This window comes from Procambarus clarkii, chromosome 67, assembly GCF_040958095.1.
Source record: "Procambarus clarkii isolate CNS0578487 chromosome 67, FALCON_Pclarkii_2.0, whole genome shotgun sequence".
Classification (NCBI taxonomy): domain Eukaryota; kingdom Metazoa; phylum Arthropoda; class Malacostraca; order Decapoda; family Cambaridae; genus Procambarus; species Procambarus clarkii.
This window is the reverse complement of record NC_091216.1, coordinates 22123450-22195538: the sequence shown is the minus strand read 5'-3', so window position 1 is coordinate 22195538 and position 72089 is coordinate 22123450. Positions and strand designations below refer to the sequence as shown.

The window sequence follows — 72089 nt, the reverse complement described above, 5'->3', positions numbered from 1 at the left end:
GTCACGCTAGGCTAGGTATAGGTCACGCTAGGCTAGGTATAGGTCACGCTAGGCTAGGTATAGGTCACGCTAGGCTAGGTATAGGTCACGCTAGGCTAGGTATAGGTCACGCTAGGCTAGGTATAGGTCACGCTAGGCTAGGTATAGGTCACGCTAGGCTAGGTATAGGTCACGCTAGGCTAGGTATAGGTCACGCTAGGCTAGGTATAGGTCACGCTAGGCTAGGTATAGGTCACGCTAGGCTAGGTATAGGTCACGCTAGGCTAGGTATAGGTCACGCTAGGCTAGGTTAAGCGAAGCTAAGTTACTTATTGTTACTGGACAACCAACTCGGTACTTCTCCTATAACAGTCATTTCCTACGTTCTATTAAACAAAATCTCACCAAATAAATAAAACTTTTAACTAATATATACTATTTCGCATCATCCTCTACTACCGTCCCCACACAAAAAGTTCTCTAAAGACATGAAACAAGACAATATATTAACTAGTGTGATGGCGATGGGCCATATATACATAACTAAGACAGTCTCGCCTTGCCTTGGACTACACATACCCCATCTAACCAGTCACTTTTTATTAACTCATACATATTCACCACTTCCTACATAAAAACTTTGCATGAATCTAGCAACGCCATTTCTTGTGGTATTATGAAGTAATTATCTAAAGAAGGTACCAAGCCAGGAAGGTTATGTAGCACGTGATGTATTATGAAGTAGGCTAGACCTCACACAGGACCTAGATTCACGAAGCTCCGTGTATTTTTTTCATAATACAGCTGCCCCCGAAAGGACGGGTTGGGTGTCGGAGAGCAGACGTGGGTTTGGGGACAACCCGACACCACCATCCCACCGGCCACTACGTACAAGGTTTTCAATGTATATTCTCATTATAGAAACAGTTGTACTAAAAAATATAATCTTACATTCCTGTACAGCCACTAGCACGCGTTGCATTTCGGGCAAGTCCTTAATCCTATGTTCCCCGGAATACGACTCCGCCAAATCGTTTAACATCCAGGTACCCATTTTACTGCTGGGTAAACAGAGGCTACAGTTAAGGATTGACGTCCAGTAAATCCTCCCCGGCCAGGATACGAACCCAAGACAAAGCGCTCGCGAAACGCCAGACAAGCGTTTGACTACTACACTACGGAAATATGTTTTTTAGGAAAGTCTAACTAGACTTTTAATAACTGTACCTTATGGATGGGTGTGTGCATAGTAGTGTTTGGGTGCAATCTGTCCACTTACAAAAAACGTCGCTTTCGCTCGTAGGCGTTACATAAGGCCAAAAATTGTCTTACTTGAAAATGGAAGCGGCTGGCGAAAGTGACGTACTGTCCTATTTTCTGTTTTGGGTCCTCTGGTAGTTTAGGAGAGGACACTAAGTTGACGTTTTCTTGACGTTGGTAAACCTTAGGAGGACGGGCTGATGGGTGATGATGCGAGGCAAGCGTGCAGTGTGGCGGTGACAATACGAGGACCTGCTTGATGGGAGGAACTGGCAAGACCAGTTAATAACAACAACAAGTGACTGGAAAGAGAAAGAAAGCGGAAGTATGAAGAAAGTAAGATGTGAAAATATTTGTTAAACAAAATAGGGAGTTATGAAGATATCTAAAATAAAAAAAAGATCTGAAAACTGAAAAAAAATCTAAGAGAAGGATGTTAAACAGAAAAAGTGAATGTTAAAGATAAACATGGGGGGGGGGATCTTAAAAATAAGTATCGCGGGGATATTAACTGATGAAAAGAAATATGAAGTTGAAGATACAGCTGGAGAGTTTGATGGATGGAAATAATTATTTGGGTAATTTCGAATGTGAATACGATTGTGTTTGCTGGTATTAGAACATTTTTATGACGGAAGACCACAAGGTGTGCCCATCAAACACACAGGTGTGCTTGGTGTACTGCACTAGGGTAATCGTAGACTATATATACGAAACAGACTGAAGGCACATATGAAACCGATGAAAGATATGGAGACCTTGAGAGTAACGAGCGGGTATGGAGTTAGGCGGAAATAAGGCTATCAGCTCCAGGGCTCTTTAGTTCCTACACCACTGGTTACGTCACTCCTACGGACTCAAGACACCGTCTGACGTCACTGGTACACAGACCAGTCACACGTCTAACGTCACTGGTACACAGACCAGTCACACGTCTGACGTCACTGGTACACAGACCAGTCACACGTCTGACGTCACTGGTACACACATCAGTCACACGTCTGACGTCACTGGTACACAGACCAGTCACACGTCTGACGTCACTGGTCAACTGACTCAAGAATTGTGGTGGGACGTCACTTCCAGTAACAGTAAATTAGTTGTGACGTCACTGTCGTCATCGGAGTTGTGACGTCACTGTCGACCACCGGAGTTGTCTATGTCGACCAAGTGCACGACAGCTGAATTTTTTGCTACACTAAAACGTAATACAGCTTTCAGTTGTGTACCCTGCTTCTTGATGTATATACACCGAGAGCTTACTTTAGCCCTAGACAATGTTCAAGGCTACATGCTGATCGGCCAGTCAGCTGTGTTGGTGGCCTTGATAATCCTCCAAAGGTTGATTCCCTGGAAACACAAACCGAAACTGTCTCTATTTTCCGCTTGTTACAACTTGTAATAAAGTTGTTACATCTTGGCTTAACGTGTTCATGACGTATTAGAACGTTGTTACAACTTGCTATATTGGTTGTTATAACTGGTTAGGTGGTGTTAAAACTTGCTCGAACGTTGTACCAACGTCATAGTTTCGGTGTGTGTTTGGCGGGTTGGCCGTAAGCACAACACCAAATCACACTCTTAGGACAACCCAAACCTAACTTGGCTTATTCAATCAACAGCATTTCTGAGAAGGCAGAATTAACACATCAAAATAATTTCTTATAAATCCGCATATCTTATTAAAAACATAAAAAAGGGAATTCCAATTGCATCATGACAATTCTCGATCCTAGGCTATGGAACACATTTGAACATTGCCACTAGGCTATGGAACACATGTGAACATTGCCACAAGGCTATGGAACACACGTGAACATTGACACTAGGCTATGGAACACATATGAACATTGACACAAGGCTATGGAACACAAGTGGCTATTGACACTAGGCTATGGAACACACGTGAACATTGACACAAGGCTATGGAACACACGTGAACATTGACACAAGGCTATGGAACACAAGTGGCTATTGACACTAGGTTATGGAACACACGTGAACATTGACACAAGGCTATGGAACACACGTAAACATTGCCACTAGGCTATGGAACACAAGTGGCTATTGACACTAAGCTATGGAACACACGTAGTTATTGCAAGTAGGTTGAGTGAGATGGCAGGTACCTGGAAATATGCGCCAGGAGTGCTCCAGGAAATCCTTGACTATAGAGTAGAGTGACAGGAATATCAAGTAACTGGTCGACGCGTGCGCATGCCGTCATCAGTTTATAAGCGTCCAGAGCAAACCCAAATACTATACCTGGAATCTACTACAAACGACCACACTTAAAACTATCATGATAATATTTATAACACATAATTACTTTCACCTTTGTAATTTATTATAACTAATCTTATGCTATGTCGCTGTACCCGCTGGCAGAGCCGCCCGACAGTTAGAAAAATGTTTTAACGGCTTATGATATTTGATATAAATTGTTTACGACCCGGATCAAATTTGTATATTTCTATAATAAAGCTTCTACGGCAGCTTATGATTACGTCAAGGTATACGAAACCTGCTGTTCCGAAGGATATAGAGACCTTGGGGTTGGGTTGAGGACCAAGGTACAGTTATGACCTTCACCCAAGTCGCTTTCTGATGCTGTGGTTGTGACCCCAGGCAGCTGTGGTTGTGACCCCAGGCAGCTGTGGTTGTCCTACAGCAGCTGGGACCCCAGGCAGCTGAGGTTGTCCTACAGCAGGTGGGACCCCAGGCAGCTGTGGTTGTCCTACAGCAGGTGGGACCCCAGGCAGCTGTGGTTGTCCTACAGCAGGCTGGGACCCCAGGCAGCTGTGGTTGTCCTACAGCAGGTGGGACCCCAGGCAGCTGTGGTTGTCCTACAGCAGCTGGGACCCCAGGCAGCTGTGGTTGTCCTACAGCAGCTGGGACCCCAGGCAGCTGTGGTTGTCCTGCAGCAGCTGCGACCCCAGGCAGCTGTGGTTGTCCTACAGCAGCTGGGACCCCAGGCAGCTGTGGTTGTCCTACAGGCAGCTGGGACCCCAGGCAGCTGTGGTTGTCTTACAGCAGCTGGGACCCCAGGCAGCTGTGGTTGTCCTTACAGCAGCTGGGACCCCAGGCAGCTGTGGTTGTCCTACAGCAGGTGGGACCCCAGGCAGCTGTGGTTGTCCTACAGCAGGTGGGACCCCAGGCAGCTGTGGTTGTCTTACAGCAGCTGGGACCCCAGGCAGCTGTGGTTGTCCTTCAGCAGCTGGGACCCCAGGCAGCTGTGGTTGTCCTTACAGCAGCTGGGACCCCAGGCAGCTGTGGTTGTCCTTCAGCAGCTGGGACCCCAGGCAGCTGTGGTTGTCCTACAGCAGGTGGGACCCCAGGCAGCTGTGGTTGTCCTACAGCAGGTGGGACCCCAGGCAGCTGTGGTTGTCCTACAGCAGGTGGGACCCCAGGCAGCTGTGGTTGTCCTACAGCAGGTGGGACCCCAGGCAGCTGTGGTTGTCCTACAGCAGCTGGGACCCCAGGCAGCTGTGGTTGTCCTACAGCAGCTGGGACCCCAGGCAGCTGTGGTTGTCCTACAGCAGCTGGGACCCCAGGCAGCTGTGGTTGTTCCTACAGCAGCTGGGACCCCAGGCAGCTGTGGTTGTCCTACAGCAGCTGGGACCCCAGGCAGCTGTGGTTGTCCTACAGCAGCTGGGACCCCAGGCAGCTGTGGTTGTCCTACGGCAGCTGGGACCCCAGGCAGCTGTGGTTGTCCTACGGCAGCTGGGACCCCAGGCAGCTGTGGTTGTCCTACGGCAGCTGGGACCCCAGGCAGCTGTGGTTGTCCTACGGCAGCTGGGACCCCAGGCAGCTGTGGTTGTCCTACGGCAGCTGGGACCCCAGGCAGCTGTAGTTGTCCTACGGCAGCTGCGGACCCCAGGCAGCTGTGGTTGTCCTACGGCAGCTGGGACCCCAGGCAGCTGTGGTTGTCCTACGGCAGCTGGGACCCCAGGCAGCTGTGGTTGTCCTACGGCAGCTGGGACCCCAGGCAGCTGTGGTTGTCCTACGGCAGCTGGGACCCCAGGCAGCTGTGGTTGTCCTACGGCAGCTGGGACCCCAGGCAGCTGTGGTTGTCCTACGGCAGCTGGGACCCCAGGCAGCTGTAGTTGTCCTACGGCAGCTGTGGTTGTCCTACAGAAGCTGGGACCCCAGGCAGCTGTAGTTGTCCTACAGCAGCTGCGACTCCAGGCAGCTGTGGTTGTCCTCCGGCAGCTGGGACCCCAGGCAGCTGTAGTTGTCCTACAGCAGCTGCGACTCCAGGCAGCTGTGGTTGTCCTACGGCAGCTGCGACCCCAGGCAGCTGTGGTTGTCCTACAGAAGCTGGGACCCCAGGCAGCTGTGGTTGTCCTACAGAAGCTGGGACCCCAGGCAGCTGCGACCCCAGGCAGCTGTGGGATATTCCATCTCGAAGTCACAGTCAACAGCCAGAGGCGTCAACGCTGGCGGCGGAAAACTTGTTATGTATCTTGTCAATAACGAACACAATGAAGAGTGAGGAAGCAGTTTAAACATTTCTCAATAGGTTCCTCTTCGTTTCTTTTTTAATCTACGTTTTTTCTTTGTGTGTGTATGATGTTATCTCTTCTTCGGGGACGTCTTGGCCATGTTGGGGTTTGCGCATGTTTGGAGTCCGGGTGCGAGGCGGGGAATGCGCCTACACAACCATGACGCTACACATTATACTTGTAAATAGCGAAATAATAAAAGAACGAGTCAGCAGATGTACCTTGGAGAAGGTCTTATCATAAACACCGATAACACATTACAATATTACATACGTTGATCACACAATGTAATCTTCTGATGAAGATTATAAAACATTACAGTTTTCCAATACGTGAAAATATTATTATAAAAATATATAGTTAAAATGTATATTGGATGAATATGAGGCAAAACTACAAAATATAATATTTACATCCACACTTTTGTTGAAATAAACATTCATCTGGGTTCTTGGAGATGCGAACTGTCCTTATTAAGGCTACTCAAGAGCTCGGTCGACAAGAGCTTCGGCCTCTCCCATGTGGGGTTCAGGGTTCGAGTCTCCTAGAGCCCAGGTGAATGGAATACAAAAAAATTAACTTTTCAAATAACATAAAGTTCTGGATTAATGGTGAATCTGCAAATGCAGTATAAATAGTTGTACATGGGATTAATTGACATTTATACAAAACGTTGAGAATTGAAGGTTGTGAGCAAGTAACGCATTCGTTGCCACGAGTTCAAGTAACGTTTATTGAGACAATAAAAATACATCTCAAATGGATAGAGTAGCCTAGGCTATTTTTATCCTCCCGTTGCCAGAGTGTGGAGGATCCAGCCACAATAATGGCAAGCACTGTACCGGAGGTACCGGAGGTGCAGCTGCCCCTGGGACCAGGAGGGAGGTGCAGTTCTCGCTGGGTTTTCCCTCTATCTGGACGTCTTCCAGCCGGTCTAAACTGACAATAGTCGCCATCTTGCGCGTGACGTCATAGGTCTGCGTAATGCTGATGGCGGGAAAAATGATGCAGGATTCTTGAAGTATATGTGTGTAAGTAATTATCAAAAGAAGGCGCCAAGCCTGGAAGACTATTTAGCACTGTTTTTGTCGCGGGATATGCCAAAAAGTTATAAATATAACTCAGAATGCCGGTATTGATTTGATTTTGTTCATTTATTGTTGCCCCTCATATCGTGTGTGGGGGTAGTGAACCCCATACCCATCCTGTGGGTGGTAGTGAACCCCATACCCATCCTGTGGGTGGTAGTGGACCCCATACCCATCCTGTGGGTGGTAGTGACTCCTCATACCCATCCTGTGGGTGGTAGTGAACCCCATACCCATCCTGTGGGTGGTTGTGACTCCTCATACCCATCCTGTGGGTGGTAGTGAACCCCATACCCATCCTGTGGGTGGTAGTGACTCCTCATACCCATCCTGTGGGTGGTAGTGACTCATACCCATCCTGTGGGTGGTAGTGACTCATACCCATCCTGTGGGTGGTAGTAACTCCTCATACCCATCCTGTGGGTGGTAGTGACTCCTCATACCCATCCTGTGGGTGGTAGTGACTCCTCATACCCATCCTGTGGGTGGTAGTGACTCCTCATACCCATCCTGTGGGTGGTAGTGACTCCTCATACCCATCATGTGGGTGGTAGTGACTCCTCATACCCATCATGTGGGTGGTAGTGACTCCTCATACCCATCCTGTGGGTGGTAGTGACTCCTCATACCCATCCTGTGGGTGGCAGTGACTCCTCATACCCATCCTGTGGGTGGTAGTGACTCCTCATACCCATCCTGTGGGTGGTAGTGACTCCTCATACCCATCCTGTGGGTGGTAGTGACTCCTCATACCCATCCTGTGGGTGGTAGTGACTCCTCATACCCATCCTGTGGGTGGTAGTGACTCCTCATACCCATCCTGTGGGTGGTAGTGACTCCTCATACCCATCCTGTGGGTGGTAGTGACTCCTCATACCCATCCTGTGGGTGGTAGTGACTCCTCATACCCATCCTGTGGGTGGTAGTGACTCCTCATACCCATCCTGTGGGTGGTAGTGACTCCTCATACCCATCCTGTGGGTGGTAGTGACTCCTCATACCCATCCTGTGGGTGGTAGTGACTCCTCATACCCATCCTGTGGGTGGTAGTGACTCCTCATACCCATCCTGTGGGTGGTAGTGACTCCTCATACCCATCCTGTGGGTGGTAGTGACTCCTCATACCCATCCTGTGGGTGGTAGTGACTCCTCATACCCATCCTGTGGGTGGTAGTGACTCCTCATACCCATCCTGTGGGTGGTAGTGACTCCTCATACCCATCCTGTGGGTGGTAGTGACTCCTCATACCCATCCTGTGGGTGGTAGTGACTCCTCATACCCATCCTGTGGGTGGTAGTGACTCATACCCATCCTGTGGGTGGTAGTGACTCATACCCATCCTGTGGGTGGTAGTGACTCATACCCATCCTGTGGGTGGTAGTGACTCCTCATACCCATCCTGTGGGTGGTAGTGACTCCTCATACCCATCCTGTGGGTGGTAGTGACTCCTCATACCCATCCTGTGGGTGGTAGTGACTCATACCCATCCTGTGGGTGGTAGCAGGTCCGTACCCAATCTGCATACATTGAGCTACGAGAGGGAGACTTGTAGATGAGTGGCGCTGCCCAATAAACTCGCCCTTCGGGGCAAAATTTAAAAAAACCTGTTATCCTGCATACACTGAGAGCAATGTCGCTCTCAGTGTATGTAGGATAAGGAACCATATATCAGGAACTGGACAAGTCCTAGTACTGATCCTGTGGGACTCCGCTGGTGGTATCTCGCCACTTACTGTGGCTCCTTCTTTCTGTTGCTTATGTACTGGACCACATTTCCTCTCACTCCATGCTGAACTCTGTAAATATTATCTGAATATTTGAACACTTTAGGAAATACTGACGTGTATCCAAGAGTGACTGTGTGCATCAGTTGTCATACATATAATGTTCAATAAGTCGCCGAACTATACGTGTAACAGATTTCTAATTCTGTCCATGGAGGATAGAAGAAAATGTATATATATATATACATTTTGGTGATTTGTATGGAGTCCATGTGCCTTTTTTCACCAACTTCGAGGTCAACCCCGGAACACACAGTTCCTGCGACGGCGCTGGAACCAATTGTATTGGCGTTTGCCTTTCCATTGGAGACTTTTGGCACCGTGGAGAGGGGGGACCTGCTTCCTGGGTAACAGCTTCTCCTCCGTACCATCGTACCCTGGCTATGCGCCCTGGAGAGGCCGCTCCAGACCAGCAACCAGGGCGCAACACCATAGTCTCCCGAGACTGATGGATGCCTACTGTAATGAAAAATGTGACAGTGTCAGACCACGAAGGAAGAATTGAAGCACGAATTTCCTTAAGTACTTTCGTATTTAATAATACATCTTCAGAAGGGTCAACCTTTCAGAAAATGTATTATTAAATACGAAAGTACTTAAGGAAATTCCTGTTTCAATATTTATACACACATACATATTATATATATATATATATATATATATATATATATATATATATATATATATATATATATATATATATATATATATATATATATATGTGTGTGTGTGTGTGTGTGTGTGTGTGTGATCTGGCTTCAATGATTCCATGCTGGTGCCGAGAGACTAAGCAATATTCTTGTGTGTTCCTGGGTTACAGGGACCCGCCTGGGTTACAGGAACCCGCCTGGGTTACAGGAACCCACCTGGGTTACAGGGACCCGCCTGGGTTACAGGGACCCGCCTGGGTTACAGGGACCCGCCTGGGTTACAGGAACCCACCTGGGTTACAGGAACCCGCCTGGGTTACAGGAACCCACCTGGGTTACAGGAACCCACCTGGGTTACAGGAACCCACCTGGGTTACAGGAACCCACCTGGGTTACAGGAACCCACCTGGGTTACAGGAACCCACCTGGGTTACAGGAACCCACCTGGGTTACAGGAACCCGCCTGGGTTACAGGAACCCACCTGGGTTACAGGAACCCACCTGGGTTACAGGAACCCACCTGGGTTACAGGAACCCACCTGGGTTACAGGAACCCACCTGGGTTACAGGAACCCACCTGGGTTACAGGAACCCACCTGGGTTACAGGAAACCCACCTGGGTTACAGGAACCCACCTGGGTTACAGGAACCCACCTGGGTTACAGGAACCCAGCCTGGGTTACAGGAACCCGCCTGGGTTACAGGAACCCACCTGGGTTACAGGAACCCACCTGGGTTACAGGAACCCACCTGGGTTACAGGAACCCGCCTGGGTTACAGGAACCCGCCTGGGTTACAGGAACCCGCCTGGGTTACAGGAACCCGCCTGGGTTACAGGAACCCGCCTGGGTTACAGGAACCCGCCTGGGTTACAGGAACCCGCCTGGGTTACAGGGAACCCGCCTGGGTTACAGGGACCCGCCCTGGGTTACAGGGACCCACCTGGGTTACAGGAACCCACCTGGGTTACAGGAACCCACCTGGGTTACAGGGACCCGCCTGGGTTACAGGGACCCGCCTGGGTTTACAGGGACCCGCCTGGGTTACAGGAACCCACCTGGGTTACAGGAACCCACCTGGGTTACAGGACCCGCCTGGGTTACAGGGACCCGCCTGGGTTACAGGAAACCACCTGGGTTACAGGGACCCACCTGGGTTACAGGGACCCGCCTGGGTTACAGGAACCCACCTGGGTTACAGGGACCCACCTGGGTTACAGGGACCCACCTGGGTTACAGGGACCCGCCTGGGTTACAGGAACCCGCCTGGTTACAGGAACCCGCCTGGGTTACAGGAACCCGCCTGGGTTACAGGGACCCACCTGGGTTACAGGGAACCCGCCTGGGTTACAGGAACCCGCCTGGGTTACAGGAACCCACCTGGGTTACAGGAACCCGCCTGGGTTACAGGAACCCACCTGGGTTACAGGAACCCACCTGGGTTACAGGAACCCACCTGGGTTACAGGAACCCGCCTGGGTTACAGGAACCCACCTGGGTTACAGGAACCCGCCTGGGTTACAGGAACCCGCCTGGGTTACAGGAACCCACCTGGGTTACAGGGAACCCACCTGGGTTACAGGGAACCCAGCCTGGGTTACAGGAACCCACCTGGGTTACAGGAACCCGCCTGGGTTACAGGAACCCGCCTGGGTTACAGGAACCCACCTGGGTTACAGGAACCCACCTGGGTTACAGGAACCCACCTGGGTTACAGGAACCCACCTGGGTTACAGGAACCCACCTGGGTTACAGGAACCCACCTGGGTTACAGGAACCCACCTGGGTTACAGGAACCCACCTGGGTTACAGGAACCCACCTGGGTTACAGAAACCCACCTGGGTTACAGGAACCCACCTGGGTTACAGGAACCCACCTGGGTTACAGGAACCAACCTGGGTTACAGGAACCCACCTGGGTTACAGGAACCAACCTGGGTTACAGGAACCCACCTGGGTTACAGGAACCAACCTGGGTTACAGGAACCCACCTGGGTTACAGGAACCCGCCTGGGTTACAGGAACCAACCTGGGTTACAGGAACCCACCTGGGTTACAGGAACCCACCTGGGTTACAGGAACCCGCCTGGGTTACAGGAACCCACCTGGGTTACAGGAACCCGCCTGGGTTACAGGAACCAACCTGGGTTACAGGAACCCACCTGGGTTACAGGAACCCGCCTGGGTTACAGGAACCAACCTGGGTTACAGGAACCCACCTGGGTTACAGGAACCCACCTGGGTTACAGGAACCCGCCTGGGTTACAGGAACCCACCTGGGTTACAGGAACCCGCCTGGGTTACAGGAACCCACCTGGGTTACAGGAACCCGCCTGGGTTACAGGAACCCACCTGGGTTACAGGAACCCGCCTGGGTTACAGGAACCCACCTGGGTTACAGGAACCCACCTGGGTTACAGGAACCCGCCTGGGTTATAGGAACCCACCTGGGTTACAGGAACCCGCCTGGGTTACAGGAACCCACCTGGGTTACAGGAACCCGCCTGGGTTACAGGAACCCACCTGGGTTACAGGAACCCACCTGGGTTACAGGAACCCGCCTGGGTTACAGGAACCCACCTGGGTTACAGGAACCCACCTGGGTTACAGGAACCCGCCTGGGTTACAGGAACCCACCTGGGTTACAGGAACCCACCTGGGTTACAGGAACCCGCCTGGGTTACAGGAACCCGCCTGGGTTACAGGAACCCACATGGGTTACATCACAAGACGGTAGAACATAACGCAGGCCCTTGTCACCGACACTTGCCTGTGGCCTCCACCCCGTCAAGGACCGGATGTACAACCGCTTCAAGGCTTTTGTTTCCTGCAGCGTTATGTTTAGCGAACTACGAAGGCTTTAACTAAGCTATAGTGATGCAGCAATGGTGAGCGACCGGACCTTCACCACCCTTAACCAGGTCTTGTCATGTTGTAATTAAATAATTTGTAGAGCATCACCAGGGGAAGTTATATCAAACTGATAGACATAAAGGAACACGGAATATACAAGTCTTCAGGCCCGCCAGACACCAGGAGGGTCTCCAGGCCCGCCAGACACCAGGAGGGTCTCCAGGCCCGCCAGACACCAGGAGGGTCTCCAGGCTCGCCAGACACCAGGAGGGTCTCCAGGCTCGCCAGACACGAGGAGGGTCTCCAGGCCCGCCAGACACCAGGAGGGTCTCCAGGCCCACCAGACACCAGGAGGGTCTCCAGGCCCGCCAGACACCAGGAGGGTCTCCAGGCCCGCCAGACACCAGGAGGGTCTCCAGGCCCGCCCGCCAAACACTTGACCACAAAGGCCAGAAACTCACACTTCACTCATTTGTATTCTTGTTCATGTTACTTATCCTTCCCCCCCCCCCCTCCCACCACCAGGCACAACATGGTACCGGCTAGGAAGGGCTTTCCCTACATTACCATACCTCCCTGAGATTTAACAAGACTCTAAGAGCCAAAATATTATTTATCTACAATTGAGAGGCACATTCAAAATGTAACTAAAAAAGTTTCTAAAACTGTTAGCACTCTTTCCAAGATCAGATATTATGTACCTCGCCCGGCCTGCCCTGGTGACGCTCTATTACTCTCTCATCTATCCTTATCTCAACTATGGTATCTGTGCTTGGGGTTCTACTACACAAAATCATCTACGTCCTCTAATTACTCAACACAAGTCAATTATTAGAACAATAACAAACAGTAGCGCCCAGACAGCACTCGGCCTCCTTATTTAAATCTTTTTAATATGTTAGATATTAAGTCACTGCACATCCTCTTAAGTGTACTGTATATATATATTTAAAACCCTGAACTGTAATGTTAATCCTGACCTTAAACGCTTCCTAGAAGTTTCTAACAGAACCCATGGGCACCACACCAGAAACATCTAGTTTGATAGTCCAAGAGTGCGACTTAACCAAACTAGAAATGCTCTACAAATCAAGGGACCCAAAATGTAGAATAACCTTCCCAGTCAAGTCAAAGACTGTACCTCTCTCAACCAGTTTAAGAGGAACCTAAGTACTACCTAATAAACTCCATGTAACCTACCTTACCCCTAAATGTCAACCCATATCTTGCTATTTTCAAACAATATTGATTATTGACCAACTTGTATAACTGCTGATATCCGCCATGTATCAACTTGAAGAAAATTGTAGACTTCTGATTATTTAGTTAAAACTACTTCTGCTGTTATGTTGCAATGTCTGCTGTTCCATCCATCATGTAAATACTGTCATTATTTTTCCTCCGTTTCAGTTTAAATCATGCATTTGATCTTAGTTTTAAGTCTCAGTTTTTACGATTTTCCCCACATCTTGCCAGAGACGCTGAGCGTATTAGTGGCTTTAGGCATTATATGTACCAGCTCTATCTAGACATCCAACATTATGTTTGTAACTCCTTATGTATCTAAGTACGTTTACTTGAATAAACATAATAATAATAAAAATTATTATTATTACAAAGTCTTAGTCACTCTTTTGCCGGCGTCAGTACAATCTTTTACACCTTGACCATTATAGCACAGTTGGCTTCGTTCTCGACTCGTTATCAGGTATCTCGAGCAGACGAGGAGTCACAATAACGTGGTTGAAATATGTTGAACATACCACACACTAGAAAGTGAAGGGACGACGACGTTTCGGTCCGTCCTGGACCATTCTCAAGTCGATTGTGTGATCGACTTGAGACACACAATCGACTTGAGAATGATCCAGGACGGACCGAAACGTCGTCGTCCCTTCACTTTCTAGTGTGTGGTTTGTTCATCAGGTGTCTCGAGTTGTATTCCAGGGTGGGACAGAAATGGGTGGGCACGTTTACTTTATCCCAATGCCTCTGTTCACCCAGTACTCACCCAGTACTCACACAATACTCACACAATACTCACACAATACTCACACAATATTCTCGTAAAATGAGAGCTTTAATTCCCTTGATATTTCTTCGTAGCTTAACCCTCTCAGCTCTGACATCAGGGGTCTTGTTGCAAATCTTTTAACCTTTTGCTTTTAGCTTTACAAGGTGCGAATTCGAGCTGTTATCTTCTACTAGTACCGGCCGCAGGACGGGTATGGGGCGCATGATCAAGGCACTAAGCTGCTCTAGCGTACACTCTCTACATTGGCCTGAAAAATGTCCTTATTTAGAGTATTTACATATAGTTATAATGGTTGCCAGCTTACCTTATATAACATGCTGGTGGTGGTGCCAGGTTTGTGGGCGCTCTGGTGTCTATTGGAATTATATCCACTCCCTATATTTTGTGTATCTTTTTTCAGAGTCCTGTAGTTGCCTTCCCCTTATAGTGTAGATATCTTATGTCTCCTTTCTCCCTTTTTCCATCTTCATTACATTTGTTGAGATTCAATTCTAACAACCATTTCTTTACTCACTTCTGAAGCTAATGTCTTCTTGTAATCGTCCTGTGTCTAAACTCCTTACTGACTGGTCATCGTCAGCGAGCACGGACATACAAGAGTATATACTCTTGTATAGACTCTATATATGCAAGAGTATATACGGCCTCCCTGGTCTGGGTCATTCACATAACATAGCAAGAGTAGTGGTCCTGGGACCGAGGCTCGGGAGACCCAACATGGCACATCCCTCGTCATCACCTCACCTTATTTCCTTCAGGAGGAACTGTATCGCATTCTCTTTGAAAATCTAGGAAAATGCAGTCTACCCTCGAGAGGGTTTTTATTATTATTTTCTACCACAGACGTGGCCACACATTAACAATGCTAACCAGCATATATACATTGTCTTGTGTGTGAGAGGTGTAAGGGCGGAGGCGGGTAAGGCGAGGGACAAGAGGAAAAGATGGAATATTGCTGGACATGGGGGAGACGGGGCCGGTAGTGATGGGGGGCCGGGATACACCTGACATGTTGCAATATGCAACTGACGAGTTGCTACACAGTGAGTGACATAACCTGTGCAGTAATATTAACCCTGGAGACGGTGCAGGTGGCACACTGTTGCATCACCCACACCACTGGCCGCCACAACACACACACACACAATACCGTTTACAAACGATGGATATTTTCATTATTAGAAAGATATAATAATAGTATTGAGTGGGTGGGAGAGCGTTGGGTGAAGGCTGGCAACTGCGCCAGTGTGTGTGAAGGTCAGCGGGTATATAAGCGCGTCCACCGCTGGCTGGGAGTCACTCCACCTCCTTCACTCCCAACAGCAAAATGTGAGTAATCTTCTCCCTCAAGTTCTCCCGCACACCCTTACATGTCTCCAGGTTTTGGTCAACAGTCCACCGGTAACTCTGGCGACCTAAGGGAATAATACTCGCTACGAAATACACTTTTACATTTAATCTGGGCATGTGCTTGGTGCATTACTGCAGCAGCTGCGTGTGGGGTACTTACTTAGTCAAGTCACTCTTGCCTGTTGAGGTCATCGCCCCAGAGCTGGAGCACGAGACTCAATTATGCACCACACTCGGGAAGGGTTTAATTCATTGTTATGCCTCCCCCCCCCCTTCCCCATACCCATGGTGTTTACAATGTCCCCATACAGGGTAAAGCACAATGTTACGGCCCCCTAGCCATAAGCCCCATACGCATAAGGTTTTAAACTCATGGAACAACCTACGCGCCGAAGCCAAAAATGTCAAGACATTAGTGCAGTTCAAAATCCAGTTGGAAAAATTTATCAGAAAAATATGGTAGGAGGGGCGAGGAAGAATGACAAACCGCCGGAGTCCTGTCCCCGTCGTGGCCGCTAGATATAGTGGCCCTTGGGTAAATACTGCAAAGTACAATATTACGGCCTTACTTATACCATACCATACAAGTAAATACCATACTTATGGTATTTACAATATTATGCCCCCCCCCCATACCCATACCCATAGTGTAAATCCAGTATCATGCCCCCCATTCTCGCAGTGTCCACTTGGGGGTGGACGGTAAAGCAACGGTCTCCCTTCCTGCAGGTCGGCGTTCAATTCCCGACCCCTCAAAGTGGTTGGGCACCATTCCTTCCCCTCGTTCCATCCCATATACTTACCCTGACCCCTTACAAGTGCTATACAGTCGTGATGGTTTAACGGTTGCCCTTGACAGTTCCCTTCCCGCAGTGTCCACCACTAACCATTATTGTACCACACTTGTTATTGTGTTCTTATTTAATATATAAGTGTAAGTTTGCTGACTAATGTGTTGTGTTGTTCAGGAACAGTGTGGTGCGCGTGTCGGTGTTGATGGTGGTGGTGGTGGCGGCCGCCGTGGTGGCCCAGGGCCCCAGAGGCTCCTTCCTAGCCACACTCAACAGCCAGCAGATCGCCTACTTGTCCTCCGCCGCTGGTCTTGATGCCATCTCCCTCTGCTACCAGCAGAGGAACAACCCCCAGTGCAATGACCTTGTCTTGAGGACAGTGGGTAAGTCATTGTTGTTTATGTCTTCAAGTCTTCCAGCTCCCCTGTGCTTCAAACAGTTGCTAGTGATGTGATCAGTCCAGGATAAAGTCGGCACCTGGTTCAGTCGTTACCAGCCGGGGTCTGGCACACATGCCAGCGTAAACCCTCAGTTTACAATCTAGTAATTATGTCTAGAAAAAATTTTCAGATTTTTAATGTCTTGGTATATCCCTAGTATATGACAACTGTCGCTATACTCGTGGTCTTCCTTGATCTTATGAGGTAACGCTCTTCCCTCTTGGACACTGCTACTGGCGGTTCCTAAGAATCATTTCAGACCTGATGACATGCTCAAATTGGTACTAAGATACCGTACTTAGGCCTAAAATAAGCTAGGATGAAATCAAACATTTTTGGGGAGGATAGCATTTTTGCCCGTTCGACCAATAGTTGATGTACGCTCTATATTTTTTTAGAGGGTGGGTTGTGTTTCCCCCTCAATCCTGTCGGAGTTGGTATACTACACATTTGTAATGTGGTGGGCAGTTTGTAGTGGTGGTGGTCCAGACCTGTCCTGCCACACTACCTGGAACTTAGCCGCCTCTTCTCTCCGCGCCCTCCAAGGCCTCTCCGCGGCAGATTTGATTTCGTTATCAATTCCAGCTTAGGCTTTATGTTCGGTGTACTGGAGGCCTTTTACGATGTATGATGTGTATTTTCGCCATTTACAATTTGTACACTTATGGTATTCTTTAATTTTTAAGCACTTCATAACGAGCATAAAGCTAAGTTTGTGTTTCTCCCCTACAGCCGAGCTGCCAGAACTGGTGAGGAGTAACTGCAAAATCTGCAACAGTCCGCAGCGCCAGACCTACCAGAGCATCATCTCTGAGGTCAACGCCAACCATCCAGCCAAGTTCGATGCTCTGAGGAAGCTCTTCATTGGCTAGTTTGACAGCCATCACTAGCTGGCCAGGGGTGCCAGCACCCCCAGCCAGGGGTGCCAGCACCCCCGGCCAGGGGTGTCAACACCCCCGGCCCGTGCAGACCAACAACCTCACCAACTGCTTCAACTCCCAAGATTTTCCCCTTCATCTCCAATTGATCAATCACTACTTTTTCATCTAATTATTAATTGGTCATAATTTCGTGTTAGATAATCCTGTAAGCAGCACTACAACCTCCTCGTTCGTCGTCTACCACAACACTTAGAAATATATAGTGACATTCTACCCCTCTACCTTTAATTTATCAACCTAATTTTGTCCAGATCAATCTTTTGAAGTGAATCTATCTTTAAGAAATCATTATTTGAAATGTTAATTGCCAAACACTTTAGACCAACGTAAGTCTGGTGTAGTGAGAGAGCGCCAAGGTGGTAACACACAGCGCTGCCGACCACAGGAAGACGTGTGCCGTCACAGGACTGTCACCCAGGATGTCACGGACACAACTCTACACAAGATCGATTGATGAAAACTAAACCGTCCAAAAGGTGGCACGGGCATGAATAGCCCGTAAGTGGTGGCCCTTTTGAGCCATTACCAGTATTAATAGATACTAGAGATCTGTGGAGGTGCGACTGCACCCTGCGTGACGGGAGATGTCTCCCGTGCTCTTCACAAGGTTTTTATTTCAGTTTATTTACTACGGACCCCATAACCCATCCCGTGGGCAAGGATGGGTTACAGAGGCACGCGGAGGGCGGCTCAGGACCTGTGCCTCAAAATTCATTTAGGCAAGAAAATTAATCTTGATAATTTAGTTACAATTTAGTGATTATATCAACAATGGGTTAGAAAACTACCAGAAGTACAGTTTATAAGCCAAGTGGGGTTATAAATGTGGGGAGGTGTGGCACCACACGCTCTCTCACCGCCCTTATCCAGTACGCGACGGTGGCGAGGTTACAGTCGCCCGCATTCACTATACTTACTAAACTGGAATATTTGGCCAAAATTTCTGGTAGATCATTTTAAATGAAATATTTACTTCTGTTAGTTTGTAACTTGCTTAGCTAAATGAACTGTGGAGTTCAGTCCCTGAGCCCATTATGTGCCTCTAACCCTTTCCACTACCGCCCACAAGATGGGGTGCATAATAAATGAACTAAACTAACTGTTAAGAGAGCTGTCGTACCGTAAATTCATGTAACGCACTTCTCCAGTGACGGTGACGTGAGGGGGGGGGAGGGGGGTTAATGATAATCAAGCCTAGTCTCCGAAACTTTACAGGATGATCTATAAGGTGTTCAACTTTATTATTACAAATTTATACCAAAGCATTATAAAAAAACAAGCAAATAGTGGGCAGCCTTCTCGGCACACTGACCTTTACTGACCGAGAGCCACTTTTGGGAAACTTGATCCGAGGAAATAAGTGTGCTTGCTCTAAGTACGGCTTTCTGACTTTAAACAATATGAAGGCGTTTCCCCAAGGAAGGTTTTCATCATGTGTGTGCGTGCCGTATAGGCAAGGCCAGACAACACCCACGAGTTGAATAGTATGAGCAGCGTGATGGAATCCCTAGATTTGAAGGTTCTCAAATGTTATTTTTCTGGCAAACTTTTTATTTGCTTTGTTATGCTCATTAAACTTGAAGTAGTCTAACATTATCTCCAGAAACTTTACATGTTGCTTTCCTAATATTAAAATTTGAATTTTGTACCCTGTATGTGATATAAGGTCTGTCGTCGTTTAAGATTCGGTACTTTGAACAAAAAGTTCCAAGTAGCACGGGCTATGGTGAGCCCGTAGGACTTTTAAAGTCTTCATTTTTACCATACCCAAGTACTTTGAACTCGTCACTTAAACGTCATGTTATTTTATGCTGCCCAGTCTAAAACTAATAGCAGCTTAAAGTTTGTCTTTAACAGAAGTAATATTCTTGGCAATTTTTGGTTCATTTGCCAAAGACAAAGCTGTGACTAATTTTTGTCTATATCCGGTAAAGGAAAGTCAGTGATGAAAGAACTGTGCCCCGAGGTAGAGCGCTCTTAACCGTTTTCACCATTTTATTTTGGTCGACTCATTCTTTGCGTTCTATTTATAACATTTAATATTCATCGTCCTACTTTACAAATCATTTCTACCGACCTCATTTTGTGGGCGATAACGCTATGGTCACATTTATCACCCATTCGACCTGTGAAGTATCTTAAGAGCCTGAAGTTAATGTCCATTGTTACTCTAGCTTCCCAGCCCCTGAGTCCAGGTACACTGAGCTACTGCTATTACATCTCCGTCCACGCCTCCGTCCACCCCCCTCCCCGTACACTACCTTCATGCACCAATAGTAGCCTCCCTCGGCTACTATTCCCTCCCCCCCCTCTAACTACAAAGGAGCGACAACCTCCATCGGCATAGTCCATCCATCCCTACCCCACTAGGATAGGTCGCTCTATTCGGTTCTGCATACACCCATTAACATGGAGGCCGGAACAAACAAGACATGCAACAAACTTTTATTTAAAATTCTTAAAATCAAGAAGGTAAGAGTGGTGGAGTTCGTGGCAAGGTCTGGAGGAGCGAGGTGGGGGTGGCAGGTGGACGAGGAAGGGCGCCGCCACCACTGTAACCGTCAACACCACCCAGCACAACACTCGCAGGTTACTTGGAGAAGTGACGCGCCACTGTCAGGTCAGAGCTCCTCGCCGCGGTCCCTGGTGATCGTCTCGTTGGTAGAGTCGTATCCGTTGGTGGTAGAAGAGCCTGGCTTTACAAGTGGAGGTGCAGGTACGAGATAAGAGGCCCAGTGAGTTCTTATCATGTTGGCGGCCTTCTCTGCCAAGGCTGTAACCGGGGCGTTGGTGTTGCCTGTAGGGATGGTCGGGAACACAGAGGCGTCCACCACCCGCAGCTTCGACACTCCGTACACCCTGCCAGTAACACCGTCACTATTACCGTCCCGCCACACGTGAAGGAGGGAGCATTACGTCATACCACCAGATAATGACTACAGCCACAGTCACTCCATATCCTAACGTGGCGTTTATGGGGTGGGAAGGGGGTTGTTTGAACACATCACGTCAACTTCTCCCCCCACTCAAGGTAAAAATTATTAGTCTACATGTTCTTTTCATTTCCGGATGTACTAAGTGCCATAGTTCACTTTCGTACATTAGTATTTGTTATTGTAGAGCCCCCAAGAAAAAAAGGCACCAACCTAACTTAAAGCCTAATATTAGGGACTACATTAGGGCCAAGATTAACAGTGTTCAGCGTAATGTAATACATGTGCAATACTAGGCTAAGGAGAGGTCAGGCTGTGGTGTTTTTACGTGCCCTTTAGAATGTTATTAGTACAACACACAAGTTTCACAATGAGGTGTACAACTTTCCCTGGAGGAAGGTTCAACAGATGGGCGAGGTGATCGTGGGGGGGCCCAAAGGGGAGAGAAGAACTTTCTTGTACATATAAGAGCTCTGCTTTGAGGCAAGGACTGGCTACAGGCTGGACTACTGACCTTAGCACAGGGCCGAGACTGACCTTGAAGACTGGTGCTCACCTGAGCTGGGGGTCGACGACAGCTGTGGGGTCCCAAACTGGTCCCATCTTGGCAGTGCCACAGTAGTGGTAGATGGTGTAGGTCAGATACTTCAAGTTGCAGTGCCAGTAGTCACTCCCCACCAGGCCCTCGCACCCTGGCACTGGGTGCGTGAACTGCTTCGCGCCGAACCTGTCAACATCAGCTATTCAGGAAGGAAGGTTTTTTGTTCCCATACAGTAAAACACCCACCCATAAATATTCTGTACAAGGTACATTATAAAAGATATACAGCACTGTCTAGGTGCCAGTGTGAGCCTGGGCCTTTGATCCTCCCCACCCGCCTGATCCCTATTCGGAATTACAATGTTAGTCACTAAGTCGACATATTCACAATAGCAAGTTTAACACTACCATAATACAGTTCCCTTAAAAAAAATACGGCGAGCTTTTGAAGAATTCTATACTACATTTGTTTTTTGTTTTTTTTGTTTTTTTTTTTTAACAATTTTCCACCTTTAAGATGCTGGTCTCAGGGGTCAAGCGGCACTAGTTTGAACGGGTAAAATGAAAACTGTAGCCAAGACTGTCAGCAGACTAATCTGAACAAAGCAATGGGGGCGAAGATAAAACTTTTATATAAAAGGCTTTTCAAAACAGTAAGGGGTATACCATGTGGGACAGTTTTTCAAAATTTCTCAAAAAAAAAAAAAAAAAAAAAAAAAGACAATCCGTGGAGGCAAGGCAAGAAGAACACGAAGGCAACATTACAAATGTCAACAGTCTTGCAAACGAACCACCCTTGCAAGAAAACGGAACTGGTCCTTACCGAGGGGCAGTGGACAAAGAACAGCACAAGTAGGAATGGAGATGTTCCAGACACCGCGCGAAGTAGCGAAGACAGTAACGATCACGACAAACTGCCAGGACCCAGGTTACAACATACAAGCTCTGGGTGGGAGGGACAAGAGAGGCACCAGAGCAGAAGCACGACCGAATATGGTGCAGAACAAGACTAGGGGTCGAGGGAGAGGAGTATGTGAGGGCAGCCATAAGAGTTCAGACATCACAAGAAAGCAGTACAGATAAAGGAAAGCGTGTATCAACTCCCCAGCAAGTGTGGGACAAGGCAAGGGACCCCAAAAGCATTCAATTCTGAAGAGAGCAACATGGGACGACTCGTGGTCATTGTTAAGCCCCCCCCCCCCCCAAAAAAAAAGGCATTATTCCCATGCAAAAAATTACCATAGGCGACGATTACCATCGCAACGGGGACGATGAAAGACGTACCTTCCAAGCGTCACAGCACAAGTCTTGGTCGTAGTGAACTTTTAGGCATGATTGGTGGTCCAGGACAAGTTATCAATCCCGAATTTGAGGGGTCGCAACAGATATATCGTCATCATAGGACCGAAAAAAAAATGGATATGGGGAAAGTCAGACCATTTAGAGCAATCAGGATTTAGAAAAAATTAGTGCTCTGAACACTATCTTTGGGGAATAGCGTTGAAAAAGAAAAAGTATATGCTGGTACAACTTCCTCTAACTGAACGACGAGAACGGAATCGTAAAAATTGGAAGATTAAAAGGGTACCATAAAAGCTTTACACGTTTAACGTCACAGATTCGCTGTATTAACACATCACTCTGGCCTCACCAGGCTACCAAGTCTGGCTACTTACTTTTTGAAAGCGGTAGAATTGCCAACCCGAATGGCAAAGTGAATTCCCTCCTCCAGGACCCGTACGTCATCTGCGTGCGTCAGGTAGTTCAACACTATCTGCCAACACAACCATCAACACAATGTCAAAGTCTTGTTGGAAGACAATCTGGTGCCATACCAATGATGGCATCCTTTCCTTAAAGGTCCCCCCCCCCCCCCAAGAATTATATTATTTTAACTTAAGAGTACGACGCGGGGGACCTAGAAAATTACTTTGTTAAGAACTAAGCACCTAAGATACAAGTTTGTGAAAACTTTTAATCTTGCAATTTCAGCTTAAAGGGTTTAGAGTACACAATATATCAAACAATAGCACCCGTTTTTAGTCTTTATGCAGGATTGTCACATTAAATAAAAGTTGTGTTACTGATTTGGGGGAGAAAAAAGAAAAGCCACAGTAAGGCTAGCACCAGCCCGGACACTTTGTGCTCTACCCATAAGAACAGGAAAACTGTAGAAAGTATATTTACGGATCCAAGACTTTAGTCGCCAAAACCAATTCAAATGCATGTGTAACCTACGCCTGAAACAATCCCGTCATTATTTTATCGGGTAATGTCTTATAAATCGGCAACAGTTTCCAAGCTTTCCAATCGGCAACAGTTTCCATGCCCGAAACGCTTTGCGTAATAGTGGCTTTAGGCATTGTATGTGCTAGCCCTAACTATAAATCCATCACTCTTTGTAAAATCTCTTGTATGTATGTACCTACCTAAATAAACATTTGATTTGAAGCTAGTATTTATCCAGGTATCAGAGTCTAAACTTGTCTAGTTAGTATCCACAATGTTATACACTTCAACATTTATTAATATACTATATCCATCCCGAACCGACTGCACCACTTCATCTAAACTAGGCCTAACATTGTAACTGGTCGTAGAGGCATACCTTTGGGTGGTCGTAAGCACTGGCGGAGTTGAGAAGGATGTGGCCTCTGCTCTTTGGTCTGGAGAGAAGTGCCATGACTGTGAAGTGGTCCGTGTTGCTGAGGTGCGAGAAGTAGTTGGTCCAGTACGTCTCCTGCAGACCCATGGCCACCCTCAGGTGCGCCCCTTCGTCAGAACCGTGAGAACCCGCCAGGAACTGCAGCTCTATGTCTGGCCAGTCTATCTTCGGGTCGCTGTACTTTGTGTTTATGAAGGCGATGCCCTCCACGCCCCCCAAGGTGGTCAGGGGCCCCGTGCCCGCCAGGCTGTACCTCAGCACCGCCGGAAAGTTCTGTAGGCGGTCAGACAGCAAGGACACCGCCTCCTCCACGCTGAAGATCACGCCGCCTGCGATGTGGTCCTGGGGAAGCCAGGTAGTCTGGGCTGTAATGTCTATACAATGGTAATATCACCTATCAATTACTACCTTAATTTAGTGTTGCATATTTACCAGTGCTTGTAATTAACCTCAACTTACACTGGAAACTGATGCTCAGGCCCGGTGGCCACCATATCTAAGAGTAACGTCAATGTAACGGCGAGTCAACGTTGAATTAACGTTAGTCTTTGATATTGTGCCAGTGGGGAGCCATTACCAGTGAAGTAAGTGATCCGTGTCTGACCTGGAGATTCTGACCGACGGGGAGGTCAGCGATGACGTGAATGCCGTGTCTGGCCAGGTGCTGGGCCGGACCAATGCCGGACAGCATCAGCAGCTGTGGCGTGTTGATCGCTCCGGCAGACACCACCACCTCGCGCCTCGCCCTCACCTCGACGCCTTTCTTCTCCTGCTGGTCCACTATCACGCCGGAAGTAGAGTTATCATCTCTACTTATCAACAGCTTTACGACCAAGCTGTTGAGAGCCACGTGAAGGTTGGGACGGCGCCGGGCTGGTCGCAGGAAGGCTTTTGCGTTGGAGCAGCGGGCGCCTCGCCTGATGAAGCCGTGCGGCGTCATGAAGCCGGTCTGACGGTCGGTGTTTATGTCGCGCACCTCGTACCCGAGCTCTGAACCCGCCTCCAGGAACGCCTGTGCCAGCGGCGTCGTCCAGGGGGCTTTACCTACCGTCTGGAAGCCTCCGGTATTGTGGAATTCTGACGAAAACAACAGTCGGTAACGCGAGTTTACACGTAACCTGTCGTGTCCTACACTAAAGGACGGTTGCATTGTTTTGGCATTTTGTTTACAAGAGAGACCTGGTATATACGATATGTCACAAGTAACCGCGAGCAACAAAAACAATATGGCAACAATCATTGAAAAATTTACCACTACCCAAAGATATTTATGTTACCAAATGTAAAATGAAAGCCACTCCATAGTATATACAAGTGTTCAGATATCACAATATTCAAGAATTTCCAAATACTTATGTTTTCCATATTAGACAAGTGTGGTTTTCAGACAAATTGTCAAAATTAATACAAACTTAAATATTTAGCTAGAACAGTGATGCAGTTGAACCTACCATGACCAGTGACTTCCCGTCCACAGTATTCGTACTGCCTTCACAACACAAACTATTCTTTGTTTATTCTACCGAGGAACCAACTAGTCAAGTCCTTATTTTGCTGGTAAAGTCTCAAACCGTATTAACCGTTTTACTAGTTGAACCCACTAGTGTTTAATTTTACTACTTATAATTTTAAAACATTATACCATAATATTTTTTAAAACCAGCTTTCAGCTATATACAACACTGATCGTGCCAATGACGTCATCAAGTTAAACAATGGCCTTGACGCTCCCGACAGGAAAAATCACTTTAATATTAATTTGTATATTAAACATTAGGTAAAGTAAACAATGCAGCTCCCCCCCCCCCAACTGCCATGACAGGAGAGCCAGCATCTCGCCGAGAACAGTAATGGCAGATAACTTTCAATATATTTTTTTATTAAACTCCCGCTATCGGTAAAGCCCCAAAGCTTTATAATTTTGAGTGTTAGCTTAGGCTAAAGAAGGCAAGAATCTTCTAAAGAATCTTCTTTAAAGATTAAAGAATTAATCTGTTTAAAATTGGCCAAAGATCTCCCCCCAATGTTTTAGCAAGTGGGAAAGTAGCACATTATTACCTGATGATCATAAAAAGGTACAATATGAAACTGCTTCAATATGCAATTTGAGGGAAATTAGGTACTCACTGGGATCAGCATAACTGTCAATGTTATCTTCAGAGAGTTTGAAGAACGGGAGGAGATCCTTGTAGCCCCAGCCAGTGTTGCCTTGTTGTTCCCAGTTGTCGTAGTCTCTCTTGTTGCCCCTGACGTAGAGCATGTAGTTGATGCTGCTACACCCGCCGATCACCCGACCCCGCGGCAAGTTACACCTGAACCACACAAGCTTTATCTCACTTCCAACACTTCCAAAATTCAACTTAAAAAAAAAATGAATTTTATTCAAAAGTGTACAAAGTACAAGAGTAACAAATGTGGAGGACAGGAATTACACAAACTAAAGCAAGATAAGACAATTTGTACATGAAACATTAAAGCAGAGAAAATTCCCCCCCCCCCCTTCACAAATATTTTCTCGAAATTTGGAACTTGCTTTCAGTAGTCTGGCCCATTCAGAGGGTGCATAGTTCAGCTACTGAACTATTGCCTGTTTCCGCATTGCCACTTTGAAAGATTTCTTGCTTCTAAGAATGTCGCGTTGCACCTCTTTAGTAGCTGGGTTTGCCATGTCTAAATGCTTAAACAGCATTGATTTTTGGGCATCGTTTGAGAGTACAGAGTGCCGAGATCTTCAACCCCTCTTGATAAGGCGGCAATTACGAGAACGCAGACATTACTGTTAGCAGGAACAGTGCTTGTCTCAATTCCAATGCAAGGGCAGCTTTGGAACAACCCCATTAAAGAACTAGCCAAGATCTTTTCCACCTTCGGAAAAAGGAAAGTGGGGGAGCCCTAACCCCCCCCCCCAATCTAGCTAGCTTGAAAACTATTCAAAAGGTCACCTGTACTGCATTTGTAAGTTGCAAGCCAGAAGATAATTACCCCATGTATACTAATCCTGCTATTCGCATCAAGACTTTCATACAGACAGTATTTATATACCTACCTGTGATCGTACATAGCCCAACAGGCTGTCTCTGATGGCGCTGCGCGGTACTGCCAGTCCATGTCTGATAGCTGAAGGTTAGCAGCCAGTCCAGGCACCTCTGAGAGCGGAGTCTCCTGACCCCCCGCCTCCACCACCAGGACAGTAACCTCCGGGTCCTCGCTCAGCCGGGCACCCATTACGCTCCCCGCAGTCCCGCCACCCACGACGATGAAGTCGTACTCCTGCAGGTCACGCGGGATGCCACCAAGTCAACCATTGAAAAAGAAGCCAAAAACCAAACTCCACGTCCATGGGTCCAGGTTAATGGAGACAAGTTTCTTCCATACAATCTAGAGTGCATCGTGCCAGTTTAGGTATAGCCGTATACAAATTTATGAAAAATCAGATTTTCGCGTAGGAAAAAAAATTAAGAGCTAATATTTCTTAAAAGGGGTTGCAGACAGGAACACAGGGCCGACCCCACCTGACCCAAGACGCTATCCCCTTAACGACGTCGCTGGTTACTAAGCCAGGTAGAGTATTGTCGTGCGATGTAGACGGCACCGTCACAGGCAACATCAGGGTAACTTGCCACATGCATAACATAACAGCTTTTTTCTCTACCTCCGAGAAAAATTGTTACCGCGACCACCAACCTAACTACTCTGCATCCTACGTTCACTCCTGGCTACTTCCTACCACATAAAACAAGTGACAAGGCTAGCTAATTTATTCAAATTAATATTTCAGAGACCCCCAGTGCGTGAGCTATGAGAAATTTTCTAAAAGTTCAGGGACGATTATAAATGTTTCCCCATACAGAACGCTAAAGAAAATGCAGGAAAATTTTTCTTAAGAAAATGTCTAAAACGAGGGATAACTACAGAATACTTAAGGTGCTACAGATAAAAAAATAAGTTATTACACAATTCTAACATTCTTTTACAAAGCTTTTATTTACCTTTAACGGTCTTTACAAATTTTAATATATAGAACCATTATACGAAGTTCATAATGTTCCAGAAAAAGCAGAAGCCTCCTCTTCAACGCGTGTTCAGTGGGCAAGCAGGGTTAAAAAACTAAACTACTCTAGTGAAGATGAAGTAAATAGAGCTAGAGGAAATCCGAATTTATACTCACGCTTAGGAGGTCTACCCTGTTTATGGGCGGCCCTTCGTCGTACGGGAGGTACGAGGGTAGCTTGTCCAGCACCCACGCCAACATCGGGATCATCCACATTATCCTGTTAGCTTTTGGACCCATCTTCTGGCGCTACTGCCTGTTCTTTATGGGGCTGTCTTTGACGTCCTTCAACGCCCTCGTCGCCTGGAACATTGCAACGTCAATTACAACTACACAGACATGATTGCACTAAGTACACGCGCACATCTATATGGTACGAGCACAAGGTGGCGATAATGAAGTAATGACTAGCTAGTAGACATGGACAGATGGACGCCAACATTTATCCCTTATTAGTGTTTTAATACTTATTTTATTTAAGGGGAGGGGGTCCCGGTAACAGTCTGGTTCGTTCTCTACTCACAATCTAGAATTTCCGGGTTCGAATCCCTGGCGGGGGACAAAAGGTTGGGTGCGTTCCCCATCATCTAATGCCCCCACCCCCCCTGTTCACCTTTAAGTAAATATGTATCCAGGAGTCTGCTTGTTGTGGGGCTGCATCCTGGAGGGTCAGAAATTAGATCCTTGAGGTAGACCTCTATACAAGCCTAACATGTGCCATAGGTATAAACTGGCTGCCTGTCCCCCAGACATCATCACTGGCGAGCTCTGCGACACGTTAGTGCTCAACAGTAATTAAACTAACATTATAACCTTAACATGAAAAGGTCTGGAAGACAAGTAGGTCTTTCCTTAAGGAAGAGTCCATGAACACAGTCCAAGTGTTAAGTTAAGGATCTTCCCAAGGAGGAAGACTAGTCTACCGTCAAGTAGAGAATAATGCCCCTGGGACTGCACAAATACCGACCACGATAGAGGATAGTGATCCAGACCACTACCAAATTTATGTACCTCAAGGGGGCAACAGTTTAATGCTCAACAAGGATCAATGTAGAACAGAAAACTGGAACTTTGTCACCCCACACTGCTATAAACCCGTGCAACCGCCTACCCACCGAAGCCGTAATCGCCAAGACAATACAGTATTCCAATTAAAACAATTTTGAAACAAAAATAATGGTTTTAAGGGGGGGGGAAAGAGTGGGGGAGGGAGGGGAACCTTTGACGAACCCGACGAGGCCACGAGAGGATTGGTAACGGGTAAATCCAGGTGTAGAAAACTACCAATAATTTGAAAAATGTTAAAGGGAAATAGACCACGGCGACTGCAACAGGGAAAAACAAAGAACAAGAGAGACCTTTGAGTAAACAATCCCACTAACACCAGAAGCTCACGTGAACACGATAACAGCGTATGGTAATTTCGCAGTCAGTCACTTAAGGATTTAAACAAGAAGGCTTTCAAGGCCATACATACCACATATGCGATACCATTCCTCGAATATGCAGCGTCAGCATAAAACCCACACCCCGTAAAGAATAAATAAAAACAGTGGTTAAGTTCAGAGGCTTGCACCTTTATTACAACCAGAATAGGCGCGTCTTAGCTACGAGGGAAGTTAAGACGAGACTTCCTCTCGTCCTTCGAGGAGAGAGGAAACTAAGGGGATATGATAAGTACATACAAGGTGCCGAGGGGTATTATTGAAGTGAACAAAAGAAGCCTATTTAAATTAAATTGGGCAATATAAGTAGACATCAGTGCGAGCTCAACCACTAAATATTCAAAGACGAAAGGTAGTATTAGTTGTCTTTATGAGTGGTAGACAAGTGGAATGAACCAAACGAATCGTTAAAGTTGTGGATGGAATTGGCTGCACGAAAAAGTGAGAAACGCGTTAATGTTGAAGTAGTTAGGCAAGTCGGGCAAAATCTGTTAGGAGGCAGGTCATAAAGAGCAAGATCTCACTTCTCCATTGTCACCGATAGTTAAGGACACATCCACTTACAGGACGACCGGAAGTGATGGCCATCTTGACCTACGGGTGACCTGCTACCAACTCACCTATACTACAGTACGGAGACGAGTCAAGTGTGTTTACAGTGCTACTGAGACGTGTGACGCCGCCGCCAGTATGAAGAGCACTGTGGTCCAGTCCGCACCTCACCCTCCCTCCTCGACCTCCTCCTCCTCAAGGCTTCGATCATCACACTTGTTTATATCTCCCATTTGTTCATTGCTGTTAGAGATATATTTTGTGTGTGTGGCTCAGGGAGTGACACTGAGGTTACGGGTATAATGTACCCAGGGCCCGGGGCTGAGGCACAAGACAGGTGCCAAGTGGTAATGAGAGATTCGCAGCAAGAAGCTCCTCACGAACCGTTTACGTTCCTTGTCTGCGAGCAACCCATCCTCAAGCATTGCTTCCTCATAAACAATGGTCAAAAGTAATTCCATGCACCCACTAAACCCCTCCTCTTTATGAATGAAAAACTGTTTACACACGACTCACAAGTGATGACGTTCGAACACGTCTCGAACGGTATTTCGCTGACGACATTTGTTCGAACCACAACGCTGTAAGTGCTTCACCCACGTACTCAGCCCGTCCTCCAAACAAAGATCCAAAAGTGATTCCATGCACCCGCCAAACCCCCTGTTTATGAATGAAAAACGATTTACACACGACTCACAACTCATTTCGTTCGAACACTTCCGGAACAAATGCTTCACTGACGAATTTTGTTCGAACCACAACGCTATAAATGCTTCACCCACGTACTACAAATACAAATAATCGCCAACAGAACCCAACCACCTAACCTAACCTAACCTATGCCTATATATGCACAATATGCTAATATATCATAATATTAATTTATATTTGAGAAAATTCCTGTTTTGAATGAACAGCATGTAAAAATTTATGAATGCGTCTGTGGGGTCGACCGCTGGTTGTAATGGACTTGAGTCGAGGACGGGTTGCACGTACTACAAATACCAACCCGTCCTTGACTCAAGTCTATTACATCCAGCAGCCCGTCCTCCAAACAAAGATCCAAAAGTGATTCCATCCACCCACCAAACCCCCTGTTTATGAATGAAAAGCGGTTTACACACGACTCACAACTGCTGATGTTCGAACATATCCGGAACAAGTGCTTCACTGACGAATTTTGTTCGAATCAACGCTATAAATGCTTCACCCACGTACTACAAATACAAATAATCGCCAACAGAACCTAAACACCTAACCTAACCTATGCCTATATATGCACAATATGCTAATATATTATAAAATTAATTTATACTTGAGAAAATTCCCGTTTTGAATGAACAGCATGTTAAAATATATGAATGCGTCTGTGGGGTTGACCGCTGAATGTAATGGACTTGAGTCGAGGACGGGTTGTTTCATTCATAAACAGCTGGGGGTTTGGCAGGTGGATGGAATCACTTTTGGGTCTTTGTTTGGAAGACGGGCTTGGGGCTGTGACACACGACTCAAAATAATGATGTCCGGACACTTCCGGAACAAGTGCTTCGCTGGCGACTTTTGTTCGAACCACAACGCTGTACACACCTAGCGTTGTGTAGTAGACACGCCCCCGTCGACGTGTATGTAGACGGAGGTACTTACCTAATTGTACTCACCTAGTTGGGCTTGCAGGGGTTGAGCTCTGGCTGCTTGGTCCCGCCTCTCAACCGTCAATCAACAGGTGTACAGATTCCTGAGCCTACTGGGCTCTATCATATCTGCACTCGAAACTGTGTATGGAGTCAGCCTCCACCACATCACTGTCTAATGCATTCCACCTGTTAACTACTCTGACACTGAATTTTTTTTCTAATGTCTCTGTGGCTCATTTGGGTACTCAGTCTCCACCTGTGTCCCCTTGTTCGCGTACCACCCGTGTTAAATAGTCCATCCTTGTCTGCCCTATTAATTCATCTGAGAATTTTGTATATGGTGATCATGTCTCCCCGAGCTCTTTTGTCTTCCAGCGACGTGAGGTGCAGTTTACGCGGCCTTTCCTCATAACTCATGCCTCTTAGTTCTGGGACTAGCCTAGTGGCATACCTCTGAACTTTTCCAGCTTCGTCTTGTGCTTGACAAGGTACGGGCTCCATGCTGGGGCCGCATACTCCAGGATTGGTCTTACATATAAGGTAAGCAAGGTTCTGAAGGCTTCCTTACACAGGTTTCTGAAAGCAGTTCTGATATTAGCCAGCCTCGCATACGCCGTTGATGTTATTCTTTTGATGTGGGCTTCAGGAGATAGGTTTGGTGTGATATTAACTCCTAGATCTTTCTCTCTCTCCGTTTCGTGAAGGACTTCATCTCCCATTCGGTATCCAGTGTCTGGCCTCCTATTTCCTCCGCCTAGTTTCTTTACCTTATATTTACTTGAGTTGATCTTTAGTAGCCATTTGTTGGACCATTCCTTCAGTTTGTCTAGGTCATCTTGTAGCCTCATACTATCTTCCTCTGTCTTGATCCTCCTCATAATTTATGTATCATCAGCAAACACTGAGAGGAACGAGTCAATTCCTTCTGGGAGATCATTTACGTATATCAGAAACAGTATAGGTCCAAGGACTGATCCCTGTGGTACTCCACTGGTGACGCCTCGCCACTCCGATACCTTACCCCTCACAGTGACTCGCTGTGTCCTGTTGGTTAGGTACTCCCTTATCCAGTGGAGTACCTTCCCTTTCACTCCTGCCTGCATCTCCAGCTTGTTCACTAGTCTCTTATGTGGTACTGTGTCAAAGGCTTTTTGGCAGTCCAGAAATATGCAGTGCCCAGCCTTCTCTCTTGCCTAATTTTGGTTGCCTGGTCATAGAATTCAATTAAACCTGTTAGACATGATTTGCCGTCTCTGAACCCATGCTGATGTTGTGTTACAAAGTTCTTTTGCTCCAGATGTTCCACTAGCTTTTTTCGCACAATCGTCTCCATCATCTTGCATGGAATGCAAGTTAGGGACACTGACCTGTAGTTCAGTGCCTCCTGTCTATCACCCTTCTTGTATATCGGAACTACATTAGCCGTCTTCCAAATTTTTGGCAGTTCACCTGATGCCAGTGATTTGTTGTACACCATGGAGAGTGGCAGGCACAGAGCTTCTGGTCCTTCCTTTAGAATCCATTGTAAGATTCCATTTGAGCCTATAGCCTTTGTGACATCCAAATCTAGCAGATGCTTCCTCACCTCCCCACTGGTAATCACAAACTCCTCCAGTGGTGTCTGGTTTGATATTACTTCCCTTATCTCTGGGACTTCTCTTTGCTCTGATGTGAAGACCTCCAGGAATTTCTTATCGAGTTCCTGGCACACTTCCTTGTCGTTTGTAGTGAATCTTTCTGCCCCTATCCTCAGTTTCATTACCTCTTCTTTCACTGTTGTTTTCCTCCTGATGTGGCTATGCAGCAGTTTGGGTTGAATCTTTGCCTTGTTCGCTATGTCATTTTCATATTGCCTCTCTACCTCTCTTCTCACCCTGACGTATTCATTCCTGACCCTCTGGTATCTTTATCTGCTCTCTAGTGTTCTGTTGTTTCTATAGTTTCTCCACGCCCGTTTACTTAGTTGCTTTGCTAGCTTATATCTCTCATTAAACCATGGGTTTCTCGTCTGCAATTCCTTTTTTCCTTTTGGACTGGGACGAAATTGTCTGCTGGGTAGACACAGGTGTGAGTAGACTTGGGGGGTGGGTGTTGACGGGGAAGTGTAGACGGGGGTGTGTAGACGGGGTGGGGGGTGTAGACGGGTGTGTGTGTAGACCGGGGGGGGGGGTATATGTGTAGATGGAGGTGTGTGTGTGTGTGTGTGTGTGTGTGTGTGTGTGTGTGTGTGTGTGTGTGTGTGTGTGTGTGTGTGTGTGTGTGTGTGTGTGTGTGTGTGTGTGCGTGCGTGCAGCAGTTGTCGTACAGGAGGAGGGAGGGGGCGCGGCCAGACTAGTGGAGCGGCTGCCACAGATAACACCACACCACCTCATCTCAACATGTCCGTCTACCACAAGCCCGACGCCACCAACCTGCAGGAGCTCCGGGACATCGCCAACAAGCTGCGTGTCCACTCCGTCAAGTGTACGGGAGCCAGCAACTCCGGGTAAGTCTTCACGAAACATTATTTTGAAGTTTGATCACGGTGACTGTTCGTACCGACGCTGCCGCCGGCCGGTTCTCCCGCACTGCTGCCACCTACGCCAATCTTAAACTTTTACTTTAAACACTTTATCTCAAGACTTATTGTAGTTACACTCCAAGTGTGTTACTTAGGGTAGTGGGAGTGTGGCATGTGTGTGTCAGGTGTGGGGTAGAGGGTTGTGGAGGAGTTCCCGGTACCAGCATGGTGGACGCGGCCGTCAAAGTGACCTTTTGCTCCTACACTTAATTAATGAGGTGAGGATGTCAGGTAAGGATGTCATCAGAGCCAGGACTGACGTGCTGACATCCGGCAAGTTTGACGGCCGCGCCTAGACTCCCGCTAACACATAAATGGTGACAAATAAACTAAAGAGTTGAGGCGACTAAGATGGCAATATTGATGAGATGAAGGAGGCCTCGCTATAGTGAATACAAGTCTCATTCAACCAAGACGGTTCCCAACGGATTCCAAAACCCAGCTCAACCCATAACTCGGTCTCTGCTTAACTCACCCTTAACCCGGTCTCTGTCTAACTCAACCCTTAACCCGGTCTCTGTCTAACGCAAGGACGGACAGTAATTGGAAACTGGAAACACAGACTTCAAAAACTGAGTCACAGGAGGAACTTGTTCAGTCTCACAGTTGTAAATGAGTGGAGCGGACCTGATGTTCAAGTTGTCGAAGCGAATTCGGTAGTAAATATGATAAGAAAAGCGAGGGAAATGAGTCACTACATTGAACTACTGATGGTCGAAAGGCGGGGCTTAAGAGCAGATGCTCGACCCTCCTAGCACAACTAGGTGAGCACATTCTCTTACAGATAGCGATAGTAATTTTGTAGGTGGGTGTAGGGGGAGTGTACTTACATATTTGTGCCTGCAGGATCGACCTTTAGCTCCTGGACCCCGCTTCTCCTACACCTTCGGTATGAGAGTATTTGATCACATATCTCATAGCCTATCCATGTCTGGCTTCCACCCATGCACTCTTGTCAATTCCATTTTTTGTTTTCATATCTCAGTCATGTTTTCTGTCTCTTTATTTTCAAACGTCGCTACGGTTCAATTGCTTCAGCCTTTCTTTGAAACCCCGTCTAACGTAGTTCTGGGACAAGCCTCGTTGCACACCTCTGCAACTTTTCCAGAATTCTGATGTGAATTTTTGAGGTGGAGATTTCTACGTTGGGGCTGAATATTATATAATTGGTCTCACGTAGGTGGTGTACTGTGTTTTGAAGGTCACCTTACTGAGGTGTCTGAAGTCTATTCAGTAAAAGTTAAGTATTTGTATGTGTCAGGTAAGACTTATTGATATATCTACTCTGTTTTTTTCTTGTTGTTTCAGCGAGGTTGTTCCCATGACAGTAGCAATACCACTTACAGCCACAGTGACTGCCCACTACTTCCCGGTGTAGTGGGGGGGGGGGGGTGTAGGTTCCATATCTACATATGTAGGTACCTACCTATATAGTGTATAGGTACTATATATGTAGGTACCATAGCCTCGTACCTCAGCCTAATATTTACGTTTTCCAAAGTCGATGCTTTTTCTTCCCCCACTTTCCCCACCCAACACGGGTCAGACACGCGCTGGCGGTAAGGCAAGTGCTTATTATTATTATTATTTTTTTTTGAGATATATACAAGAGTTGTTACATTCTTGTACAGATACTAGTACGCGTAGCGTTTCGGGCAGGTATAATATATACAGGCTTATATATAATATATATATATATATATAGTAATATATGTATAATAATATATAATATGACACAGTACAAACAATCAACATATTACGGGACATTCTGAGTGATAAATATATACATGCCTTCCTTTATACAACCTGATGAAGAGAGATGAGGGGTCACGATGCCGGGCGGCCCATACAACTCATTTTCCCCCGGAGTGTTACTTTATTGGGCAACGGCACTCACCCTGTGAGAGAACTCACCGCCATTGTAGCATGTACAACTACCAATAGGAACAAAACCCGCTGGGTTGTTCATCCTGTCACTTGTAGCCAGACACATCTAGGACTTATGGGTCTCAAGTGAATAGTCAAAACATTACATCTTATAACCCTCAAGTTTACGTTATTTTGCGGGTGTAAAGTGCTTAAAACGCTTAAAAACGCTTAAAATACAGTATTTATATTTGACAACAGAACTGTCCTAACTTAGTGTGGGGTTAATTATACTGCACATAGTTCTAATATCTCATTGATGGGCACAAATTAATTATACTGCACATAGTTCTAATATCTCATTGATGGGCACAATCTCTCGGGTAGTGGTCCAGGCTCTTGCCCTTCACTCTTGCTGCAAATTCTGCATCTTCGCTGATCATGGATACTTGTATCCAATTACAGTTTCCCTACTTCGGTCACCTTTTCGTCCATAATGATTGAAGTTGTCTGCTGCGACTGCATTGTTCCATTGTACAGATTCACTGACTTGCCCAGCTTCTATCCTCCTTTCCTCGGCTACCTTGTTGTGTGTGATGTTTGGTGGTGCTTCTGATTTGCAAAAGGGTCTTGGGAATGAAGTATTCAATCTGTTGACCAGACCACACACTAGAAAGTGAAGGGACGACGACGTTTCGGTCCGTCCTGGACCATTCTCAAGTCGATTGTGAGAATCGACTTGAGAATGCTCCAGGACGGACCGAAATGTCGTCGTCCCTTCACTTTCTAGTGTGTGGTCTGGTCAATATGTTTCAGCCACGTTATTATGACTCATCGTCTGCATGTATTTAATCTGGTCTCCTTCAGCACCTCAGCATCCAGCACATCTGCTCGTTTGTTTCCACATGAACGGAAATCCACAGGATCTTGACCTTCCTTCCCTGACACGAAAGCATTTTCACAGTTCTCATGATTTCAGCCACTAATCCCTATGTTTTCTGCCTTAGATTTTGCAGTGCCGCTCTTGAGTCGGTGCAGATCACTGCTTCCCTTGTGCTCCATTCTAGATATCTTAATGCCATAATGGCGCCTGACCTCTGGTTGCATTAAGGAGGCGTAGTTCTCAATCAGAGCTTTTCCCACTTGCAAGCTGATTTCCTGACATTTCACAGACCACTTAATCTTGATGCACAGTCCTCTGTTGTGTACACCTTAAACACCTTAACGGGTTAGTATTTCTATAGGTTAGCTATTTAAATTGTCAATACTTTCTATATTTATAATGGTTTCACGTGTTCACTTAATGTCGAACCTATGCACTTGTTTGTATTCCCAGGAAGTACTTCCTCTCAATACTATACTGTATTGTGGTCTTAAATTCTTTTCAAACAGTTTGAAGCATTCTCTCACACTTCCATTGAGTCAGCAACGTTTTGTACAACTTTTTTATTCAACCTGTAATAATTTGTTACGTTAGTGTTTCGGTCAGACCGCGTTTTCTATCATTGATTCAGTACATTATATACGTTTTCTGTCATTGTTCGTCAGTCTGTAGTGATGTTGACATAGGGGCGACGACGATGGTAGGATCGGATGCGCCCCGGCTACCCTTGATGAAATGTTCTCATTAGCTACATTTTCCCACTCTATCAGCACGGTGCTGTAACTCTCCCCTTATATATTATATATAACTTTCATTCAGTTTGTGTTTATCTGTAATTGATATACAAGTGTATTACTCATGGCTGTCACAGCATATTGAGGCGCTGATGGCGGTCTCTGAAGCCAGATACAGATATAATGAAATAATCAATGATGGAATTAGAGTCAGTCTCCTGTGGATTCCTTCCCATATTGGTCTCCGAATGCATGATAGAACTGATGAGTTGGCCAAGACTTTTGCTCGTAAAGAGGGAATTGATTACCATCTTGGACTGCCTTTGAGCAGTCTGAGGGCAGCAATATTCCGGGAACATCAACTAAATTTCGGAGACTTGAGGCAAAGAGAAATTCACACCAGTTGCTCCATCTATCATCATTCTATTATGCAGGAAGAACCGCACGTCTATGTGTCATCCAATAATGTTAGCAGACTTCTAGATGTTACCACATGCTAGGCTTAGGCTCGGCTACAAGTACCTCTGGGAATTTGTAACATCTGCTGATGTAGATTTGACTAAATGTAAACTCTGTCAGCAGAACTATTCGCATACTTTGCGTCATTATATAATGGAATGTGAAAAATCGCGGAATTTAGAGATAACACCATCAATAGTGTCCAAGAAATGTGTAAGTACTTCATTCATAATGATGTGCTGCCAGGAATCTTAGCGAAGTATCCAAAATGTGCTTACTGTAGGTAATGCATGCACATGACTGTAAAGCTGCCGCCCAGTTGGGTGGGTGTGGCAGCAAGACTAGTAACTGTGTGACTCACCATAGATGTAAAGTGCCTTGTATAGTGACTGTTGTGAGCCTCTTGCTGAATCACTTGTGACACAAAAGATTATTGATGTGTGTATTTGTATGGGTGATTAAATATGTATGTGTATGTATATATGTATACGTATGTATATATGTACATGTATGAGTATGTGTACATGTATATATAGCACTAATAATTTTGTAATTAGCGTCAAAAGATTGTTATTTGCTTAGCTAAACGAACTAGAGGGTTCAGTTCCTGAACCGATTATGTGCCTCTGTAATCCTTTACACCACCGCCCACGGGATGGGTATGGGGTAAACTATATATTATCTATAACTTCCATTCAGTTTGTCTTAATCTGTAATTGATATATAAGTGTATTACTCATGGCTGTCACAGCATATTGAGGCGCTGATGGCGGTTAACCGAGGCGAACACAGTCGACCTTCACAGTGGCCGCCTCCACTAGGTGGTTTCCCTGCCTCCAGCCTCTCCCTCTCCCCCCGCTGGCTCTTGTAATGTGTCTGGCATTGTGGTCACTCACCACAGCGCTTCTTCTCTCACCTCGACCCCATTTTTATCTTGAATGAAAAGTTAATTTACTCCTTTTCCCTTATATTCGTTTGTTTATTATGGTCTTCCGAGGCCAAAATAGCTATAGTTTCTGGCCGAAACGTTTTGCGTAATAGTGGCTTTAGGCTTTGTATGTACTAGCTCTATCTATAAATCCATCAATGTTTGTATCTCACCTTGTATGTATGTACTTTACCTGAATAAACATTTTGATTTTGATTAGTTTGGAAAGCACCATTTTTGCCAGATCCGACCCGACCCTTGTTAAAGGGTCACACTTGTAACCAATGTGTTCACCAGACGCCAATAGGGAGACCGCCCTTTGGTACAGGCATTAACACCCTCGCTTCACTAACGAGGCGACCTAGGTTTGAATCCCAAACAGGATGAGGCAGCATTTCTTAACTACACTGAAGACCGTTTGCGCCCAGGAGTGGTTTGGGGGCCCCTGGGAAGGAAGGAATTATCAAGGGAAAGCGCCAAGCCATTACGACTATATAGCACTGGGAAGGGGTCAGGATAAGGCATTGGGATGGAACGGGAGGGAAGGAATGGTGCCAATCACTTGGACGGTCGGGGATTGAACGCCGACCTGCATGAAGCGAGACCGTTGTGGGAAAAACCTGCTGGGATTGATATAAGAGGAGACTACCAGGGACTTGTACTGAACTAAATTAAAAAATTACTGTCTGCAAATTAATTCAATTAAAATCTCTAGCTAGGGTTGTAAATCCTAAATCCTCTTTTCCTAATGACAAACTGTGGGCTGTAAGGGACAGGTGGGGTGAATGACTTAGTTGATAGAAGTTCCAATCCACCTGTAGACAGGGATCTCACATCAGCTTGTATTTTATACAAGGATAAGATTTGATAAATTCAGTTATCAGACTGAACACTGGCTCTGTTTAAATCAGGGATTTAAACATACATAGTCTAACCTAGCACCATAACTTAACAGCCAATAGATTCTTATACTATAAACAACAAATTAAATTGTAAAAGTATAAATAAATGACCTTAAATGTAGTCTAAATACTTAACTAAGTACTAGATATTATATTCAATTAAATGAACTTATATGATAACTTAAAAATAACTAAGCAAGCAATTGATAACTTAATTTATATATTCAAATATATATGCAGACATATTCAATTTATATGATACAGTTAGCTTGGCTGAATCTTTTCCAACAATATGGACACTTATGAGGTTTTTACTTATTGAGGCTGAATTCTTTTCTAACAGAATGGACACTCATGAGGTTCAGTGCTTGGATAAGATTCACAGCTACACTACAATTTTAATAAACGTACCGTGAATGAGGCTTTGCCTCGCTTTTTAACCAACAGACAGATTTATAGGATATTAAAGCTACACAAGCATACAATTGGCCAATCATATACCAAATAATCCTTCAATATACTTCTCTGCCAGTCGGGGTGCCTGTCTGACAAGTTTGCCAGACTGATTAACTCTCTTGTTGAGTTTAGGCACGATATTTTGCTACAGCGTTGCTGTATGATGATCTGGTAGCGTTGCTACGTGATTATCCTGCAGTTGCAGAAGAATGATTCGAGATAAAAGTTTATGAATGAAGGTGGAGGAAACCGTGTCACTGATCTCCACTATACACTATTATTTTATAATTGTTCTAGGATTTTCCTTGTAGATATTGTCCAGGTACTCCCCCAGTTCTAGAGAGTATTCACTGGCGATAAAAATGTTAGATAAGGTGTCCTTGAGCTGGTAATGTTCGCTAAGGATCAGTCACTTGTTCACTCATTTGTAAACAAACGCGGAGTCCCGCGAGGCATCGTCGTGGGCGCTTCACTCCCCCCATCGCCCTGCCATGCTCTCTGAGCACGGTAGCCTTCTATGAATATTGATTGATTATTTTTACAGTCTAGACTTATGATTAAGATAAGATGTGATTATAATATAATTAGATATAAGATTTAAAGATTATAAGTAGTATTTGAAAGTACCACTGAATCTTATTAAGGATTCGATTTTTAATCCTACCGGATGTTGAATCAATGTTCCAATAGTTTTTTAATTAAGAAGTCCTTCTAGAAGCTTCTGGATCCTTGAAAGATCATGTACAAAGTCACGTAGGCATCAAAAGGGCCCCGGTTGCGTACGTGTTCATGGTGCCATTGTCATCCAGGATCAAGCTATAAAATGAATCTTTAATGATTCAAATATGATTATGATACAATTTAGATATGATTTTGATATGATTTAGATATGATATAGAAATTATACATTTCTTAGATGATTATTAGATATGGTGGGTAAAAATTTCCCACAACCGTCGCTCTACCGTACACGGCCCCCAGGATATAATACGGGTTGTGTTCTGAGGTAAACATGAAGTTCAGTAACCTATGAACACAGTCACAAGGGCCGTGACGAGGGTTCGAACCTAAGTCCGAGAGCATCCCAGACGCTGCCTTAATCGACTGCGCTACGACATGGTAAAAGAGTGTAATGAAATAAGGGCGAAGAGGTAGAACGACCTATTGACAGAGCTCGAGTGCATGGGGGGAATTGTGTAAAATCCTGGTTTGTCTCTCAGAGGCTGCAGGATCCAAGAAAGTTCAGTAGAGCTTCTGGTTGCAATTCTTTTTACCTTGTAACTGCAGTCGATTAAGGCAGCGTCTGGGATGCTCTCGGACGTAGGTTCGAACCCTCGTCACGGCCCTTGTGGATTTGTTCATTTGACGCATCACGCTATTGTGATTTCTGTGTGTAATTCAGTAACCTAACCTGGCTACAGGTCTAAATCCCCAAATATAAATAGTACTAAGCAAGTTGAGCGAGAGTCACTATAGACTTGCCGTATTATGCCTGGCTATTGTAAACAAGAATAAGGACAGCTACTAGTATATACCACTAATATTTAAAAGCATATTTTAGAATCTAGCAAACTAGATTTTGAGATGAGTCAATGTAACTTAATGGTTGATTGATTGATTAAAATTAAGCCAACCAGGAGGTGGCACGGGCATGAATAGCCCGTAAAAACTTAACTTTGTTAAACAATGGCAAAACATAAACCCGAACGAAACACATTTTCATGTCCTCTTGCATCCTTGATATTCTGGAGTATCGTCCCCTGACCCCAGGTTGTTTATCATGGAGGAAATGGCCTGAGCGGTATATAGGGGTTATGTTCTCACACTGGAGCAGGTGTCACGTGTGTGTTTACTAGTTGTGTTTACTAGTTGTGTTTTTGCGGGGGTTGAGCTTTGCTCTTTCGGCCCGCCTCTCAACTGTCAATCAACTGTTTACTAACTACTTTTTTTTTCTCCACACCACACACACACACACCCCAGGAAGCAGCCCGTGACAGCTGACTAACTCCCAGGTACCTATTTACTGCTAGGTAACAGGGGCACTTAGGGTGAAAGAAACTTTGCCCATTTGTTTCTGCCTCGTGCGGGAATCGAACCCGCGCCACAGAATTACGAGTCCTGCGCGCTATCCACCAGGCTACGAGGCCCCCCTGTGTGTGTGTGTGTGTGTGTGTGTGTGTGCGTGCGTGCGTGCGCGCGTGCGTGCGTGCGTGCGTGCGTGTGTGTGTGTGTGTGTGTGTGTGTATTCGCCTAGTTGTGTTTGCGGGGGTTGAGCTTTGCTCTTTCTGCCCGCCTCTCAACTGTCAATTAACTGTTTACTAACTACTTTTTTTCACACCACACACACACACCCCAGGAAGCAGCCCGTGACAGCTGACTAACTCCCAGGTACCTATTTACTGCTAGGTAACAAGGGCATAGGGTGAAAGAAACTTTACCTATTTGTTTCTGCCTGGTGTGTGTATGTGAGTGTGTGTGTGAATATAGCTTCAAGTTATAAGTACTGTATATAGAATCGTAGACTGAAAGGTCTGTATTCCTGACTTTAGAAAGGTGTGTATGGGTCGACTGAGCGGGATGTGAGATTTCCGGTGCTAGAGTTTCCCGCTATATCTCCTGGGTAAGTCCCAGAAGCTGTCCAAAAGTTACTGTTTCAGAGATAGTGTTCACGTGAGCTGGGCGGGACCTGCTGTTGCTGGGACTATTCCTGTCACTTGTTTCATTCTTATTTACCAAGAGTAATGTCCAAATGCACCTGACGAGTAGAAACAATTTATTTAACCCCTATAAGCTACGATTTTACCAACTTACGAGGATCTAGGGGCGCCTGACAGCTGGGTGGACAGCGCTTCGGATTCGTAGTCCTGAGGATCCGGGATCGATCCCCGGTGGAGGCGGAGACAAATGGGCAAAATGCTTCTTGCCCTCATGCCCCTGTTACCTAGCAGTAAATAGGTACCTGGGAGTTAGACAGCTGCTACGGGCTGCTTCCTGGGGGAGGAGTTCACCGTCACCTTAACAGTTATTGTAAAGTCTAGTGCAACGAAAATATATTAAGATATTCAATACTTATATTATCATAGCAATCCTCTTAACGATGCGCTAACATTTTAAAATTTATGGCAAGCTAAGATGTAGCTTGCTAAGATGTATCTAGCTAAGATGTATCTATAGTCTAACCTAGTCGTGTATGTAAGTAAGTGAACATGTGGGTCTGTGAGCCGCTTCAAGCAACAGCCATTTAGATCACCACGTGTAAGTGTAATTATAAAAAAGAAGTCATTAATGATAATGACACCAAGTGTAAAGTATGTGGTATGTTAAGGTCTCACACCCTCACCCATTATGTTCTCGATTGTCCGTTGATTAATGTGTATAGAAACACTGAGATAAGGACTGTTCCTGAACAAAAAGCCTGATTGTGTCGCAACGGAATGATTGATGATATTCTGGAGAGAGATAAGAATTTTGCACCAAGACTGTAACTCTGTTTAATTGTCTGAATATTGCAAACTGTCTATGTACCTATTCATAAAAGTTGTTATTTTAGGTTCAGCTACTAGGAACAAAAGTTCCTAGTAGGTGTAGTTCCTAGTTCCTAGATACTAGGAACAAAAGTTCCTAGTAGGTGTAGTTCCTAGATACTAGGAACAAAAGTTCCTAGTAGGTGTAGTTCCTAGATACTAGGAACAAAAGTTCCTAGTAGGTGTAGTTCCTAGATACTAGGAACAAAAGTTCCTAGTATCACGGGCTACGATGAGCCTGGTAGTAGACTAGTCATACAAGTACTTATGTGTACTGTACGTCTGGTAAGGTACTACATGTGTCAAGGAAGGAATGTATATTTCCGGGCGCCAGTCCTTAACTGTAGGCTGTGTTCACCCAGCAGTGAATGGGTACCTGGTTGTTATAAATGAGTTGGCGGGTCGTATTCCAGGGAAAATTTAAATGAAGGACCTGCCCGAAACGCTGTGTGTGCTAGCGGCTTTACAAGAATGTAAGAACTCTTATATATATATATATATATATATATATATATATAGTATATGTTAATCACTCAGAATATTCAGTAATATGTTGATTGTGATGCATGTATATATATATATATATATATATATATATATATATATATATATATATATATATATATATATATATATATATCTTTGTATTTATACCTCAACTTATTTCAATGAAGCAATGTGGGATTTACCACGAGAGCAGACTGGTTAAAGGCTGGGATTTGGGAATAAATTGACCGCTTGGACCCGACTATAGATAAATTACAGAACTACAGATAATTCAAAATGTTTTTGACGGAAATGGAAAACCTAATTTAACTAAATCCAGCACCGAAATCAATGACTCGCCTGTGATAGGCTGAGGAAGGTTTTAATAGAGTAGCATTATCAACTTTAGCTTAGCACTATCTACTCGCATGTATCAAAACCACTCTTAACACGCTAGGCCTAACACTTAAAAAAAAAATCAAGTGAATAGGCGTTTAAATCTGGTCAGTAATGTTGCCTAACGCTCCAAAATAAATGGTCTCAGCCTTTCATTGGCAAAACATATCTAGTAAAATTTTTATAGATAAGCTTGTAGTAGATCTGAGTAAGTTTGAACATATATGAGCTATAAATATATATTAGCGAAGCAACTTAGTATTAAATAACGTTGTGTAATATAAGTGGTGGAGATGACTGAAAGCCGGCGTGGGGCAGCCTGGCCGGAGGGGCTGGTGGCCAGTAGCCGCAGTGACCGTGGCAGCCTGTCTCCCACCACCACTCTCACACACTTATCTTCAAGCTAAATAAATGAATTTCCATCTTGCTTTTGCTTCTTACTCTTCCAAATTATTATATTTTTTATAAGATTCTACTATGAATAAAAAACAAAAGGGAAAAATGTATTGTCATTTGATTTCTCACACACCGGTGGCAGCCGAGCGGACAGCATGCTGGACACGTGATCCTGTGGTCCCGGGTTCAATCCCGGCAAGAAACGATGGGCAGAGTTTCTTTCACCCTACGCCCCTGTTACCTAGCAGTAAATAGGTACCTGGGAGTTAGTCAGCTGTCACGGGCTGCTTCCTTGGGTGTGTGTGCGTGTGTGTGTGGTATGGAGAAAAAAATAGTAGTAGTAGAAACAGTTGATTGACAGTTGAGAGGCGGGCCGAAAGAGCAGAGCTCAACCCCCGCAAAAACACAACTAGGTGAATACACACACTCACATGTAGATATGACGAAGCTCTAGAAGCTTAGGAATCTGTACGCCAGTAGATTGATGGTTGAGAGCCTCACGGCCGAGGCGGAAACAAATGGGTAGAATTTCTTTATATCTTAAGGTTTACCTTGCAATAAAAAATGTACCTGGGAGTCTGGGAGTTAGACAGCTGCTACGGGCTGCTTCCTGTGTGTGTGTGTGTGTGTGTGTGTATTCACCTAGTTGTGCTTGCGGGGGTTGAGCTCTGCTCTTTCATCCTGCCTCTCAATCATCTGTCAATCAATCAATTGTCAATCATCTGCTACGACTATTTTTTTTATCCCCCCCCCCCACACACACACACCAGGAAGCAGCCCGTGACAGCTGACTAACTCCCAGGTACCTATTTACTGCTAGGTAACAGGGGCATCAGGGTGAAAGAAACTGCTCGTTGTTTCTCGCCGGCGGCGGGAATCGAACCCGCGACCACTGGATCACGCGTCCAGTGTGCCGTCCAGTCAGCCACTGGCTACCTTTGTGTGTATGTGTGTGTTAGAGGAGATGTGTAGGTCCCCACCACTACTATATATAAACACACAGAGCATTATTGTTTTGTACCACTTACGGGCTATTCATGCCCGTGCCACCCCTTGGGTGGCTTAATCTTTATCAATCATTATTGTTTCCATTCACCTGGGCTCTTGGAGACTCGAACCACGGACCCCAAGCGTGTAAAGATTGATTGATTGATGAAGATTGAAGTAAGTGGTGGCCCTTTTGAGCCATCTGTGGAGATCTGTGGAGGTGCGACTGCACCCTGCGTGACGGGAGATGTCTCCCGTGAGACAAACGTGTAAAGCCGCGTGGGGCCATTTTATAGGATTATTGCTCTTACGTAGTTTAAAAAAATAGGTCAACCAGTAAAAGTGGCCTTGATATTTTTATCTGGTCTGTGCCAGAAATAAATATAATAAATAAACAAGGCTTCCTTGTAAATCTCCAAACTAATCTTGAAAATTAAAAATTAAAATTTAAAATTTTAAGTGAAGTTTACATTTGAAGTTTACATATTGGTTATATAATCCTTGCTCAGCCAAGAGTGACAATTTTTGTCAACTAGTCTAAGCCTTCGCCTCTATACGGAAAACTGACAAAAATAATGCAATATTAAAGATCTTTCTTATTTGCATATACTTTATATATCGTGTACCCTTTAATTGAAATATAGCATATATTTTTTATACCTCTTTTGTTTTCTAAAAAAATAATGCACAAAATTTGAATTTAGCTGCAAATTTATTTATTTTTGTTTGATAGAGTTATATATAGAGTGCGTCGAGTGTGTGGAAGAAAGTCATGTTGTCGCGGAGAAAACCTTCGTCTAGTATAACAGGAGAAACTGATCTTGTGGAGGGTGAAATTCCTCTCAAGTGAAGTGAAGCCTTCATGGCCGCCCAGTATTGCCTGCTCCACAAATGAGAGTATGACTCACAATACACTTAATGATCATTGTTGATGGTGTGTATGTGCCGTGAGGGAGGTTATAAGTAAGGGTGAGCGTGTGAGTGTGTGTTAGTGTGACTTGGGTCCCCGTGGAGTGCGTGCGTGACTGCCGCTTGGCTGCCTTCAGTTTTATATCGATACATTCCAATACCACCCGCCACCCACCCGACCTCTGACTCATCTCGTGTATTTTCCAGTCTAATAATTTCTCCGGTGATCTTACGTGCTGCCGATGTTTAATAGGACGATAAATGTGCTTGAAGTATGTGAGGATGAATAATTATTAACGATATTCACATTCCTGTTAACATAAAACTGATCGATTCGTAATGATTTTCTAATGTTTATAGTACAAATCTGAATGTAAAAAATCCTATTTTGTGAACTATGAAGCTTTACCTAAATAACTGCCATAGGCATCAGCCTGGTGAGGCAGGACTGATTGATGGCTTATCGGCTCTGTAAGATTACCATCATCTGAAGTGTAATGACTGGCTGGGCCTGCGTACTAAGGCCGGAGGAACGACTCTCTTAAGATTCAACAGGTGGTGGGTGATTCTCCATCATCCATGTTATATCCTAAGATTCAACAGGTGGTGGGTGATTCTCCATCATCGATGTTATATCCCAAGATTCAACAGGTGGTGGGTGATTCTCCATCATCCATGTTATATCCTAAGATTCAACAGGTGGTGGGTGATCCTCCATCATCCGTGTTATATCCTAAGATTCAACAGGTGGTGGGTGATTCTCCATCATCCATGTTATATCCCAAGATTCAACAGGTGGTGGGTGATTCTCCATCATCCATGTTATATCCTAAGATTCAACAGGTGGTGGGTGATTCTCCATCATCCATGTTATATCCTAAGATTCAACAGGTGGTGGGTGATCCTCCATGTTACTGACTGAACACTGACGGCCACTTCTGAAAAAGTTATCACTAAAATTATAAAGCAAATGACTGAACATTAGTGAAAACTGTTCTAACAGAGCAGTGATCTGGGGCAGTGTTCCTTCCTGGTGCTGGAGCTGGTCAGTGTGTTTATGTATGTTGATCTGGGAGCTGTCGTCTTCACACCAGGGGGGGGGGGTGTTCTATACATTCCAACACACCAGAGGATGTTTATATAAACACACCAGGGAGTGTTGTAAACACCCCTTACATCAGGTGTGTTATATAATCACCCCTCACATTAGGGGGTGCGTTACACCAATGGTGTGTTATACAATCACCCTCACACTAGGGGGTGCTTTACACATTTACACCAGTGGTGTGTTATACATATTTCCTTAGACCAGGGTTGTTAAGTAATATGCACAGTCCCCTTACACCAGGGTGCTACTCACAACAGGGATATTATACGCATATAATATTCACTCTCATTCACATGGAACATTCCCTCTTACATCAGGAAATGTTTTATTCACAAACACCTCGCATCAGTGGATGTTCTACTCACAAACACCTCGCATCAGTGGATGTTCTACTCACAAACACCTCGCATCAGTGGATGTTCTACTCACAAACACCTCGCATCAGTGGATGTTCTACTCACAAACACCTCGCATCAGTGGATGTTCTACCCAATCCATCACATCTGGAGATGTTCTACTCACAATCCCACACGTTAAGGACGTTCAACCCAACTCTCCAAGTTTGATCAGGGGATGTTGTTTTTATGTTATGTTAATAGTATTGTGAGGCTAGTGAGTGAGCAACTGCACGAATTCCATTTATGAAATATCCACACGTTGTAAAGCCTACATGGAACCTAGTGTTCTCTAAGACCTTCACCCACACCAGAGTTACAGCTACACATACTTTAAACACGAAGTAATAGCACATTGACTTTGTAACCGGTTGTACGCCCTCTCAGTGAATACCGTATTCAAGCAAGGGAACTTGACGTACAGACATTTTATAAATAGACTGTTCTGAAGAGAGGCATCATGTGATAGGATACCAAGTGAACGTGGAGGGGGGGGGGGGTACCGACGCCCCACAGGACAGTTGAGTATGGTGTTAGGATACTCTTCTGACCAAAGGATACTAGACAGACTAAGGTCCCAGGGACCCTTCCCTCCCCCTTTGATTCGTCTTTTGCTGTGTTGTTGAGTCAAGTTTTGTATAGTTAGCCTAAATGCTAAATTAATTTCCGATTTATTTGGCGGTAATTGACCGTCGTTGTCACGATGTTAGACAACTTATTAGTGAAGCTGGACATTGTGTGATGTAATTACTGCCGATACACTTGTCGTTCCTCTACAGAACCGCACTACTTTGCCTAGTACACGAGGCCTCATTTGCCTATAGCAGGCTGAGGGATTTTCTTTAGTATTTTCAAATATTTATGTTAAAATTAGTTTATTCCAATTAATATTATTATATTATATTAAGGATATGAATTACTGAGTTAGGTTAGGTTAGGTTTAATTAAATTTCCATGTTTTAATTGAAATTAAAAAAAATCATATGTAATGTAATGGAAAGCTTTATATTCCTTAAGGGGAAAAACTGTGAAAAACCTACAGCAGGAAAATTCGGCTTGTTAGGCAACTTGGCCTATTAGGTACAACACAACGACATCTGGCCTATCAGTATTGGCTAAGGGCTAAATGACCTCCAGACAAGGTTCGGTATCTCTCATAGATGCGTTTATGATATTAAATAAGTATAACAAAAGCCTTATCACCTTAAGATATTTGAGGAGACATGTATCTTCCGAGTTACCAGGCAGAACACACCATGGGGAATTAAAATTAGTATGTCACATATACACTTATTAATAAGCAGGATATTGACTATAAGCAAGTACGAGAACGGGTTGGTGCCAGAGTAACATACATGTACAAGAGCCCACCGTCAAGGGTACGTCAGCCATGCGTCTCAAAAAAACACTTTAAAAACCTCATTAGACAGACTGTTGGGACTCTCCCCAGCCGGCTTCCGGCTCCTGTCTCAGACGCCACAGTGGCCTTCAGGTATAATAGCTCTCCAGTTGATAGGTATTAAACAACTGCAAGTGCAGTTGTTTAATTGTTTTGTTTCTCGTTCCCGGTATGTTATTTGTATCGAGTTTAGTATTTTTAAACAAATCGATATCTCTTAGTATCTTTAAAAAGAGTAGAGTTGTTTTGTCTGCTCATACGAGCAGTTATCACTAGTAGCAGCTGTACTTGGAAATCTAACGATCGAAACCTCTATAGTTATTATTGATTTTTCAGATCTTTTTATCTTTATAATGTTTTAATGTGATACAAAAATTCGTGGCAACGAGTGTGGTTAAACGCCAAGTGAACATTCCGCCAAACAAGAGTGGAAACTGGACGCTGATTGGTCCGTGCACCTCGCCGGTTGCCGGATACTTCGTATTTAAACCAATTTGGCTGGCGCGGAGCGTCAGTGTCACGGAGACCTGTATGGGGTGTACACTCTCCGGCCTTGCCCTAGACAGCAGACGCAGCAGCAGCACCGTAACCACCATGTCTGAAGTGAAGAGTCAGGACCTGGAGGACATCGCCAACAAGCTGAGGGTCCTCTCCATCAAGGCGACGCAGGCCTCCAACTCCGGGTAGGTCGATACCGGCGGCCGCCGCCTGACCTTCAGGAGTCCTGGGTGGAGCCGGGTCACTGCTCGAGGGTAACCGAAGGTCACAGTATTGATTGGTCCACCACCCCGGCTCCCATTAATGTGTCCTCCAGCCCCCATTAATGTGTCTAACAACCGTGGAGGGTCCTTCACCCTCCATGTATCACTTGTCGCCAGGATACCTTATGTAACTACTGTTGAGAGGAGAATGGTGTTAGGATACGTGGTGTATGACCTGTGTCATCCTTGGGGGACTTGGCCGCCATAGATCAATAGAGCCCAGTGATGGTGCTGGTCTTCACTTCCCCTGGACCCTGTTAGACTAGCCATGGTGTACCAGTACACCGGTTATGACATTATTTCAGCTTAGTGGCTGGAAGGTTGGTTGGGGGAGGATGCTGCCTAGGTTTTTTTTTTTGGGGGGGGGGGGGGGGGTTAGATTATTGAGGTTAGTAAAAATTACTCGATCCTCCAAGTGTAATGTGGCAACGGTGACTCGTGGATGGAAGAATTACCTGGCAGTAAAATTTTTCCTTGAATCCCAATGGGGGGGGGGGGGGGGAGGGGATTCATTGGTTTTTCTGAGGGAGGATGAAGTGTGGCATTTATATTTTACACTATTTTCTATATAACTAATAATTGTGACCACTAAACTTGTGGTAACATTTATCTATCATACTTGTGTGATGGTTAAAGACTAAATGTGTGTTTTTCAGACCTATAGTATCCAATTAACTTTCATATTGCCATACAACTAATTCAAGGTACTTTATTGGTGTGTAGTTATTAGTGATGCCGTGTATACTATGGGCAATATCGTGCACTTGACATATTTGACACTTGACAGACGTCTATGACGTCTGATCACTCGGACATATGAGTGATGACCTGACGTTCATAGCGTGTAGCCTTTTGCCACAGTCATATTGTGGTGCAAGGGCCAATGCCTAGCAAATCTTTATGCAAAGATTTGCTAGGCATTGGCCCTTATTTCCTCGAAGAAAATATTGTCTACCTCAAAGTAGAAAAAGTTTTACTTGGCAGACTGGAGATGCTTGATGAAATACTGGGGTATTTTTCTTAAGAGGTATTTGGCAGTTAAATATTGTGTAGCTTAAATGCTAGTAAAGTATAGTCATATATTTAATTTTGATGCAATAGTAAACATTTTAGGTACTATGAAGTTAATGTTAAGTAATACAGAAGTTTCTTGTGCCAATGTACATATTGTACTGCTCCTTCCCCCCCCCCCCTCCAACAATATACTGTATACAAGAACGGTACTTATGATTTTGTAGGAATAACAAATGGCAACAGCCTAACCTCGAATATGCCTGGGATAGTATCTATAATAGAATCTTATTTCCCAGATTGGATGCCAATTGCTTTGCTCTTTGCAGGGTGAATAGCTTGAGGTGCTGTGTGGGTGAAGGGGTGAGACCCGGGTGCAGGCACCCCTTTGTAAAATGTGCCCAACCACTTTGTCCCATATGGGATTCGAACCTGGAATTCTAGATTTGGTAAAAAAAACTAAGCCAGATTGTACTACTAGTACTAGGACGAATACGATAATTTTTGGGCTTGTCAGGATATCTGGCTATCTTGTTCTTGACATGTAGTTTGAATAATTGAGCTTGTACAGTACAGTATAAAATACCAATACAGTAGTTCCATAAAAGGATTTTTTTTTTGGGGGGGGAGGGGGAGGGTCAAGGGTGTAACTGGCCCTAAATTTGTAAATTTCATCCAGTGAATAAGAAAAAGATGGGGTTCTACTACACAAATTGTAAACCTGTCAATGTAAAGAGATAAAGGTTCTAATTTTAGATGCTTGATAAACTTCCACTTTTCATTGCTATCAGTGATGTTTTTTGTAATTTAGATAAGTTAACATTTATAGATGAAATTGTCTGAAACAGTGCTTCCAGCTTTTAAACTTGACATAAGTGATTACAAAGTATTTACATGTAGTCTAATTGAAGTTGTAATGGAACACGCTTAATTGTAAAAGATGTCCAGGTATAGTATTGACACTTCATGCAAATGCAATACTTTTACATGATAAAATGATTAATGAGTAGCATAAATTTCATGTGCATTTTACCTCCAGCCTATCATCAAAATTGGAAGTTTAATCACCCAGGAGTAGACAGAGGCATTACTGTTTAGTTACTTTCCACAGTATTGCCCCTATCTTTTTGGTTTTAAAATTATTTGCCTGGTGTTTGTAACTCTTAAAATAAATACCAGAGTATAAGAAGCAAATGAAAAGTACAGCAGTATAAAACAAAATAGTGATACTTTTTGGTTTTCAAATTTAATCTGTTCCTAAGAGATGGATCGGCTGAAAAATCACAACCAAAAACTAATTGTTGCTAAAGAAATAATGTAAATTGAATTAATCCATTCCACAGTCCCAAAAACATCAAAAAGTACATTTCATACATGATACAAATATTTTGTACTATCGTATACAAGGTTATTGCTTGCCTTTATTGACTTCTCTTGTTGGCAAATGGAAAATGGTGGGGAGGAGGAGAGATGTTATAATGAAAGGGGACTCCCCCTGCCAAACATCAGGCAGTGATGCCTTCTCTGGGGTGCCCTCTTCTACGTTTTGCAGGAATACCACTAGGACCTGGTTGCGGCTCACTGCTTGCTTATCTTACTAAGAATCTGTCCAAAAATGCTTGTTTTTCCCTACACTTTAACACTTGTCTGTAGTGAGAAATCGGTCATTAAAAAGATCAATGCAATGGCCTGTTACAGCTTTCTGAGTAGCCCCACCCCCACCCCAATGAATTTTTGCAATTCTTCTATATTTTTAACGAGGAAGGGACATTCTCTACTGCCTCTACTTTCAACTATTTTCTTAGGTTAAACCTTACCACTGACTTTCTTGGGATCAATGGTGTGGTATACAATAACTTTCATGTTCAAAAAACACACATTCTTTACAAAGAATTCAAACGTGATGTCACTAAGCGGGATGCACTGGTGAACTGAAGCACAGTTGCCCGTGCCACCAGGGACCAAGCACTCGGTTGACCCGTAAGTGTATCAACAAAATCTCAAGGCGAGGCAAAGTTCGTAAAGCGAAAAATTCGTGAGGAGCAACCCGTCCTAGACTCTTGTCCCTTACATCCAGCAATCGACCCCATACACATTCATAAAATTTAATGTGCTGTTTTTTCAAAACAGGGAAATTTCTCTAATATAAATTAATATTGTAATATTAGCCTATTGTGCATATATAGGCATAGGTAAAGTGTTTAGGTTCTTTTGGCAATTTGTATTTAGTGCATGGGGTCAAGCATTTACAGCATTGTGGTTCGAACAAAATTCGTCGGTGAAAGACTTGTTCCGGAACTGTTCGAACGTCATCAGTTGATTAGTGTAGAAAGTTTTTAATTTATAAAGGGGGGGGGGGGGTGGCGGTTGCACGGAATCGCTTTTGGGTCTGTTTGGATAATGGGCTGTAAAAAGGGACGTTTGCTACCTGAGGTTCCACTGTATACCTTGACTTCACATGAACTAGGCAAACACTTGAGTTTAATTTTTCATCCCCCCCCCCCCCCCCCCCCCTTTCTCTCCCCTCCTTCCAAGATTCCTTTCTCAAATTGGTAATACTGTATCTTCTGAACACTAGTATAACTAGTGGCAGTATTAATATTACTCATTCAACACGACGAAAACTTGTAAAAGCTAAGTAAACCTCTGCATCTAAAAAAGATGCAGTATATCACATGGAGTATTTTTATGTAGAAAACTGTATTGGAAAAATACCACTACAATAGAGCAGTTCTTGACTTCAGGTAACATAAAGGGTAGCAAAACTTTATTGTAAAATCGCTTATTGTAGTTTCTTACTAGTCTCAAACTGTGAAGTTAGTGGTACTGTAACTGATAATCAAATGTGTGATTGCCAGGAGCGGGAGGGCCTTGAATTCCTATCAAGAATAGGTGGGAGTGTTTTTGCCCAGTGGTGGTGGCTTAATGCGTCGGTATTGTCCATAAACTTTCAACTATTAAGAGCTTGGTGCAGGCAAATACATTGTGTTGAATAAATAAAACTGTTTCCAGGCCAATTGAGATGCCTGTAGTCTAAAAATATACAAATTTGGGGATCGCAAAGAAGTTATTGTAGGGTGAAGAAAGTAAGGGGTTGAATGTAAAGACTTGGAAAGTCCATACTTGCCTGGAAGTGTTGTATTTAATTTTAAATATTTTAAAGTACACGAGTGGTTTGTGTGTATAAAAGAACATGAAACATAAGTGACCTGAGGTCTCTCAGCAATTAAATTACAAATGGTAGCTGTGCTGAAGGGGAGAAACATGCCTTCCTCTTGGCTTTCTCAATTTGCAAGTTCTGCAATCAGTTTAGTCTCTTAATCTAACCTGCTTGATTGCCCAGAGATTATATTAGATTGATCATATATTTAATCATGTGTTGTACATTTGTTTGGTAAGTGTGTAAATGCAGTCACATGAAATGTCTAGTTATAGATTGTATACTAAGGAATTGGATTCGAAAGCTAATCCATTCATTGTCAAATTCAGAATTACTGAATTTCCATAACATAAAAATCATTTCAATGGCTGAAATAAACAGGTGTAAATCAGTATAGTAAACTTTACATGTTGGCTTGAAGTGAGTGGTGTTTGGATTAAAATTTGACACTACAGTATATTGGAAAAGTGAAGTGTGCAGACTTCATAATCGGTTTTAACCCTTGGTGCTAAAACTATGGGTTAAAGGTGGCCAGTGATGGGGGGGGGGGAGTTATCGTTGCCTAGCTTAAAATTTGCTCCAGAGGGCAACTAAACATGAGTAAATTTGTCCACTCTTTCTTTTGAAAGAAAATTCATGAATAATAAAAAACTTGATAGCAATGGATTTAGCCACCTTTTAATTTGCTTCATAGTTAATATCCTAATGGGGATGTATTAAGTTTAAATTGAATAAAGTCTTGTACACATGATTAGCAGTTACGAAGCTATGACTTTAAATTAAACGGAATTGTCTTTTGTTGAATTTAAGAAACGGGTTTGAAAAAGTTTAAAATTTAGGTTTGGTTTGACGTTACGGCAAATGTCCATGTACAGTACATTGTTATCCTAAGTTTATACTGTACTTCATAATTTTCAGACATCCAACATCATGTGCTTCCATGGCAGAGATAATGTCGGTGCTCTTCTTCCATACGATGCGCTACAAATTGTCTGCTCCAAAAGATGCCAGCTCTGACCGCTTCATCCTCTCAAAGGGCCATGCTGCTCCCATCCTCTATGCTGGTTAGTACAGTTTTTCAGATCTCTCTTTCCCTGCTTAATTGTATAAAATTTTATGCATTGCTGTTTAAGCACAGTTAAACAAACATGCACATCTGCCTGATCACCAACTTTAGAGCAAAAAGGTCTAGAAGCATTCAAATGCTTAAAAGAAATTTGAAAAACCCGGACTTTTTATTTTAAAGTTAAAAGGATGGAATAACAAATTTACATAATTTAAATATTTTACGATTGTAATAGCCTTGAGGGATTGTGCAGGCATTACTATCTTGAGTATAGACACTTGTATTCCTTGGTGGCAAATTCTTCATCCCTCCCCTTTTGATTCTTTTCAACCCTGGAACAGGTGTAGATTTAAAGTGGTTCATGGCAGAGATTATATTTATTACAGTATGACTTGATATAAATGAACATTCATAAACAAAATACAGTAATTTAGTATTGTTTAGAAATACAAATTCCTTTTGGTTTTCATTTATAAATCTGTTTTGTGCCATACAGGTAATTCTGTTGGTACTTTGGCCTGCAACCAAAGATTGCTAGACCTACCCCAGGATAGTGTGCAAAATCTCCCCCCCCCCTAGTGATTTTAAAAACTGAAAATCCATTTGACTAAAACTGTTGTAAATGCTCTTGTAAATGCTTTGGAAAGGTGCATAAATGTATATGAACAAGTAAATGTGTAAATAAAATGCAGCAAGTATGGTAAACATGTCTGAAAGTGGAGGAAGGTTCCATGGCACTTAATTTTGTAAGGTATTCCTTCAATGAGATTATCTAGTAGTTTTCATTTAATTTTGTTTTGTACCAGCTTGTGGTGGTCTTGCAAGTTTTGGAGCACCTATTTGTCAAAACGAGGTTTATGACGTATTGAATCTGTTGGGGTACAAAAATAACCATTAATGGTTTGTATTCCTCTGGTTATGTCTTGGCTTGGTTTTAAAAGAAAGTGGATGACTTTGTGATAACTTAAACCAATAATTATAGCTGCTCCCAAATTTACCCCACACATCCTCTGATGGAATAAGTTTGTTGCAAGCAATATCCTAGTAAGTTCTGCAGTAAGTGTCCCTAAAGTGAAGTGTGGGTAAAGTTTTTTGTTAAACCTACAGGTGCAAATCCAATTTGGATACATGAAAGACAAATAAGGCTACAACCCATACACCTAAATTAGAAATATTCCCACTATTTATTAAATATAATGCCTACTGTACCATGTTCCTAAAGGTGGAGTAGTGGCCAGCAACACTAATAATGAATGCTTGCCATCTTCAATGTTATATCTGGTGCATGAAAGCGCTCCAGAATTGTACGGTTATTCTCTTGTTGACAAATCTGTGGGCCTATTTTTACACCAGGACATGTATCACTTTCTCAGTTCTCTTAAAATGGTCTATTATAAAAATGGCAGTTTAAGCAATTTTGAGGCATGTCGGTAAAGATTAGACTCCATAATTGACATTGTTCTTTTACAAAATTAATGGATAATACACCTGCATATAGATAACATTGATCGTAATCTTGCAAGCTAAACCACTGTAGAATGTTTAAATTATACCAGTGGTGTTGCTAGTTTAGTACCTAGCTGCCTATTAGCTAATTTGTCTAAAATGTTCATTTTAACTAGTTATCAGAGCTTGATTTGCTAAAGTTTTCTGGTTTGCATTACAGCCTGGGCTGAAGCTGGGCTGTTCCCACGCGAGGACCTGATGAATTTGCGTAAAATAGACAATGATCTTGAAGGTCACCCAACTCCACGTCTCAACTTTGTAGATGTTGCCACTGGTTCACTAGGCCAGGGTCTGTCTGTGGCTTGTGGTATGGCATATGCTGGCAAGTACTTTGACAAGGCATCTTACAGGTATGTAGCAGCATGTTGAACACTAAATGCTAATAGTGATGGTAATTAGAATGTTCGGATGCAACTGGCATTACCATAGATTTACTACTAGTATACAGTGCATGTACAATATATATATATGGAGCATACTTTCTTGTATGGGTTTAACACATGCTACATGGTTACCACAAGGTGGGTGGCAGGTTTTTATTAAGTTTTAAATATTGGTTGGGGGTGGCCTTAAGCATTATCTTGTGAAGTTATTCAAAGCCTTTACACACTAGAATGTTCATATACAGTATTTGATTATTTGATTTATTGATAAACATTTCTCTTGGAACTACTGTATAATGCATACTTATTTTTATTTGAACTCCCGTAATTTGTTAAATTGTCCATAATGGCTGCAATTTAGAGCAGTCTGCATAGCTATTTTGTTGATTTCCTTGGTTGCTCCAAAGGGGCAAGATTTTTACTGGGTGTGTTGTCTTGGTGACACTGCACTGCCACTGAAAGATTATCTCCAGTGGGCCATGTAGGATCATACTAGTGTTGGAGAGGTGCACCCGTGTGCCTACTGTTGTCTACCTAATTTTTGTAGAATTGCCAACTTTCAAAATATTAGTAACCATTGTAAAGAGCACTACTAGATTAAATGTTCTTCAGAGACCACCATGGAGCACTGGTAGTATCTTGATGCCACTTGGTATTATAGTGGGTGGTCCCAATTGAATGTAAAGTTACAAAACAGGTGTAAGTCTTCATGAGTATTGTAGTTAATAGTAATGGTGTACTTGGTATGTGTAACACGATTTTAAATAAGATTCATTTTTCAGAACTTATTGCCTTATTGGTGATGGCGAGAGTGCAGAAGGCAGCATCTGGGAAGCTTTGAGTTTTGCGGGAATAAAGAAGCTGGACAATCTGGTGGCAATCTTTGATATTAATCGTTTAGGCCAGTCGGAACCAACCGCTTTCCAGCATGAAATGGATGTTTACCGTGCTAGGTTGGAAAGCTTTGGCTTTAATGCTCTTGTAGTAGACGGACACGATGTAGAGGCGCTGTGCAAGGTGAGGTTTTTTCATAAATGTTAGTTTTCCATAGCTGTGTATGCAAACAAATATAAATGTAAAGTTTTGTCAGGTTCCATGATGGCAACTATCACTTCATGGTATGGTAAGAGGTTACCTTAGAAGGGAAAACATTCCTAAATGTAAAAGAAACTATCTTGAGTAAATAATTGACTAGGTTTTTAAATGGAGGAAAAATCTGCATAGGTCTAATATTTATAATAATTGGTGATGGTATTGCTTGTTTAGAATAATTGTTGCTTTGCCTCAGGCATTCCATGAAGCATCTCAGACAAAAGACAAGCCAACTGCTGTCCTAGCAAAGACTTACAAGGGTCGAGGCTTCCCAAGTATCGAGGATGAAGAGAACTGGCATGGTAAACCTTTAGGATCCAAAGCGGAGCAAGTTATTGCCCATATAGAAGGTCAGATTAAGAATGCTGGACCCAACAACTTGGTGCCTCAGAAGCCTCTGCATGAAGATGCACCAGAAGTAGACATCTCAAACATAAAGTTAGCATCCCCACCAGATTATAAGAAAGGTAATTCTTGATGTAATTTTTTGTAATATGGAATTCGTCGGTTTGTCTTGCAACATGTTCTAAACTTGATGCCAGGCCCAGTCTAAGAAATGGAATGTATTCGTACACAATTTGATGCTTAAAGTTGACTTTAACTGCAGTTCAACAAATGCCATGTTAGTTTACATTTCTAAAGATAACTATATATCAGTTGTATTATTTTATATCTTGATGCACAGAATATAACTAGTTGCCTGCAGAATTGTAAACATAGGGGAAAGATGGGGCTTATGGGAGGTGGTGGTGTTAGCACTTTTGTAGCTACCACAATGGGTGATGGCCTCTTGCAACAGATGGTAGCATTTGCTGGGTCTAAACTAGTTGTGAAGGCAATGTATCTGGTCAGATATACAGCACTTTAACTTCATTAATAAAGAATGAAAATTGGTGGCATGAAGACTATCTGATACTGCTGTAGTTTTATGGGGAAGTGTGGTAGCAAAACGAGAATTAAGGGTCGCCACTAGTTGTCGGGCCTGCATCTTGATTTGATTTAACCACTGAATCTTGCCAGGTGCTAGGATTGATGTAATCTGAATCCTTCTCAACTGTGGACCATTGCATTAGTGTTAAAGCACATTGTCAAGCTGAAAGAGGAAATTGAATAACAGACTGAACAGTGAAAATTCAGATGAGGGACTAAGAGGGATAGGATCTACCTGCAAAATATTAAGGGTTGGGGGGGGGGGGAGGAAGCGAGCTGGAAAGAAAATCTGTGAATGGGATAATAGAATTTGTAACACGTACTGAAGCACAGGAACAGTTCAATCTTTTCAGTAGGAAAGTGGATGAGGTGGTCAGGAAACCCATGTTTCAACAGGTGCTAAAAGCCTTAAAAAGCATAGCTAACTGGGTACAAAAATTTGGTTGGCAGAGCAGCAGGTAAAGTGACATTGAAACAAGAACAAAGTTATTGTATAAATATATTGGAAGAAAAAATGGTGACATCAGACTGAAAGAATAGATAGGAACATTTGAGAATAATGGTATGAAAAGTTAATGTTCCAGGTTTACAAACTGGAATTTGAAGAGTTGAGGTAAAAGGTTAACAAAAAGCATAATGACAAGTTCCTGTGCAAGAAATGCACACCTGGGGCACTTGCTTTAGCAATAATAGGCTAGGATTAGATTAGGTAGGTTTCTTACTGAAAGATTGTAGAAATAGTTACCCACTAGTTGGAGCTTTCAACAACTTTTGACAAGAGCACTTGGAAATCTAGGTAAATTGTGATCATGAAGTGGCGAGTCTGTTGATAGGTTTAATACATCATCCAAAATATTCTTAATATGCTTATTAATATTCTAGAGTATTGACTAGGGCAGTGATGAATGTGGGTAAATTAATGAATTATATTGCTATAGTTTTGCCAAGTGATGACATTTGCTGGAATGGCACTGATATCAGATTAATGGTGAAATTGGCTAAAGACGTGACCTTGAAATTTAAGAGCGTAAATGCATTGCCTTGTTAAAGTACTTGCTTACTATATAGTACCTCTTTGATCATAGTAAAGTTTAATATGAAGATTTCGGTGAAAGGGATAGTTTCTTATTTTTCCCGCCGTTTATTATGGCTGGACTCGTGCCTTTATATTTGTAACTACTGTACTTTATAGGTGACAAGGTGGCCACAAGGCAAGCATATGGCACAGCACTTTCAAAGTTGGCAGAAAATAACCCGAGAGTCGTTGCCCTTGACGGAGACACGAAGAACTCTACTTTCTCTAATGCCATGTTGAAGACGGACCCTGAAAGGTGAGAACACTTCAACACTATGAAGGTGGCAACCTTCATGTTGTCTTGTCTGTACTTGCCATTAGAGCGCTGAAAGCAGTGGCTTTGTATATTACTGTACAGTAATGCATTAAATTAAGTTGTGCTGTAAAGGTAAATTGTTAAATGTTACTACTGGTATAATCTTTAACGGTAGATTATTTTTATACTATTCCTCAGATGGAATGCATAGAAAACTGGATAAAATTTTAAAGTAAACCACATAATGTGGTTAGTAAGATCTTCAAATGTCTGGCAGTTGTTCCCTACACAGCACAATCCCAGGCCACATTAAATTATTCTTAAATTTAAAGATTGCCGAATAGTTCTTACCTAAATATGTGTGGGAAAAATCCTTGAAGTATGGGCAGTAGATGACATATGGTATGTGGCAAATGTTGGTAGCACTGGACCAACCAAAAAAATATCACAGGTTAACCGTTTTATGATAGTTAACAAAATTATAATTTATTGATAAAGCTGAAAGAGAGTGGTAACAAATTTAACAAGACTAAATTTGTTTCTCTAAGAATATCATTGCACACTTAAACATCCTGATCTATATCCAGATTTATAATGTAATAAAACCTGAATTTAATGTTATTTGAATATTGGGTATAAAAATAGATCCAGATTTTGAAGATTTGTCATGTTTGCTCTTGAATGTGGCTAGAAGAGGCTTAAACTTTCAGTATTTTTTCCATATGATCACATAACAGTACTGGTTTCCAGCTTCCTATTTTCTTGCTATAAAAGTTTTTGCTTGTGTATTGTGAACAGTGATGTACCGTGCCATTTATTCTTGGTGATGGTTCCCATGACACATTAGTCATAGCTGATTTTTTGGCTGTCTTGTTGCTAACTGTTCCTTTTCTGGCTATCTGGTTTTGTGCTTGGTCTAGTAGAGAGCAATGCAACCTGGAATTTGACTGAATCATCTGGTCTGAGGCTTACACAAAGCCCAGTCGTGGTTTCACAGGCATTGGAAGTACAGTGTGCCTGTTTGAATCCTCCTTATGGCTCCTCATGACTCATTAATATGTTAGGTTAATGTGATTTCATTGTGCATTTGAAGAGGTGTTGGACATAGAACTTGTAGACCATAGCCAGTGTGTGGAGGGGGGGGGAAGGGGGCAATATATGAAATGCTGAGTGGGCTTCAGTGGAAGCCTCTGCACCCAAAGGATAAAAGTTAAATCCCAGGTTGCATTGCTTTTGACTATCGTGAAGTGGTCTAAGGCATGTGCTTGGGAGTACCCAACGTGCAGGTTCAAATCCTCGTGGCCCCTACTGATTTTCTCGTTGATACCTCATATTTGCAATTTCTTTGTGGAAGGTGTATACAACTTTCTTCCCCTTTTGTTAATCTTTTAGACAAGCATTTTGTAAAAAATCTGTGCATTAGTTACTTTTCCTAAAGCCACCTTGTTCCTATATCGCTGTATTGTCAGGAAGCCCCGCCCCCCCCCCCCCAAATTAAGATTAGGATATTAAATTAATGCCTCTGTTGTTCCCAATCTTGTTTTATATAGACCTCAATGGCCATTATGTTAAATTTGGGACCTCCCCCTCTTACTGTGTCAGCTGACGTGGATCAATGGTTAGTGTAGTTGGTAACGACTGCAAAAGTCAGATTAGATTGCTGCACAGTATGTAGACATTGGGCATGGTTTTTTTTTCCACCTGTGTTAATGTGGCAGTCAATGGGTACCCAAAAAGCAATTGTTCGGGTTGCATCCTGGGAAAGGGGTCATCTGTCCTAAGATGACCTAATTATAGTTTCTTTGTATTATATTGTATCTTAAATAATGCCAATAGGGTTTCTGACAGAGGCACAAATACCATACTATTCCCCACCTTGCCTGCATATCTCAACATATCTGCAGTTTTTAGCTGTACCAGGAGGCTTTCCCTATTTAATCCATTTCATTTCTTGTAATTCTCATTTTCCTATAAAGATTTTCCCCACCTTTGTCTGATCACAAGGTATTACACACAATTTTTCTCATGGTAATGTAAAGCAAGTTGGCCTAGGTCTTTGTTTTAACCTCTTCATCCTTAAACTGCTCTTGTCATTCTCTGGACTATGCATTCCTAACTGTCCTTTGCATTTCTACAATGTATTAGTCATTTCTTGTCTGCTTTCATAAATTGGCTGAATGTTTGAGGCTACTTAATATTAATGTAATGCACACATTTTAAACTTTTGAAATGTATGATAGAGTACAGTACAGTATATGAATATATTAAAATGGAAGCAAGATTATAGAAAAATGAAGAGGGGCCTAGATTTTAATCTTTAGCTGGGTGGGATAATTGTAGTAACTTTCCTTCTGTATACTTTTGAATGCCCAATAGTAAGACATGGATGTAAGTTTGTGAAGTATATTATGACAGGTTTCATGTTGAGCTCATAGCCTGTACAAAATTAAAATATTAGTATGCTCTAGGATTTTTCTAATGAAAAGTATATAAAATTAGAATTGTCTAATCGGTGCAAGGTGGCTGATTTAATTAAATTTGTTTTTTCTCTCCCCATTCCTCTGGCAGATTTGTAAAGTTTTTTTCTCTGGTCATTTTTCTATTGCCCTAAAGTTTTGTGAATTATACATGGAGATTCCAGATAACTCTTACCACTGGAAGTAAAAGACAACAGTAAGAATGCCAAATGTTAAATATTAGAGGACTTGGGTAGCTTGGGGCTGATTGTTTCCTCGTTTTCAGATACATTGAATGCTTCATTGCCGAACAGAACTTGGTGGGTGTTGGTATTGGAGTTGCTTGTCGTGACAGAACTGTAGCATTTGTTTCCACATTTGCTGCCTTTTTCACCCGTGCCTTTGATCAGCTGCGCATGGGAGCCATTTCCCAGGTACAGTATATTTAAATGTACAGTAAATTGAAAGTGTGTGTTGAATTGGATCTTATTAAAATGTACAATATTTAATTCTGTGGTAACCTTTGTCTATTGTATAGTAGATTGAATTATGGCACTCTTAAAGTTGGTAATGAAGTTGGCCTCCAGTTCTACTTCCTGAATGGGGACATCCATATGTCAAATTTATTCCAATGATCACTTTTGTCTTTCTTCATAAATTGGAAAGTTGTATTCCTACTTTTTCTCAATCTTTTTCTATTGTCTTCAGTTCTTTGTTGGGTGGAGTTTTTTACGTGTTCATAGTTTGTTTACTTCATTCCTAGTACCAGTCTCTTGGCAAATATCTACTTATTTTTCTTATTTTAATAAATATGGTGGCAGGTTGTTCTAGTGTTCAGTATTTTGAATTTTCTTAGATTCTTGAAGTTGGTTAGTTTGCCTTATCATACTTGCCATTATTATGCTAGAGCTGCTGACATTTAATCAAAGCTCCACAAATGGTTTGTGGTAGCCATTATGGGTAAGCTGCAAATGTAAAATTTGACTTAATCTGTAGTTATAATAAGACGATTAAAGGATTGGAATCTCTTCTGCGTGCTTTTGTGCTCTTTAATGAAAAGTAGGGTTTTGTACAAGCAGAGATGCCATTAAGAATTCCTAAAAATTGTCTATTGCCAGCACAGGAAGATGCTTGACTCGATCCTGCAGCCAAAAAGCATGTTATACTGCCAGCAAATGGCATCAGTTTGTTGTAGCAAGGTGTCGTGACATTTGCTTGGCTGTAGCTCCATAGTATTCCTGACTTTTTTTTTTTTTTAGGCACCTCCCATTAGTCAAAACCTTGGTTCAGTTTTTGTGCCAAAGTTGCATATACGAATTAGTGAAGCATTTCAGTAATGTTTGTTATAGGTATCGAGTAATTTTTACTAATTTCTGTATCGTGAGTGAATTTGTATTGGTAAAAGCTTGTATGATGATGGGCTTACGTTTTAATTTTTTTTTTTCTTCAGACAAACTTAAATTGTGTAGGATCACATGCTGGTATCAGTATTGGTGAAGATGGTCCTAGCCAAATGGCACTAGAAGATTTGGCAATGTTCCGCTCCATCCCAACTGCCACGGTGTTCTACCCATCAGACGCAGTGTCTACAGAACGTGCTTGCGAGCTGGCAGCAAACACCCCTGGTATCTGCTTTATCCGTACTTCTCGTCCAGGGACTTCAGTAGTATATGAAAATAACCACAAATTTGAGGTCAGGTTATATTGATTTCTGCAGTAATATTGACCATCTTTCATATATAAATGCACTTGTAACAGCTGGGTGGTGACCTAGTCAGAGGCCATAACAGGGCTTCTTGGTAATGCACAGTTTGGGTGTGCACTACTCAGAAATCTTAATTACAAATACCCTTGGATCTGTTTTTGGTAAGTTTAATCTGTAGGCTGTATTGTGTGGTATAAATCCCCTCCCACTTTTCCATCTACATAATTTCTAGTTCTGTTATACTGTAAATATTGTGTAAATGTACTAGTAATACTGTTAATATTTAGAAACCTCATTTCCAAATGGACTGTCTTCATTAGAGTTCAGTAATTAAACTAAAACCTAAGAATAACTTTTTTGACAAGAAACGGTTTTCCAGATTGGCAAAGCTAGTGTCATAAAGTCCTCCAGCAAGGATGAAGTCTTGGTGATAGGCGCAGCTATCACCTTGAGGGAGGCACTGACTGCAGCCGAAAAACTGAGCGGTGAAGGGACAAATGTGCGAGTCATGGATCTCTTTACTATAAAGCCTATTGATAAAGATAGCATTATTAAAAATGCCCAGGAGTGTGGAGGTCGTATTATTGTTGTTGAGGATCATTACCCTGAAGGTTAGTAAAGTTCTGCACCTTATTTTGTTTACTTTTAGCAAACTTTAAATTCTCTAGTCACAAGGGTTTATTTGGATTATTAAAACTATAGTACCCCAAATTCTAGCTATTAGCCATGTGATCTTCAAGCAATGAGACATTTTTTGATTAAATGACAATAAAATAAAGGTGATCCTAATGTTAAGGAACTAGAGCTACAAACAGCTGTACATGTAAACCCATATTATGCTCATATTGACTTGTATGTAATAGCCATGCATGCATAATTTTTCAGTGATAGCAGTTTGCTCTTTGTAGGTATTCGTAGATTCATTGAGGAATAGTTATAGCTAATGTGAAGATGTAAGTTTATTTTTGAAGGAAGCAAAGGCAATTTTGGCCACATGGTGACATTGTCAGTGATGGCATTTGCCAGGTACATTGATCCGTTTTGAAGGTCAACGAATTTGGTATTGTATATATTCAGGGGTACCTCAGTTTTCGTAGTTAATCGGTTCCCATAGATGGTACGAAAACGGAAATGAATTGTCCCATAATGTAAGTTGAATTGATCCGTTTCAACCCCCAAATATCAAATATATTGACTAAAATTACATTTTATACAGAATAATACTCTTGGGTACCTTACCTTTTATTGAGGACTCTTGTTGGCGTATGGAAGACGGAGGGGGGGGGGAGGTGTGTTTGGAAGGGGGGCGTCTCCTTCCATTATAACGGCTGTGGTGACATTTCTGGGGTACTCTTACGTTTTGTAGCCATACCACTGGTTGTGGCTCGCTACTTGCTTGTCTTACTAAGAATCTGTCTATATAGATACTTTTTCCCTATGGTTTTAACACTTGTTTGTAGTGAGACATCATTCTCACTATGAATGATCTTGTTTTTCATCTATGGTCATCCTCACAACTATTTTCTTAAGTTGAACATTACCACTGACTTTCTTGGCACTGATGGTGTTATATATAATAACTTTCATATTCAGAAACCAAAAATAATGAAATTCAAGGAATTCAAGCACGATAATCACTAGGCGGGAGATGCTGGTAAACTGAAGTGATGGTTGCAGTGGACCAGTACGTGTGTGAAACTGTTTTCAGAGGCAAACAAAGGGTACCGAATCAAATTTTTCCGGGAAATTGAGTACGAGTACCGAAAAATACGAATAGGGGCATACGAGAACCGAGGTTCAACTGTATATTTAATTTTTATATATATAGAGCATCAAGGGAGGTAGTTTTTAATGTACTCTCCTTGCATCCTTGAATATTATTGTCTTGATCAGTCAAAATATTAAATATAAATATTACTGAGTGGGTTGCATTCTACTAGATAATGTAGATTCCTGAAATACTTAAATTATTTTAGTTTCTTAAATAAATACTATTGTACATTTCAGGTGGTATTGGTGAAGCTGTGATGTCGGCAGTTGCCATGGAGCGTAACATCATTGTACGTCATCTGGCTGTCCGAAGAGTACCACGCTCTGGGAAGTGTGACGAATTACTTGACATGTATGGAATTTCTGCTTCAGCCATCGTAAAGGCTGCTAAGGAGATTAAGAATGTGTAGAAGAGTCGGCCGATACTGAAGAGCTTTAGTTTTGCTACTGAAGGGCTTGGTAAAGAAAGCTTTGTGAAGAGCAAAGGATGGCTCATTTCTCGCTGTTGATTATTAAAGTAGAATAAAATATTCTTAAATATTGTATTTAAGAAAGCAGCAGTATTGTGCTGAATTTGGGTCCATGAAAAGCATTCCAATAAATTTGTTAAGAGTAGGATTAGAGCCAGTTAGCGGTACTGGATGAGGTGAGCCACGTGATAATTCTTGGCACTTTTATGGCTTTAATGACATCATTTCCAAGTTACGTAGTCTGCTTGTTGGAGATAAAATGGGGAAACAAATGTAATGGTAAACAAAAAAAAAAAAAGCAATTGCTTGATGCTACAAATTAAGGCTTTTGTCTGTGCCGTTGGTAATTATTTAATTGTATTTGAACAAATTTAATTTCCTTCAAAGTACATTGTTGATTGCTTTAATGTTTGTGTATCGATAGAAAGTATGGAACTAGTTCCCCAAAAATAAAATATACTATATTGTATCTGTGTTTGAAATATAACAAGTTGTTGACAGGGCGACGATGATCAAGGGATCAGATGTGCTCCAATATAACCAGAGGGTTGTAAACTTGGTGGATTCCAGGGAAAACCAATAGGGCTAGGACTTTGCTTGACTTATGGGAAGGTTCTAGGCCTCTTAACAAGTCTTGAATTCTTCCTGTATCAATCGATGCATTAAAGAGTAAGAGGGTGGGATAAAAACTACTGATATCCTTAAGCTTCTGACTACCCCAAAATCTGTCTTGTACTCCTTATTCTATAAGAACTGGAATTTCCCTTCCCATTGGGTGCCACAGTTGTAAGAAATTCGGCTGGAAAGAATTGAATCGTGAATAAATGTCACTTTGCATAACATTTTAGTGTTAATTTTGATTCAAACTGTAGCCTTCCCGGTTTGGTGCCTTCTTTTGATAATTACTTTGATTCAAACTGTATACATTACCACTTTTTTTAATATCTAATTCAGAACTTCTTTTTTTTCTGTTAGTATGAAAGGAGGAACAGTATAATGGTTATTACCAGTTTACTGGTACATTCTCGGTGTATTTGAGGGGGGCCTTGCAGCGCTTGGTTGTAATCCTAAGGGCTCGGGTTCGATTCCCTGCAGAGGCGAACGGAAACAAATGGGCATTTTTTTTTTCGCCCTGATGTCCAAATTGCATTGTCCCTCTTAGTGCATATCCTTGTTGAATGTCTCGACTTCCAGGACGAGCGTGTCTTGCTTTCCGATCGCCCCTCGCGGTCACTTGTCCCTCGATAGACTTCTTGGTGAATCGGATACTTGCGATATCGTTCACCTTATGCGATTCTGTTCTCGTATTGGCATCCTTGGTGATATTTAGCGCCCTCTGATTATTTCGCACATTTGATGGTGCTACATAGCCTTCCCGGTTTGGTGTCTTCTTTTGATAATTGCTTATTTTTTTCACCCTGATGCACCTGTTCACCTAGCAGTAAATGGGTACCTGAGGAAACAACTGCTATGGGCTGCTTCCCGTTTGGGTGGGAGGGGGGGGAGGTTGGGATATAAATATATGCAGTAGATAGAAGAAAAAATAGATTAGAAAGGTGGGATCCAGAAGCAGACCCAAATAGTAAATAGTCAGATTCGGCTCTTAAAGTAGATGCATAGCATCAATGTACTGTTTAAACGTTACTACTACATAGCCTTCCCGGTTTGGTGCCTTCTATTGATAATTACTTAAACGTTACTAATGTGGTCATGAGAAATAAGATTGCCTATAAGCAGCCTGAGAATCGTAATGCTAAAAACTATCAAAACTGCAGATCGGTTAAATTTTTACACACTACTAGTACAATAGTTATACTGTCACTGCAACAGCCACATTTCTATGGATCGGACTAAAATTGGCAGACTCGTAATGTTCGATAGGAACAAGAAAAGACCGAAGTTTTAATTGATAAGAGTCTGCACTGAACGAATACTTTACATCAGTGTTCTCACTAGCAAGGTTACACTGCTCAATACCCCCACAAATGTTTGAAGCAGAAGAGAATGAATTCGGAGATATTCCCATAACGTAACAAAAACAAGCGGGAAGAGCATTGACAAAGAACTCAAAAGGCCCTAAGTATGAATGAAATTTAATCCAAAGTCGTCAAGGAACTCTTCCACAAACGCGGTTTCAGAAAATCTAAAAGGGATAGTTCCACTAAATTGGAAATGGTACGTTCTTCGAGGAAGTTAGAACTCTGGCCAAAAACTGACTGATCAGCCTAACCTTTCATACCTGCAAGCTCGGAGAATCTCTCTGCCAACCCTTGTAGGGGTTCGGTAGGCCCTTGGTGCGTACCTCCTGCGTGACTCGGTTTACGTTAAGGGAATGATTCATTCATCTCGCAATGCACAATCTAGTAAAATTAACGCAACTGTTTTGTTGAAAATAAATCTTGCCTTACAAACATGCTCACATTTTTGAAGAGGCTAACCAGCTGTTCAGACGTAGGACTAAGTGGTGTAGTTTACATGGACTTCAATAAAGCTTATGATAAGGTGCCAGATGAAAGGCTGGCAAGGAAATTACAAGCATCCAGGAATACATGTTAAAAATACTAGAATGGTTGAAACAAGGCAAAAGGGTTGTCCAAATTGGGAATCACTCTGACTGGAGAAATGTGGTGAGTGGGATACCGCAAAGATTCCATCTTTGGGCTTTTCTTGTTTTGCTATTTACATCAATGATCGATGAATGGCATTAAGTTCTATGGTATATTGGGAGGCAAAAATTATATTGAGACCTTGCAAAGAAATCTACATTAACTCAAATGGTTGAAAAGACTGGCAAAGCTTTTTAAAATTGAAAAATGCAAGACCTTGTATGTACAATACACATTCATCTTTCTCCTGGTTTAATTTAACGGGAGACATCTCCCGTCACGCAGGGTGCAGTCGCGCCTCCACAGATCTCCAGTATCAGCTCTTGATACTGGTAATGGCTCAAAAGGGCCACCACTTACGGGCTATTCATGCCCGTGCCACCTCTTGGGTGACTTAATCTTTATTAATCTCCTGGTTTAACCTTGACGACGTGCGGACGTCTGGACACCTCCGCTTGGGAGCCGCCGGATCACGTTCTGTTTTCACGTTTTGGATTTGATGCTGCTGTTTGGCATCCCTATTCAACGGTCTGGTTGTACGACGCCTGGCGCACATATTGCTTTGGGTCACGAGATTGTTGATATTTTTATTTACGTGTTCTGATTGGTTCTCCAGGCGGGGTGACGGTGTCCGGCGCCGGTTGAGCCGAGAGGTGCCGGGAGTTGGTGGGTCTTGGCGGGCGGCTGGTGTGCCCTCGGGCGTGGTGGGCGGCTGGTGTGCCCTCAGGTGTGGTGGGCGGCTGGTGTGCCCTCAGTAGTGGTGGGCGGCTGGTGTGCCCTCAGTAGTGGTGGGCTCCTGGTGTGCCCTCGGGCGTGGTGGGCGGCTGGTGTGCCCTCGGGCGTAATGGGCAGCTGACTTCTGCTCTGCCGGGGGGCACCGGATGACTTTTGCGTTTTAGCTGCGGGCCGAGTTTTTGGTTTTGCTACCCAGTGTTCTCTGTGTGGGGCGGGGCCGGTGCTTGTCCTCTGAGGGCTCCCCAATCATCTGCCTGTCTGCGTTTCTTTGCCGCGAAGTATATTAGTTTCCAGTGATTGACGTCACTCGTTTTCCGATTAGGCTTGGCGTTTCACCTTTCCGGACTTCGCGATTAACCCTTCACCGGGGCGCATCCCATCCCACGATCGTCGTCGCCCCTAAATCAACAACAACACATTCATCTTTAAGTGTCTGTCAGTCTGATCGAGGTTAGAAGCCGGAATAATTACAGTAAATCTCAAGCAACAGTCCATTGTGAATTGTGATTGTATGGCGAGCGGCATAGGGTGATTGGGGTCGACTCCCATGCTCGTCTTAAAATAGGATTCTCTCCTAATGCGAAAACCGACCTCCGTGAATGCGGAAATGTGGGTTTGGTGTCCATAGAGTGTTTTCCAAATTTCTCGACTGATGTGTATGTGTTACTAGCTTCATAAGATTGTCACTTGCTTAGCTAAATGAACTGTGGTGCTCAGTTCCTGAACCCGTTACGTGTCTCTGTAACTCTTTCCACCACCGCCCACGGGAGGGGTATGGGGTGCATAATGAATAAATGTTATTGAATCTGCGTCGATAATGTTAATTCAGCGTTGGTAATGTTGATTCAACCTTATTCGAGCACGTTGTGTCAAATAGAAGAGGGACGGAGTAGTATTAGAGAAATTATATACATCTTCAATTTATTCAAAACAAAATTCTGGCAAATATGCTCCATCATCAGTGCTTAAACAAAACATAAGAGCTCAGCAATATTAACTAAAGATCAATACAAATTTTAAAAATTTACAAAAATTAGTCTAAAAAAATAATGAAATAAAATACATATAAAGTAAAAGGTAAGAAAGATATAAAATAAACAATTAAATCTAAAAAAAAGACCTAACAACACACTATTCGGGTATTCAAAGCCCGAAACGCTTTGCGTAATAGTGGCTTTGGGCATTGTATGTACTAGCTCTATCTATAAATCTATCAATTTT

The 72089-nt window shown here is 43.4% G+C and overlaps 3 protein-coding genes across 4 annotated transcripts; 2 read left to right on the top strand and 1 right to left on the bottom strand.

Moving 5' to 3' along the window:
* The first annotated feature begins 15331 nt into the window (after nucleotides 1-15331).
* On the top strand, nucleotides 15332-17890 carry LOC123767715 (uncharacterized). The gene is made up of 3 exons (XM_045757654.2): nucleotides 15332-15484; nucleotides 16474-16679; nucleotides 17469-17890. Coding segments are annotated over exons 1-3 (348 nt in total). The 5' UTR covers nucleotides 15332-15482; the 3' UTR covers nucleotides 17609-17890.
* Nucleotides 17891-20110: 2220 nt separating this feature from the next.
* On the bottom strand, nucleotides 20111-30213 carry LOC123767714 (glucose dehydrogenase [FAD, quinone]). Its single transcript, XM_045757653.2, has 9 exons — nucleotides 29933-30213; nucleotides 27985-28170; nucleotides 26863-27086; nucleotides 25944-26128; nucleotides 24421-24893; nucleotides 23760-24158; nucleotides 22828-22925; nucleotides 21167-21337; nucleotides 20111-20536 (listed from the first exon to the last, which is right to left on the bottom strand). Exons 2-9 carry the CDS (start codon nucleotides 28105-28107, stop codon nucleotides 20299-20301), a joined length of 1911 nt encoding a protein of 636 aa, XP_045613609.1. The 5' UTR covers nucleotides 28108-28170; nucleotides 29933-30213; the 3' UTR covers nucleotides 20111-20298.
* A 3589-nt stretch (nucleotides 30214-33802) lies between these two features.
* On the top strand, nucleotides 33803-67994 carry LOC123767713 (transketolase-like protein 2). Of its 2 annotated transcripts, none has more exons than XM_045757651.2 (10): nucleotides 33803-33983; nucleotides 55737-55882; nucleotides 57551-57740; nucleotides 58556-58790; nucleotides 59062-59332; nucleotides 60988-61126; nucleotides 63869-64016; nucleotides 65033-65275; nucleotides 65667-65898; nucleotides 67295-67994. In XM_045757651.2, exons 1-10 carry the CDS (start codon nucleotides 33877-33879, stop codon nucleotides 67465-67467), a joined length of 1884 nt encoding a protein of 627 aa, XP_045613607.1. In that variant the 5' UTR covers nucleotides 33803-33876; the 3' UTR covers nucleotides 67468-67994. The 2 variants fall into 2 exon arrangements, with proteins under 2 accessions (XP_045613607.1, XP_045613606.2); XM_045757650.2 differs by lacking the exon at nucleotides 33803-33983 and adding an exon at nucleotides 50380-50569.
* The last annotated feature ends 4095 nt before the right edge of the window (nucleotides 67995-72089 follow it).

Excerpts from the sequence above, each read along its gene's own strand:
- LOC123767715 (XM_045757654.2), top strand. Across the intron at positions 16,680-17,468 it reads CCTTGTCTTGAGGACAGTGG|CCGAGCTGCCAGAACTGGTG; the intron begins GTAAGTCATTGT and ends TCTCCCCTACAG.
- LOC123767714 (XM_045757653.2), bottom strand. The coding sequence starts at position 28,107 with ATGGGTCCAAAAGCTAACAGGATAATGTGGATGATCCCGATGTTGGCG. Across the intron at positions 24,894-25,943 it reads TGACAGTTATGCTGATCCCA|AATTCCACAATACCGGAGGC; the intron begins GTGAGTACCTAA and ends TGTTTTCGTCAG. Across the intron at positions 20,537-21,166 it reads GTCGTCGACCCCCAGCTCAG|GGTGTACGGAGTGTCGAAGC; the intron begins GTGAGCACCAGT and ends TGTTACTGGCAG.
- LOC123767713 (XM_045757650.2), top strand. The coding sequence starts at position 50,418 with ATGGGGTGTACACTCTCCGGCCTTGCCCTAGACAGCAGACGCAGCAGC. Across the intron at positions 61,127-63,868 it reads TTGAAGACGGACCCTGAAAG|ATACATTGAATGCTTCATTG; the intron begins GTGAGAACACTT and ends CCTCGTTTTCAG. Across the intron at positions 65,899-67,294 it reads TGAGGATCATTACCCTGAAG|GTGGTATTGGTGAAGCTGTG; the intron begins GTTAGTAAAGTT and ends TGTACATTTCAG.